A 72,089-nucleotide genomic window follows, 5' to 3' on the forward strand; every position below is an offset into this window, starting at 1 on the left:
ATGAATGTGATGCAGAAGCATTTGGCACATGTAAAGAAATTGGTACATGACACAAACTTCTCAATTGTAGATCTCATGATGGAGCTATCAACTAAAATCCAGATTGAACTACACATCTTGAAGGTACTATAGGAAAATTGGGATAAAACTATGTCTTTAATTTTGAAGGTGCATAATGATTTCCTTAGACATTTTGGTATTACCTTACAAGTATATGTTTTGGCATTTGCAACAAAAACAAGAGAGAAAATATACATGTAAAACAAAAAAAATTCAATATGTAATCAAGGGGGAAATATGCATAAAGGAGAAATGTATAGAGGAAATGTATATATTATTAGATGTTTAGTCAAACAAAAATAATTTCGAAAAATCCAAATTTAGATAAGTTGTAACCAAGCTACAATTTTCATTTAAAACCAAGCTATAGCACCAAGAATATACAAAGGGAGAGTTTGATAGAAATTTTTTTTTATCAAGAAATTTTGATTCCTGGCAAAACTACTCAAGATAAGTGTTTTTGTCACTAATGCCAAAGGGGGAGATTCTTTACCCTATGACAAGACATACTATCAATAAGTGACAAACCACTTAAGTATCCAAGAAGGTCAGTTAATATTGCAATTGAGCTCAACATTGGTAAGTAGTGTAGCCCAAGAAAATAAAGGTTTACTATGTTAACCAAGCTCACAATATAAATTGAGTTACCCCAAGTTGTTAGTGAAAACCAAGTTCCTAGTGTGAACCGAGTTCATAGTGTTAGTCAAGTTCTTTGTTTGAACTAAGCTAACTAGCTCAAGTCAGATTGCTCTAATATCACCCAAGTTTCATAGTGTTATCTGAGAATCCAATAAATAGTGTCACTTGAGCTCATTGTATTGCCCGAGCATCAACAAAAGATCAAATGCATAGTATTGCCTAAGCATCAGTATTTGGTTCGACCTAAAGGTATAATTTGATTATTATAAAGATAAATCTTATGTGAGCCAACTTGGTATGAAGTTATTGATTGAAGGGTATATAAGGAAGACAAATTCATTTTTCTAAGAATGTGAGAAGATATAAGTTGTAGAATATGAGATATATATGAAATTTCAAGGAGGGAATATGGAGTAGATTAAGTAAGCAGGCTACAAGGGAGTATAAATGGCAGAGCATAGACTCATCCATCACATTTAGGTGATCATATTACTGAAAGGGTCTATTTTAGAAAATCAAGTTACAAAGAAGAGATCATCATGTTGATTCATCCTAACAAGTGCATTGGTTAAATCCTCTAACTAGGTGGACTTAATAGTCATTTGTTGAATCTCTTAACATAGTACATACTTCACTGTATTGTAAAATACTTTCACAAGGTGGACCTAATAGTCCTTCATACTTCTAATAGAGTAGATCACCAGAAGTAATCAATTGGAAGCCCTAATAGGACAACTTTATTACTACAGTAGTGAAGCATTGTGGGTGCCATCCCCACCCCATTTTTACCTTCTACTCGAAGGGTTAATGGGTTACCGATCTTGTGTCAAAGTATTAATTGGTTCCTTTGGTACTTTATGTTCATGCATAAAAGTAGATTATATAATCTAAAGAAGTAAAGAAAAAGTAATATAATTGGAAATTTTTAATTGGTTTTTGATTCACTCCCCCTCTCAGTCACTTTCTTCTCATTACATTTCCAAGAATCCTTAGACAATACAGTCATACTGAACTACTTAGAATCAGTCAAAATTCCTAAATCTTAAGTTTGCAAAGATTTAATTAAATTTCAATAACTATTCATGTATATATTAAGAAAAGAGAGATTAATAGAAGGGATGATTAGTTTCCCATTTATTAGTGTCATCTGCTCCTAAGTTAGCCAACTTATCTGCTATAGTGTTACCCTCTTTATAAATGTTATAGAAATTGATATTCACAAAATAATTAGATAGTTGTTGAAGTCTGGAGTTTATGTTCCAATTAAGTGTCAATCCAATTCTTACAACATTAATTATGATTTGTGAGTCACCTTCCACCTATAAATTCTCAATCTTTAAAGCTTTACAAATGAGAAGTCCCTCACATAGGCCTTTAATTTATGTTATATTATTAGTTACAGAGCCTATTGCTTTGGCTATCTTACCAAGTACCTTTCCCTTCCAATCATGAATGACACACCCAAGCTAGAGTTACTTTTTTGATACTCTATACTTGTTTGTTAGAAAAAGTAATTAAAAACTTGAAAATGTGAGACTAGAAATTGGTTCTAGGCCCATGGTGGGTGTCAAAAATGTGTGTGAAAATGTGCATAATAAGCTAATTAACCACACATCTATAATCCATTATATTTGAGATTAAGATGAATCTAGATAGATTATTCAATAAACCCCAAAAGGTGGCCTATAGCTTCTTATATGTAGCATGTAATCCCTATGCCATTTTTCTCTCTGATTTCAACAAGGAGACCTTATAAGATGTAGTATAGGATGGAATATTTGAAATATGTATTGCAATGAATTTTTTAAACTCTCAAGATCTTCCATGAATGCAATGCAAGCTATGGTAAATGATATTAAAACTAGATAGAAATGCAACAGATTAAGATAATAATGTTGAGCTAAATACATGCAAATCAAAGAAACTAATTAAGATGATACAACTAAGAATGTAGATGCTAGAATGCTCAAGAAATAAACTAATAGAATAATAATATGGAAAATTATGTTCCTTTGAGCTAAGGTAGAGGCCTCATTTAATAGATTTTAGAAAATTAGATGAACAATCAAGATGCAAAGTTGAGCAATGATGGACATGTTTCCTTGCTTCAAAAATATGTGCACTTTAAGTCTAGTTAATTTCTTATGTGACGATATTAAGATGATACATAAGAAAGAGAAAATTCTTCTTAATCTCGGGCCAATGTGTGTCAAAGATAACTTTATCAAGGATGGTCGTATGAATACAATCCTTGGATGATGCTATTTTTTCTAGTTCCAAGTTCATGTAGATCTTGAGAGAGAGATGCAATTGTTCTTATCAATACTTATGATTGTCTGCTTCAAACCTTTTAAGATTTTACAAACAAAAACTTGTATGAAGAGTAAGATAATATTATGCTTCAAAACCTTAGCTAAAGCTAGATAGACAATGAAGGTTCCAACCAAATTACTATTGGCTTGGAGGGTGAAGCTATAGTCAAAATATTTTTCTCCAAAGGATTTCATCACCCCCCCAGGAGCTAGGTTGTCCTTCAATCTAAGGATACAATTCCACCTTTTAGGTGAAACAGGTTGTGTATAGGACTTCTCACAATTAACCTTGAAGGAGAATGAATGCACCTTAGGCTCTATTCTCAATAAAAAAATTACCATAATTTGGTGGATAATCAACAATATAAATGCTCACATGAAAACCTAGAAGAATCTAGCAAGGCCAAGAATTATTATAAAAGTAATTTCTTTAAAGAATTATTATATATGCAATTAGCCTCCACATAATGCTAGATATATTTTAGTCATGAAATTATACCTGTAGTACTTAGGTAATTGATATTGTTTTCACCATCATATGTGTAATTGACTATCTAATATTCTTATAAATTTTTACCTTTATAGATGAAAGAAAATTCTCCCTGGAAGACTCTCCTTTTGATTCCCTCATACAATGAGGTCCTCAGACAATATAGTCATAACAAGTTACTTATAATCAATCAAAATTTCTAAAATTCAAGTTTGCAAAGCTTTAATTCAATGTCAATAAGTATTTATGTATACATTATGAAAAGATTGTAATATTCTTAGAATAAGGAAAATGGAAATTAATAGCAGGAATGATCAATTTTTCATATATTAGTATCATTTACTCCTAAGTTAGCTAACTTATTTGCTATAGTTTTACCCTCTCTATAAATGTGATAGAGATTGATATTCAAAAAATAGTTAAATAGGGAAACAAATTTCTCAAGTCTAGAGTTTAGGTTCCAATTAAGTGTCAATCCAATTCTTATGACTTTAATTATGATTTGTGAGTCACCTTCCTCCTGTAAATTCTTAATTTTTAAGGCTTAACAAATGAGAAGTTCCTCACACAAAGCTTTAATTTCTATCATATTATTAATTACAGAACCTATTGTTTTGACTATCTTACTAAGTACCTTACCCTTCCAATCATGAATGATACACCTAATCCCAACTATTCTTGGATTACCTCTAGAAGCATCGTCAAAATTAAGTTTATGTCAGTATTGAGGGGGAGGAGACCCCCTATTGTTTCATCTAGCAATTCATGATTCCTCCCCCCTTTACCAACTTGTGGGGGAATGAAGAGATTAGGTCACCCTTTATTTAATTTCCTTACCCCACTAGGAGAGGACAAAATTGGGGTTATAGATTGTTCTAAGCTTGTTGCTAATTATTTTAAGAAACTAGCTTCTATTTTGTTCAATAGGTTTCCAAATTTTATTTGCTTATACTAAAAAATTATATGGTTTTGTTCCTTCCATAATTCCTAAATCATAATAGAAGATGCAATCTTGCAAAGGGGGGAGAAAGCAAAGTTATTGTTTAAAAGGGGTCAACTTTTAAAACAATCCAAGAGGTTACTTGGAAGGACAATATGAATGTTGAGTCTACCAATAAACCATTGCTAATATTTTTGTGAATAGGGACATCGCAGTAGAATATGGTCCATGGATTCCTCTTGGGCTTTGCACTAAACACACTGAGATGGTCTTTTGAAGCCTAATTTTCTGAACCATTTTGCAGTAATGATGCAATATTAAAGAGCAACCCATGTAAATATTCATGCTTTGGGTAGGAAATATCTATCCCGACATAAGTGCAAGATAAGGTATGTGGAATGACAATTTTAATTATTTATGAGCACATTACTTGTCTTTGACATTGTAAAGCCCAGATTTGGGTCCAAGCCATACACGTTTATCATTATTAAAATTAGGTGTTAAAACTTTGGTTAATAGGATGGACATAAGTTTAATTTTTACTTCAAGTGAAAGATGACAGGGATCCCCTCGATTAGTTCAATGTGATAGTCCAAGGTCTTCCCCCAAAGATTGATGAAGGTATCCTTAGTATTATGGGATAAAAGGCCTGGGAGTGGGGAATAACCACGCCAAGAATCATTCTAGAATAATTCTTTGTTACCTTGTCTAAACTCCCATGAGAGTTCATTGGCAATAAGATCCTTGCAACTTAGGATGAAGTTCTAAACTTTGGAGCCTTTTGGGGGGTTATTAGTCCTAAAAACACTCAGAGGATTTAGAGGGTCAAGATACTTGTGAAACACAATCTTAGCCCATTTGTTGTTTGGATTTTGATACAAATTCTACACTAATTTGGATTTCATTTCTTTATTTCTTCTATTTAAGATTTTTTATACCTACTCCACCATTTCTAATAGGTCTACATTGCTTATCCCAACTAATTAACACCATTTTTTGTTATCAAAGACACCTTTACAAAAGAAACTCCTCAGTTTGAAATCAAGATCTGACTTGGCTTTAGATGAGAGAGAAATACATAACATATGGTACAATGGGAGGGTAGAGAGAACATATTTGATCATGGTCAGCCATCTTGTATTGGACAACCACTTACCTTTCCAATTATCTAATTTTGCCCTTGTATTTCTAACCACAAGATCCCATACTTTGTTTGATCTATTATCCTTGTCTAAAGAAATACCTAAATATTGATAAGTAGGAGATAATTTCCACAGCAAGCCAAATTCTGATATTGCTATTAGGATTTAATTGTGTGATTTTGAGTCAAACTCATTGATCCATGTTTCATGAGTAGTGATTCAACATGAATCCATCTCTCATGAGAATAAATGGAATACTTAGCACTCATTGGATCTAGGTGATGCTCACAGAGGTGAAGCATCGAGACTTCCTAGGAGGTCACCCATCCAAGTATTACTCTAGCTTGAGCATGCTTAACTACAGAGCTTCCTCCATGGTTAAACCCAAAGCTTACAACCCCATTTGCAAAACCTTCACCAAGTGTTGTTCCTTATGAACCATTCATTAGAAAGCCCCTTAAGATCATCAATTTATAAGGAGGAAATAATTTCCACAACAAGCCAAATTGTGATATTGCTATAAGGATTTAACTATGTGATTTTGAGTCAAAATCATTGACCCATGTTTCATGAGTAGTGATTCAACATGAATCCATCTTTCATGAGAATAAATGGAACACTTAGCACTCATTGGATCTAGGTGATGCTCATAGGGGTGAAGCATCGAGACTTCTCGGGAGGTCACCCATCCTAGTACTACTCTAGCCTGAGCATGCTTAACCATAGAGTTTCCTCCATGGTTAAACCCAAATCGTGGTGAAGGTTTTGTAAATGGGGTTGCAAGATTTGGGTTTAACCATGGAGGAAACTCCGTAGTTAAGTGTGCTTAGGCTGGAGTATACTGGGATGGGTGACCTCTTGAGAAGTCCCAGTGCTTCAGCCCTGTGAGAATCACCTAGATTTAATGAGTGGTAAGTGTTCCATCTATTCTCATGAGAGATGAATTCATGCTGATTCACTACTTATGAAACATGGGTCAATGAGTTTGACTCAAAATCACATAGTTAAATCCTAATAGCAATATCACAATTTGGCTTGCTGTGGAAATTATCTCCTACTTATCAATTGACGAGCTTAAGGGGCTTTCTAATGAATGGCTCATAAGGAAAAACACTTGGTGAATGATTCGCAAATGGGGTTGCAAGCTTTGAGTTTAACCATGGAGGAAATTTTGTGGTTAAGCACACTTAGGCTGGAGTAGTACAAGGATGGGTGACCTCTTGGGAAGTCCTAATGCTTCACCCTTGTGAGCATCACCTAGATCCAATGAGTGCTAAGTGTTCCATTTATTCTCATGAGATATGGATTCATGTTGAATCACTACTCATGAAACATGGGTCAATGAGTTTTACTCAAAATCACATAGTTAAATTCTAATAGCAATATCACAATTTGGCTTGCTCTAGAAATTATCTCCCACTTATCAATTGATGAGCTTGAGAGGCTTTCTAATGAATGGTTCATAAGGCACAACACTTGGCGAAGGTTTTATAAATGGAGTTTCAAGCTTTTGCTTTAACCATGTAGGAAACTCCATAGTTAAGCGTGCATAGGCTAGAGTAGATCTCGGATGGGTGATCTCCCACAAAGTCTCAGTGCTTCACCCTTGTGAGCATCACCTAGATCCATTGAATGATGAGTGTTCCATTTATTCTCATGAGAGATGAATTCATGTTGAATCACTACTCATGAAACATGGGTCAATAATTTTTACTCAAAATCACACAGTTAAATCCTGATAGCAATACCACAATTTGGCTTGTTGTGGAAATTATCTCCTACTTATCAATTGATGAGCTTAAGGGGCTTTCTAATGAATGGTTCATAAGGTACAAAACTTGGTAAAGGTTTTGCAAATGGGGTTGCAAGCTTTGGGTTTAACCATGGAGGAAACTCTGTAGTTAAGCACGCTCAAGCTGGAGTAGTACTGGGATGGGTGACCTCTTGGGAAGTCCCAGTGCTTCACCCCTGTGAGCATCAACTAGATCCAATGAGTGCTAAGTATTCCATTTATTCTCATGAGAGATTGATTCATGTTGAATCACTACTCATGAAACATGGGTCAATGAGTTTGACTCAAAATCACATAGTGAAATCTTGATAGCAATATCACTACCTAAATATTTCCAAGGAAAGGTACCTTTTTTGCATCCTAAAATGTTACAAATGACATCTTCAAAGGTATATTCCATATTTAAGAAAAAATAATTATGATTTATTTGGGTTAACTTTATGATCAGATGCTCTCATGTGGAGATTAAACTAACTTATTACATACAATTCAATATCATGAGTTCAAAATTAGATTTCAAAACAAAAAAAAGGTCATCTTTACAAAGTTAATTATTTTTTCATTCATAAAGCTCCAAAATCTATTAATAAAAAATCAATAGTTTAAAATTCTTTAAAGATAAATGTGTATTTACTCTTGACTATAGAAACACTTCCACTTAAGCATGATGACAATTAGATGTTCTATATTCTACCTCTTAGATGTTTACATTTTCAAACAAGAGCTCTTTGATATAGAGCTTGTGTGTGTGTGTGTGTGTGTGTGTATACACAAGCTCTATATCAAAGAGCTCTTGTTTGAAAATGTAAACATCTAAGAGGTAGAATATAGAACATCTAATTGTCATCATGCTTAAGTGGAAGTGTTTCTATAGTCAAGAGTAAATACACATTTATCTTTAAAGAATTTTAAACTATTGATTTTTTATTAATCTAGATTTTGGAGCTTTATGAATGAAAAAATAATTAACTTTGTAAAGATGACCTTTTTTTTGTTTTGAAATCTAATTTTGAACTCATGATATTGAATTGTATGTAATAAGTTAGTTTAATCTCCACATAAGAGCATCCGATCATAATTTTTTCATAATAATAAATTGAACTAGAAAAATAGGAATTATTAATTAAATGTATTATTTAAAATTAAATAATTTTTAAATAGTGTGTGTAACTTTTTAAATAGAAAAGGCAAGAGCCTACAACACAACGATAACTTGTGAGCCTCTCATGTGGGAGGTCTTGAGTTCGAATAAAATAAAAACTTTTTAAATAGAAAAAAAGAAGTAATTAATTATTTTGAGAGATGGATTTGTGGTAGTTGAAAATTGTTTATGTATAATTTTTTAAAAATCTATTGCACCTCTAAATTTCAGCTGAAAACAATATCCTATGAATCCGTATATGTTATGTGGGGCTTCAGAATCAATGTAAATTTAAATTGAACAAAGATTTTGGTTGATGTGAAGTGGTAGAAAGGAAAAAATAAGTTTCATTTATGCTTCCAACCAATTGTTTCTTTCACAATGAATAAGCATTTCATTATTTTGATCCTTGTAGTCATCTTAGATTGTTGACAAATTCCATGTATTATGTACAAATGTTTAATAGTTATAGAATCTATGGCATGAAACTCTGGAATTGTCCATAATTGGTGGCAACATGAATTCATTGTCATCACTCTATGCAATTGAGATCACATACCCTTGCAGAGTCTGTTCTAGAGCCATCCGATCTCGTGCCAACAAAGGTTTTAGGCAATTGATCACCCACCCCACAGATCTTATAGCTTAAGCAACACCTTTAATGGACCAAGAAGCATGTCCATATCTATATGGAGGACCTGCAGTATTCAAAACATAGAAAGAAAAGGTAAAAATAGCAAAGGCACCAATGCAAGAGAGTAAGCAACACCCCTTCCTGGCACTAGCTAACAAAAAATCCATATATAGGGACATCAGAGCCATATCCATATCCATATCCTTATTGGTGCCACAAATTGTGTTTCTCAAATGCGACAAGGATTACACTGTCAGGTAGTAATGGAGATCAATAGAGAAGGTAGGTGGGTATGGTTGTTCATCTCAGACCTTAGATCTAATATGAGCTCAAAGATCAAGCAATACGGTGTGAATTTTGTTTTGCTTCTTGCACTACCCATCTAGTCTCAGTTAGAAAGTTGATAACCATTTGTAACAAGCCCAAAGCATGTGAAACTGAAAATATAAAATGAAAGAGCAAAAATATAAAATGTTGAAACTATTGATTCAGATCATTTGGATACACATAGAATTGATACTTAAAAAATCATATTGAAACGATATGAATATTATATTGGAATGATATGAATAATGATATTGAATAATACTTAATCATTACATTGATGTCTGGGCATCTTTATATAGTTTTATTTTCCCTTACAACAACTACTTACGAGATACTTACGGGAATAACTTCCCAGCAACTATTTATTGAATTGATTTTATTTATCTAACCTAAACACAAAAACTAACCTAATTAATGTAATAAACCTAGCATTCCCCCCTTATTACATTAATTGAACAATCGTTCTCGCTTATTAGAAACTAACCTAATTAATGTAATAAGTCCAACATTCCTGACCTAATTAATGTAATAAGTCCAAACACCATTCAACTGTCCACTAATAGATAATGACTCTATGGATTAGGTCAAAGAGCTTAAAATCTCAATAGCAACATCAAGATTGATTAGATAAATTCGAGCTCCAGATTGCATGTGATCTTGAATGCCTTGTGTTCAGTACAGAGGAGGTCATTGAACATGTTTCCAACTAAAGCAATGGAGATTGAATCAAGTGCAAAACTAGCAAATAGAAATCCTTCTAGTTTTCTTTATTTTTTGCTTATGTTTCCATCCAATTCTTTGTAGCAAGAAACCATTATCACCTCTGTAGCATTCAACTATGAGTGCTAGAGAACCTAAAGTTTGGTGATATCTTTCCTTTTATTCATCTACTTGGATTGTTATCTATTAGATTGTATGGGCTCTTGTTGAAGTCTACAATCAAGATTGTGTGCTAGATATTTTCAAGGTGGTTGACAATTTCATTGAAAATTATCTCTGTTACAAACAAGACATTTTAAATATATTTCTTTAACACGTAAAAGTTGTAGATGAGATAGCATTTTCTACAAGTTCAAAAAATCTCCAGTATACTGACCCATCCAATTCCAAAATTTCTTAATAAGAACTTTCTAAGATTTATATATTGGTATTTTCTATTCTAGAGGCAAATAAGTGTAGATGTAGACGACATCTTCGCCATTAATAGCAGCAAAAACGTTGCACAATCTTTCCAATTTTGCATGCCTTTTTCAAAAAATTAATGGTGAAGGGAAACCCTGTGATGCATAAGGCTCTCGACGTTACTTGTGCTGGAGAATACTAGAAGGGTGAGGAAGCTTCTAGAGTTTAATTTTTGTTTTTTTTGGACTGAAAAAACTTATTTTACCCTAACAAAAATGGTATGAGCCAATAGGAAAATAGAAATTAGTGTAAAGAAAAATATTTTAAAAATAAAAGTATTTTGAACTTTAGAATGTCTAATTTTTTTGAGGTAAAAATTAATAGGGAGAGGTCTAATGAAAACATTAGTTCCTTGCCTATTTAAAAAATTCTTTTCCATTTATTTCATTGAACATCTTATTATTAGTCCTTGCCTTTGACAAGAAAGTATTGGAATCATTCAATTCAATTTTTCAATTTAATTAACCAAACAACTCATAGGATTTAAAAGATTAAAAGAAACTTCAAATGTTTAAATCTTTTTCTAATTTTTCATTATTTTCTAAATCACATTTTTTGGTAGGGATAAAATTCAATTTTCTCCAACAAAAATACAAATATTTTCTAACAAATCTATAAATGCATGTATTAATTACAATTTTATTTTTTCCACATTTGTGACAAGTGGATTAACTTTTGAGGTTTTACATTGATATTTATTTTTGTCATTTGTAAGAAAATACTATCACATATTATTGAATGCATTAATTACAACCTTACATTTCCACATGTGTGACAATTGGATTAACTTTTCAAAAAAATAATTATGTTTATCTTCCACCTCACAAATGAATGTCTAATCAATATTAATTATCACTATCTATTTTTTCTAAATATAGAGTTAAATATTTTATATTTTTATATTTTAAATTTAGTGATTAGTTTTACATTGATGTTTATTTTTGTCATTTGTAAAATGTTATTTCTTTAAGTTTACACTATATTTTACTAGCCACTATTTTACAATTTTTTTTTTTTTTTTTTTTGTATATCATTTTACAAATTGTAAAACTAATACTACCCCTCAAACTAATTACATATTTTGGTAGTTTGAATTAAGTAATCAACAATTTATTTTTTAAAATCAAATATTTCAATTGAATTGATAAAAATGAGTAGTTCATTCATATAATATAATTTCTATTATTATTTATACATTTTTTAGAATAATATAATCATTAATATTTTTAAAATTCTCTTAACTCTCTCTATCATTCTACCTTTAATTGTTCATATAATAACATATCATTCTCTTTTTTAGCTCTCTCTTCATATCCTTCCTTTCTACCCATAGATTTCCATTTTCCTTCTTTTCCAATTATTGACAGGGACTTTGACGTATTGTGTCTCTTGTTTATTTTTGCATTACTCTTTCTTGAATTGTGTGCACGAATGAACGATTTTAAAACATCAATAGATGAATGAAATGTGTGGAATCAAATGCAACAACAAAAGAATAGTGCACAAGACTCACCAAATACACAACTATCCCAAAACTTAATAGGTGTAGTAAATTTGGAGGACAAATATTTATTAGTTTCCTATATGGAATGCAAGAGCTAAAGTTCTCATCCAACGATGTTGAGCATATGAGAAGGGAAGGACAACCATCCAAACTATGTGAGTCGTTAATATTTTTATCAACCTGCATGACCATTTCACAATGGAAGAGAACGATAAAATTGCAGCAATAAAACACACTTGAAATGTGAGACACGTCTGAATGCAATAGGGATACTGATCGATGAAAATATGAGCCAATAGAAATGGTGAGAGAAATCAGTGAGGGAGTTTTTATGTAGTTGACATCACTATCAGAAATCAACCTTTTTATTAATATTTCTCAATATATAATGTCAAAAGTTTAGCAATCTGGTACATCTATATGTAAAATAACTGAGAGAGTATATATATTTTAGAGGGGTTCTTTAAAAATGTTTACAAGGAATAGTATTATATATTAAAAAAGTTTGAACAATATATTTAAATATTTCAACTAATTTAGGGCTACATCTGCCATTTGAAAACATGAGCATACAAGGAACGCTTAGCTCACATAAAACTCTAAGAATAGATTGTATGGAGGCAAAATATAAGATTGGGTGAAGCTATGAATATGGAGAATTTGAAGTAGAAAGAGAAAATGTTGGGAAATGATACTAGTAGAGGGAAAGCAAATAAAGTTGTCATATGACAAAATATAAAAGATGTAGTTCATGGCCAAAATCATGCCTAAGAATAGAGAGGTGTTTATATAAAACAAGTCGCAACTAAATACAAAAGTACTACTAAGAATTATAAAGCTAAATTGAAGGAGAAAAAAAGATGTATAAAGTTAAATTGGCACTTTACCACATGATTGCAAAAAACCCAAATCTTATTTACACTTATTATGTGTTTGAATTTATAGGATGGCTAGATGGAATTGCATCAAAACAAAAAACATTGAAACTAATGTTATATACACCTTAAAAGAATCCATAATATCTCATAAATTTGGAATAGAATCAATCATGAAGCATAAATGAAACTGAAGACAACAGAAATGACATCGACATAGATATACAATCGACATAGATATACAATCAATTAAATATTGATTATATACCTTGCACACCATGATACAAATTAGAGAAGATATGAGATTCTATAAATGAATCACACTCCAAATCAATAAATCAAAATTCAGTTTTCTGTAACAAACGACATCGACATAGATATACAATCAATTAAATATTGATTATATACCTTGCACACCATGATACAAATTAGAGAAGATATGAGATTCTATAAACGAATCACACTCTAAATCAATAAATCAAAATTCAGTTCTTCCAAGATTTTCTACTATAATCCCATTAATTAACATCAACACTATTTTACATTTAAAACATAGTACTTTCATAAATTTGGTTTAATTTATGATTTAAATGTAAAAATCATGTACTTTTATTTTCCTACTATTTTATTTTTTACATAATCTTGATTTATTTTATAATTTAATTATAATTATGATATATGTTTTATATTCAACTTATATCTCTCTTTTCTCTCTATAATTCAATTTATCCTCCTTTCTATCTTTTTACATGTATTTGCCTTAATTTTTATCTCATCATTTCAATTTATCCTCCTTTCTATCTTTTTACATGTATTTGCCTTAATTTTTATCTCATCATCTCTCTACCCTTTCTTTGTTTCATTTTTATCTCATCATCTCTCTACCCTTTCTTTGTTTCATTGTCCCTTTCTAAATCCTCTCTTTCTCGTGTTTTGTCTAATTCTTTGATTCCCTTCTCCTTTCTTTCTTTCTCTATCTCAATGTTTTAAATAAAATATTATAAATCTCTCTCTCTCTCTCACACACACACACACACACACACACACCACACACACACACACACACACACGAACACGATCCTATACAAAAAAGTTTTTTTTTTTCTTTCAAGAGGTGGTTGCATTTAATTTGTTGAAACATTAGATTTTAATTGTGCATTCTAAGTTTACTTTCCCATAAGAAAATCTTATGGTGAAATTTTAAGTTGTGACACTCACTCTTCCATGAGAAAATCTTAAGTGAAATTTTAAGTTTGTGACACTTACTCTTCCATGATTGGTTTCAATGTAGAGGTAGTTTTTAAATAAAAGTAAAATTCTAAATATGACTTTTGATCTTACTCAAACAATGTCTAATGTATTTGCTTGTGGTGTTGGTCTACACAGATGTTGAATTACAACAATTTGAACAAATCTAAACTTGCAATAGTCTACAAAGATATTAAATTATAACAAATAAATATATATCTAAATCATGTACATCAAAAAATAATATTAAATTTAACTCTAGCAAATCTTTTATTTTTGATGTAGATAGCTTCTCTCCTATACCACAATTCTTAGAGTCCGTTTGGTGAGCGGAATAGGAATACGTATTTTGGAATATGTATTCCAAAAATTGTGAATTTCTTATTTGGATGCACCAAAACAGGATTGGAATACGAAGCAAAAATGGAATACGTATTCCATTTTTGGCCCAAAAATAGGGTTTTGCAATTCCACCAAAATAGGTGGTATTGGAATACGTATTCCTATTCCATTTTTATTTATTTTTAAAAACATAAATTTTCGAATCCGTGAATTCTCATCAAATATTAGCTGAACCAAACAGAAAACAGGAATATCTTCTATTGTTCTATTCCAGAATACGTATTCCTATGCTGCTCACCAAACGGGCCCTTACCAATTATACTGAATGAATACAACCACCACGGTTTTGACTCTATTTCATCGGGGATACGTATTTCATTGATGAATTAAATCTAGCTACTGCCAACTCTTTCTCAATAACCAAATTAGACAGTAATGGTCTCCATAGCCTTTTTCTCAGACAACTTGCCAACCGCCATGGCAAGTAATAAAAAAATACCCATTTTAAGTAGCAAAATTTAGTAAAGTCTCGATTTTGGGGACCTACAGTTCTCCATATCCAACCTGAGCTGGGTATTGCGTATGAGAATAGACAGAATCGATGGCTGCCCCTACGCTTGTCCAATTGTCGAAATTGTCTTTCCCCCATATCCGGGCATAAGCGTTTTCTTACTCCACAAGCAGACAAATAATAAATCTATGTAAGGACTACCCTTTTGTCGGAATTTCGCAGGGAATTACAGTGCATAATATACGTTACAGAGAATTGTAGCGTTTTTTTTTCATTTCTGATCACTGGCGACATCATGGGAGAATACTTTTCAGGACGCTCATGACAAAATGACGCTTTTTTATTTTGGGTTTACTGTGTTTCTCGTGGCTGGAATGTGCTCGAAGATTATGGTATTTTTTCCCCGGTAGGATTTATTCCCTGTTGATTGCGACTATTGGCAACTGGCTGCCAATTTAAATGATGGACCATAACGCCTGCTGATCTATTTCGAGACTAGAGGAGAAAGAACGTTATAGTACTTACCTCCAATTCAGATTCTTAAACCCAATTCAACATTACTTATTAATTTATGGTCTGGAGATTATTAAAGCACAGGGCTGGGGAGAGATACAGATCTTTAGACTTTGAAAGAAAGCACCCCATGGAAGGACTGTCTCCTTCTATCAGCGGCTCCATAGTTTGTACTAGACTCCATGGATTGGAGATAGACGAATCCTCCATATCCTGGTTTTCTGAGTCAACGCCCATTGGGGTAAGGAAAATCTTCCTGTTGGGAAGGTAGAGGATCAAATAAGGGTGCATTGTTTAAGCTCCGAGCTTCACCCAATCGAAAATCAAATTGAAAAAAATGTGAAACTAGCTGCAACTGAGCACGGATTGAACTCGTGATTCCTGTAGGCATCATGAAAATTTACCATTAAGAGAGGGGCAAAACATTTGGGATAACTGCGATTAGACCTCTTGGGTTCTCTATTGCCTCCTGATTCTTGCCTCGTATATTATAGTTTGTCTTTTTATGGACTGTATTAATATTGGTATGTGTGAAGAAAATGAAGAATCTCATTCCACATCCTTGCTGATCGATGAAAATAGCGGGTCGCAAAGGAGCGAGGATAGTGTCAGTGCAGGTGCAGGTGCAAGATTGATAAATCCGATTTCAAGTGAAGATGGGATTGTGAAGAGGAGGTCACACAATTCTGCCAGTAATGTCGAAATAGAGCATACAAGGCTTCAGAACATTTACCGAGACGGTCTTCACAGATTTAAAATGGCATTGGCTTGTTTTGGGCTTTATGACTCGAGCGCTACAAGTTTAATTGCTTCTTGGATTTTATTTTCCTTCTTCACCCTAATTGTTCCTACAGTATTAGTTCTCTGTGTTACTTACAGCAGCTCTGATACCGAACAGATTCAGCTCAATGCAATTGTTCAGTTATCGGAGTCTTCCTTAGCAATCATTTCTTTCTTGTTTCTCTCTCACAATCTTAAGCAACATGGGTTACAAAAAATATTGTTCCTGGATAAAATTGAACGTGAATCAGAAAAAGTTCAAATCATTTTCAAGAGAGAGCTCAACGTAAGATCTCGTTACCTTTCTTACCATAGGTTACATTTGTGTCCTTGTTTTGCTCTCTTTTTCTTCTGCCTGATTTGCATGTTTTAAAGTTATGTGGGTTCCGTTATACTCTGATATAATTTAAAGACAAGGTTACTGGTATTCGTTATTCCACGGTGATTCAATTGTATATCTTTTATACTTACCATTACAGTTTGAGCTTTGCATTTCAGAATTGACAGATCTTTAGATGCCATTCTTTGTATATAGCAAAGGTAAGGAAGGGTATCGAATTTGTACTCTTTCAGAGACTAAGGGTTTCAGTTTTCAAATTTCTGTTTATCAAACTTGTATATTACAAAGCTAACTAAGTGTATCAGATTTGTATTTCTTTCAGAGTCTATAAGGGTTTCAGTCTTTATATTTCTTGCCAATCTAAAACTTTATTTTCTAGATTACTTTCCATCCTCCATCCTTCATCACAATTTCCTGTCTTTTGTTGGAAGTTAATTTGTTCGATATGATGCCTTTTGACTGTTTTTTTGGGTATATAAAACAGTTGTGTGCCATGATAATTTTGTCTTTGGGAAAACTCACTAGTTATAATGTCTTTGAGCATTTATGGCCAGGTAAATGACAGTGAGCGCTCCATGAATTCAAATAAGTTCTATACGGGAAACCATCTTTGTTATCAAGTCATAAGAGTTCTCTTTCTTTATGTCCTTATCTGTTTGCTCTTGTTCTTTGGAGATTTTGAATTGTAACTACTGATATTTCTGTGTAAGCAGGCTGCTGTGTCACTAGTTGTGAGGATTCTTCTTCCCTGTTTCATTGGTGAGATTATCTGTCAAATTTGGTGGTTTACACAAGTTTCAGTTAAATTGCCATTTATTGAGGATACAATGTTTATCCGAATTATCTTGTGTGGGACTGGCTTGCTCTCCTGGCTCTACCGGATGAGTCTATTCCTTATTATCTGCGTTCTGTTTCGGCTTATGTGTTCTCTCATGCTTAGTCGGTTTGAGGACTATAGTAGCCTTTTCAAAGGCGTGCCTAATGTTTCGATCATTTTAAAGGAGCATATGAGCATTCGTCAGCAGCTTTTCACTATTAGCCACAGATTTCGAATCTTCATCCTCTCTTCATTGGTTGCAATCACTGTCAGTCAGTTTGTATCACTTTTTATAGCAACAGCTTCGTCAAAAAGCATCAGCTTGCCTAAAGCTGGGAATTTGGTGGTAATAAGCTACTTTCTTCTCAAAAGAAAATAATTTTGAATAATTTTTCACAACTCTAATAGGAATATTTTGCACAAGCTAGTGTTAGTCACGTAAACAATTTTTGCACCATTTTCCAACGAGTGTATTTTATGGTAATATGTGATTGGTAAATATTAAGTTACGTTCCAACAAAATTTTAGGGAAATATGTATGATTCTTGGAAATAAAGACATGAAATTTTTAAATGCAATTTGTGCTTAAATGCTCAATACTAACATGTTCATTTCATTGGAAAAGATGTTTCTCTTACCAGTTTGAAAATTCACATAACAATACAAGGGGGAATGGGCACAAAAATTCTGCTGCTTGCCTGCAGTCAAATTTTGCTTTAGAAAGTCTTGCTCAAGTTTTACCATCACTTATAACTGTCCTCACTTTTTTTTGAGGCTAAACCTAAGTGTATAGTCATTAGTGAAGAGTGTGTGAAAAAGATGGCCAACTTAGCAGTACATTGCTGATCTTTATATAATCTATCAGAGCAAGTCATCTAGTGATTCTTCAGCCTTCTTCCATCTTCTTGTCAATTTTTCAATTGTTCTTTCTTCCTTTGTGCTCTCTCTATTTGAAATCATACGCTTCTGTCAAACAGATCCCTGAAGTCTAGCATTGTGTCTGTGATTGCCCATTCATTTAGATGACACCATCAATCCGTCTGACAGCTCTTCAACATCATTGGCCATATGGCTTGAAATATCCCTTAGCTTGCTGATGATGTTCTCCCAACAGTTATGCATTGATATCAACCACCATATCATGCACGGTGACATGATCTTCTATCTTTGCCCTCTCCATAAGGATGTCATTTAAGAATGCTTGATTTGCAGGTGTCTCATATGTGATGAAATCTGATGCATATACGGCACAAGTACTTTGGTTTTTTATCCGCCTTCAAGTACCATAATAAAAGGTCCACGGTCTTTTTTCTTTGAGAGGCTAATATTCAGATGCAGATTCTATTCTTTCTCCACCTTTCAAGCTGTTTACTTCCATCTTTCAACACGAAATAGTTGTTGAAAGTACTAAGCACCCTGTTGACACTGTCAATTCATACCACAAGAGTGGTAGATCAACAAGATGATGTTTCTCATTGATTACTATTACCAACTTACCACAATGCCCCACCATTCTCAACCTTATTCTAGGCCAAACAACTCTAGCTCATTTGAGGATCTTTTCACAACAACTTAAATCATTAAGATAGACACACAGTATCAGTTCATTCTCTGACAAAAAGGATCATTGGTCTTGGATAGTAGGAGAGACTTGGGAGGGTTTACTTGGCTTGCTTCTAGGATTGTCCGGCTTGTTCTCCATAGCTCTAGAAAACATACATTTCCATATGAGCATTTTAGATTGCTTGGGCCCTGGCACGGTTATAGATGACAAAGTTGTTGGCTCTTTTGGTCCTGCAGGCATGTGATGGCATTAGTCACATTTCACAATCAGCTACTTGATCTTCTTCTTGCAGTGCTACTTGCCTTTTGGATAAGAATTTAACCAGCATAGATTGCTTCATCTATCGTTTTACTTTGCCTTAAGTTAATTTTTCATTTCATAGATCCTGTCTATAGAAGTACTTGTTTAATAACTGGTCGGCCCAGCAATGGTAATATATTACAATGTTGTTGGCTAGTTTGGTCCTCAAGTGACGTGATTGCATTAGTCATATTTCATGGCCTCTTACTTGATCTTCTTCATCCGCTCCATGTTTCTTTCTGTTGGAATAAAATCCAAACTAAAACACAAAAAATGCAGCTTTGATACAAATTTGATAGAATAAGGGCTAAACTAAACATCTACAGTGACCAAAGAAGGAAGGTCAAGATCCATTAAAACAGAAAACTTATTTTCTATCTATCTCAGAATATCATTGAGAAAAATTTCTATATTCTGATTACAAAATGTTCACAAACAACTTTGCAGCTGTGAATCACTGCTCTTTAAAGAGCTGCAAGGTATGTCTGGAACTGCCATATGATTGGATCTCTGTAGCTTCTATGACTGATCTTTTGCTCAACACTTTGCAGCTGCAGTTATCTTTTCTTCTTTCAAAATTCCTGTCTGTTTTAACTATTCACTTCTCTTTCATTTTTTGTTTATCCCTTCTCTTTTAAAATCCACATACAAGTTTACAATGATAAATTTTCCCCAATAAATTCAACTGCCGTTCAAATTTCTCATATCTGATCATCAAAGAACACAGCCCCCCAAATTAAATGTTGTTTAATGGTTGGAGGAGGAATGTAGGGTACAAAATCCAAGAGATCTTGGTCAGTAATGAAGTTCATATTAGAATTTATTGCTTTGACTCAGGATTAGAAATTACAATGCTCTGCTGCAATCCCAACTCTATTCTATGCTCATTCTATCCTCTAGAGCTAAAACTGTCCATTCCAGAGCTTGGCCATTGTGATTCTCTTCGGAGTTCTTCAAGATCTCAACTTCTCAAACTCTTCTCGAGCTCAACCAGTCTGAAGCTCAACTTCTGGAGCTAATTCAGATCTTGGCTATACTTGACTTCTGAAGCCGATTGTTAGGGCTCTAATAATACTGCCCTATATCCATGATGTTCAAACTATTTTTCAGTTGCTTTAACTATATTTTGTGAGTGTTAGTAAAAAAAATGTCTGTGAGCTGTTGCTCAAACATGTATAACTGAATTTTTATTTCTCCATGTTCTACTGTCTCTCTTATGTAATGATATCTGATCTCAATGTAATTTCTTCATCCATGGAAAATTGGATTCTTTGTCAAGGCTATTGATGAACATCATCACAAAATATATATTGTATTGTTTTCTTCTTCCTTCAAATCTACTGAAATCATCTTTAGCCATGTTGCTATATACCTAACGTCAACTGTGAAAGAGAATCAATGTCTTTTTTCTTGGATGCCAATGAAATGGCTCTTGAACCCAAGTGAAAAACATATCTTTATATGCTCTTCCGAACATCTATACTTCCTGTCCAATCACTATCGATGTATCCAACCAACCCAAAACCATTTGTTGTAGTATACAAAATACTTTAAGTCTATATCCCTTGGTGACATTAGCATGCCTCAGGAATCTTTACATACTTGGCAATGCCAATTTTTTGGTGTCTATAGATCTTCAGATTAGGCTTACTGCACACATTATTTTAAGCCTAGTAATTGTCAAATACTCTGAACTTCAAAATTGTACTTTTGTACAAAATTGGATTAAACTTCAAATGCCATGGTTTTGAAGTATAATGTAAAACAAGTTGGAGCGGAATGGTTTTACCTCTATGCATAGGAAATATTTTAGCAAACCTAAGTCAGTCGTATCAAATTATCTTTTCATGGCTTCTTTGAAGTTAACAATGAGGAAATCATTATTCCCCTAAATAATGCAAAAATGGATATACAATTTAACAGTTATAAAATCTTACCATTACTTTCCTTGATGTAATGAGTGGGTTCACCATTTCTCAGCAAATATGAGTCTAATCTGTTGTATCATGCCCAAGGTGCTTGTTTAAGTTCATAAAGAGCTTTCTTCATCCTACATACTTTGTTTTCCGGTTCTAGAACTTCATACTTAGGTGGCTGTTCGAAATACACTTCTATCAGCAGTTCATTCAAGAAGGCAAACTTTGCGTCTATTTGAAACTCTTTCTACTTGTGTGGGGCTGCAATTACTAAGACTCCTTACACAGTTTCCATTCTTGCAACTGAAGCATATGTTTCATCATAATCTCTTTCAGGTTGTTATTTATATCCCTTAACAAGCAGCCTTGCTTTATGCCTTTCTATTCACATTTCAGCACTGATGTTGGTCTTATAGGCCCACTTCACTCCAATCAATTGGCAACCTTAAGGTAAATAAGTTAGCTTCCATGTGCTATTTCTTTCTATTGCATTGGTTTTCTCATCCATGAGCACTATTTCTCTTCTATTACAACTTATTGAAAATAAATTGAATCACTATGAAAAAATAATGCAAATTTTAGATTTTCATCTAATTCATCATTATATACTGCATTTTGACAAATCTCCCTCTAGCTTTTTATTTTTCTTAGGATTAGGGAGGTAAGAGTGGGGTCTTAATTCTCACTATTGGAGTTGATTAGTTTGTGCAAAATGTCTCTAGAGTTGATATTTGAAGCTACTACCTATAAAGATTTGAAATTTTTGTTAGTTTCAGTTTCTCTTGTGTGTGCTGAGTCAGCTATCGTTCTTTGCTTATTCACTCAAATTTCCTCTCTTGCTTCTTTTCTCTCCACTTCCTCTTTCAATCTCTCCTCCTCCAAACTGATTTCTCCCTTGCTCTTTTTTCATTCACTACCTGTTACTCATAACTTCTTGACTTTGACATACTCTTCCCTATTATTAGCCTCTTAATTTTTTTATTTATCCGATTTTCATAGCCGGTCTGCCTAATCATTTACTCCACTTTATTGGATCCCCCTTTCTATAGCACACCTTCCCTTAGGTGCCTAGCCCCTGAATTAAGTTTCTTATAATTAGGGAATAACCCCTCCTCTCAGCATCCATGGCCACATGATATATGAGCACTATAACTCATTGTGGGATCAAGTAAATTTGTTCTTAAGAGAAGATATATGTTTTCTTTGATCTTTGTTCTTTCTTAATAACTTTCTTTTTTTGATTTTCCACCATTCTTTAATCTTTATTAGTGCAGATTTCCAAAAATGTGGTGGATGTTTTCCTCTATGTATTATTTATCCAAGATCTTGACAATGAAATTAAATGTTGGCTTATTTTGGAAGTGTTTACACCAACTTATTGTATTCTGACCCCAGTTAGAGCTAAAATCGCAAAGATAAAGTGATCACAGTCACATTTTTACCATGAAAAGAATTCATTAATGAAAGAAGGAAGAGGATCCCCACACATATGCGTAAGTACACAGGTTTTTCTTATTCTAACTTCTCATTCTATATAATTACTTATGACAATGATACGCTGTGTTATCTACATTGCACAACACTCTAATAATCTCTTACATATACCTTAGTATTCTTCTGCTTTGTCAATATCATATTGCAATGGCATATTTGTAAAATTTTAACCTAAAATAATCTAGCGTAGCTAGAATGATAGAACAAAATATGCAAATTTAGAACAAAAGATGAAAAGGGCAAAGTCTCATAAAATTTACAATCAAAGAATTATAATTATATATGCTTCCTTAAAACATAAAGAAGAGGAAAAACAGGAATACAACTGAAAAAATCAGAGATACTCCTTAGTTAGCTTACACACTAAGAAAAGAAGTTTTATCCAAAAAATCTAGATAAAAAACAAAAAAACATGCTGAGTTTTATTTGCTAACACCCCCCTTAAGTCTAACTAAGGAGACAAGCCTAAGGAAAGGAAAGAGGAAAGAGGGAAAACCTAGTGGGAACAAAACCCCCCTCAAAATAGACACCAAATCTACATGGCAGCTCCAATGCTGCAATATCCTTCAGCCTAAGAAGGTCTCACAAAAACTGAAATGGAAGAGGCAATGGATCCCTTCACAATGTGTAGTAAATGGTAGATGTTCCATGTGTTAGAATCTGAAAAGATTAATAACCCAGAAAACTAGTGCAAAGAGTAAATATCTAAACTATGAATGCAAATGATAAAAAATCAAAATAGCATCATAGAGTTAGTCTCCAAGAGAGTAATGCAAATGCTGGAAGCAAAATAGCATTAAGAGGATGCAAAAATAAGAGATGCAAATACAAGCCAGGTAGCATGCAGGCTAGGAAGAGGGAGGAGGTGGCAACACCAACCAATGAGGAGCAACCATCTATTGGACTAAAGATAGCAAAGTATCTTCCCAAGATAGCTAATGGATGCTCACATGTAGGAAAGTGACACCTCACAACCATTCACCTAATAAGACATGCTTTATTAACCTAAGCGAGATTATTAAAAGTGTAGGAAAAACCTATCAAAATAAGAAAAATAAAAAACTACACTAACACCCCCCCATAAGCGAAGCTTAGGTGGATGTAGAAGTGGGTCCCGGCAAGTCAAGCCTAATGAGGTACCCATGTACATAAAATTCCCCCAAAAGAGAGAGAAAAGAGACTCCCCAAAGAAAATTAGGACTCCAAGTGAGAGGAAGAGGCCCCCCCAAAAGATGAAGCATCCCACACCTCCAGCAAAGCTTGCAAATTTTGTCCGGTTGATCCACTTACATCGAACAAGTTTTCTTCTCTTAGGAAAAGGGACAAGATCCGAAGTGTGGTTCCTCATCAAGGAACTATACTCTTCCTGCATAGCTGTATCCCACTCAGAAATACCAGAAGCCTCATGAAAGGACTGTGGAGTTGAGGCAGTAGCAATGAAGATATGTAGAGCATCTTGGAATTGTAAACGAGTCTGCTTGGTGTTTGATGGATCTCCAACCCAATCACCCGCAAACTGCAAGGTCTGTCTAGCCCAAAGTGGACCAGAAGATGGAGAATCTAGAGGAGAATCATCAACCTGTGAATGATGACTAGGAGAGGAAGGAGGTGAGTCCTCTAAATCACTCTCTGCATCAGAAGTGGAGGTAGAAGACTGCTCAAGTGAATCTGACCCATTAGAAGATCTATCATGTATTCCAAGTGACTCCAATGTCAAAGTAGAAGGCAACCCTGTGACCATGCTCTGTTGGTTAAGCTGATGCAAGTAGTGGAAGTTAAGATGGCCAAACTGCTCATGCCATAATTTGCTCACATCACTAGAGTGAGTGAGTGAAACAGTCAAAGGAGGATCAGGAACAAAGTGAGAAAGTCGTGACTGATGATCTGCTCTCCCAACTGCAACTGTAGAATCATTGTGCAATTCACATATCTCCACTGAATCAGGAGTGAACTCAACCCGCTTGCCTAAACCTATGTGAGTGATCTGGTGTACTGATAGGAGATTAGTTGACAATGAGGGTACGCAATGAACATCATGGAATGTGCCATCCCCCACATCAACAGACCCTCTCCCACACACATCAACAAGAGTGTTATCACCCATCAAAATAGAAGGCATAGTACATGGCTCCAAGGATGCAAGTTCTTCTTTAGATGAAGCCATGTGGTGTGAAGTACCCGAATCAAGAACCCAAGTGGATGGTGAGGAAGCAACTGCAAAAAGAGCCTTGCCCTTTTCTTTTTGTTTGTTAGACCCTTCATTAGAACTTTGTTTGATAGACTCAGGAAAACTGATATTATTCTTCTCAAGAATGTATGTCAAGTGATCAAGTTGTTTCTGCAAACATTTATGTTCATCATGACCAGGTCTTTTACAATAGGCACATTTGACCTTTTTTTTCTTAGGCTTATCACCCTTGGAAGATGGTGTATCAATAGTTGCTTTTGAAGAAACCAACATCTGATCCTTCTTCTCCTCGCTATTCTTTTGTTTCTTGTCCTTACTATTGTTGTTACTACTTTGTCCTTGTTGTTCTTTTGTGCCTTGGTTGGCAGCCAAGGCATGTGACTTAGAGGACTTAACAATGCTCATCTGGATTAGCTTGTCCTGTTCTCGAGTGAGATTGACAGCAAAATCATCTAAAGATGGCATGGTGAATTGAGTACCAAGTGCACCCTTAGTAGCATAGAAGGTAGAGACAAACACAGAATATTCTGAACTTAGCTTAGAGAGAATATTAAGAATCAGTTGTTCATCTTTCTTTTCAATTCCACATTGTTTTAACTGCAGCCTTAGTGATTTCAATTTGGTGAAGAAATCTTGGATTGTGTTGAAAACTTGAAATTGCCTGGACTCAAACTAATTAATTCATTTTCCAACATATGACCCCTCATTGAATCTTGTGTGCCAAATAGTGTTTCTAGCTTTGTCCATACTTCATTTGGTGTATCCAAAGACTCAATGTGAAATAGCAAGTCAGGAGAAACAAACAAACACAATGTTCCAAATGCCTCATCACATTTGTTAAACCACTTAGGCTTATCTTCATCTTTAGCAGGTTCAGTTTCAAGTCCCATAGTTATCCTATTTAATCCAGCTTTCCTTAAGTGAATTGTCATGCGTGATTTCCACTCAAAGTAATTGTATGGAGTTAGGATGGGCATATTTATTTGATCCATGATGAAGAAATGCAGAGAAGAAATGTTAGAAAGAAGAGAACCCAACCACGACAATGCCCCCCCCTTTTTACTCAATCAAAGAACCCCCCCCAAAGAAATATGATTTGGCACTTTATTTTAGTGCATTTACAACTACCACTAGAAAGAGATACTTAGTGGTCTTGATTTCAATGCATTACAAACCCTCATGAAGAGCATATGCTAAAAGTGAAACTTGGGCACAATAATCAAGGAAACAAATAGCACCACTGTGATCTACTCGAAAAATCATGCACTTTCAAAAAAAGAATTGCTTCGATACGAGGTCGTATGAGAAAGTTATGATCCTCTGAATTTTTCAAAACGAGAACTGTGCACAGTCACAGCTGAGAATCTGCAATTTTTGAAGAATTCATGCATGAAAATCAAAAAACAACTCCACTAGTGGATAGGGCACAAAAAAATAGCCAAGTTCATAACAAGAATCATCAAAATCGGAGCTCGTATGAGCAAGAAAGAGACATTTGAACACTGCGTTCAAATTTGCGACTGCCAATGGAGAGGGGTATGGCTGTAGCTTTGCATGCTCGATTTTGCAAAATATACAGCTTGCATGCAAAATCTAAAAGATACCCAGATGGTTTTTCGGGACTGTGAACAAAACCCAGAAAGCGTTTTTCTTTCTGATGTACAAAAGATGTTGTTGTAGTGTAAATCAGACGCCTTTAACAGTAAAAAACGGCTCCAAAAATTTTAAAACGACCCCAGCAACCAGAATATGACATGCAAATGTTGGATCAGCTTCTTAAGTCCATCAATGGCATGCTGGAACCTGCAAAACTGATTGAAAACTCCAAATATGCAAGTTGGTTGTCAGATTTGAGATTGAAACCCCAGAAAAAAAATGTTTTTGTCAAAACTTTTCTGATTCTCAGGATCATCCAAAGATGCAAGAGAAGAGCATACTTCGTTTTTCAAAAAATTACAATAAAGTTTATTTGCCCTCCCCGAATCTCTCAAATAAGGAAACTAAAATCTACTCTTGCACATAGAAAAGCTCTGATACCATGTTAGAATCTGAAAAGATTAATAACCCAGAAAACTAGTGCAAAGAGTAAATATCTAAACTATGAATGCAAATGATACAAAATCAAAATAGCATCATCGAGTTAGTCTCCAAGAGAGTAATGCAAATGCTGGAAGCAAAATAGCATTAAGAGGATGCAAAAATAAGAGATGCAAATACAAGCCAGGTAGCATGCTTATATAGGCTAGGAAGAGGGAGGAGGTGGCAACACCAACCAATGAGGAGCAACCATCTATTGGACTAAAGATAGCAAAGTATCTTCCCAAGATAGCTAATGGATGCTCACATGTAGGAAGGTGACACCTCACAACCATTCACCTAATAAGACATGCTTTATTAACCTAAGCGAGATTATTAAAAGTGTAGGAAAAACCTATCAAAATAGGAAAAATAAAAAACTACACTAACACCATGAACGTTGAACAACATTCCTCCCTTTAGGAAGAAATAAAATCAAATATGTATGAAGGGAATCTCCCCATCCCTGAAAGGAATAGGTAGGAATAAAACTCAAGATACACGTCTTTGAAAATTGCTTAGTAGTCTCCATGTTAATGCTGAAAGTTGTCATAATGAAATCAGGCACTGCTGAATATGAAAAACTTGAATCTAATGAAGACCAATGTAGATCATAGTCCAAAGACTTAGGTATCTCCTTAGAAGGCAAAGAGATCTGCTTAGAATGTTGTATCAAAGAATCCACACTCATATCAAATTGCAAGGAATAATGATGTAGAGACTGGAGAAGAGTATCATAAGGTTCCCTCATAACTAAAGAAGAACCAGCCTCATCAAAGAGAATATGTATGTAGTCAATATTGTCATCTAGATCCAAAATGAGGGATTCCACAAACAAACAAGACATGTTTGCTAGAAATTAATTCCAATGAACCGAATCCAAAATGCATAAATGATCCTGCTGGATATTAAAATAACCTTCATGTTTCCTTTTAATGCTCACTATTGTATCTTATTATATCTCTGTAAATATTAGAATGTTTATAATATTTAGTATAGTCTAGAATAGAATGTTTCTATTCTATTCGACTCTCCTCTTTGTATATATAGATCAGTTTGATCTCTGATTAATTCATTCAAATTTTCCGCCATTTACATTTGTAACATGGTATCAGAGCTATTGCTTCAAATGGTTTTGAATAGTTTATAATTTCTTTCGAAATTATCTGCTCTAAATTTCGAAATTATTTCTGCCATTTTCTCTACAACCCGTCTAGGGTTTCTGTTCTGAGAAATCTGAAATTCATTCTGCAAATCCCGAGTTCACGTTTTTTAAATCGCAGGTTTCTTTGGCTCACGTCTGATCTTCTACAAATCGCGGGTTTCTACCGTCGTTTTTCTGCAACTCGTCGTTTTTTTGCAACTCGGCATTTTGTGTGAGTGAAAACGTGTTCAATCTGTCCTTATCTGCCTGGATCCGTCTATCTCAAATCCGCTTGTTCCAAAATCTGCCTATATCTGCCATTTTTCCTGCAAATCTGACCTTCGAAGGTGCCGACTAGGTTTTTGCTCGAAACCCTAGTTTTTTGACCTCCAAAAATTTTTTTGATCACATATTCTTGGTGGGTTTTTTGAAATCTCAAATGGGTCTTCATCAAATTTTTGTGGGTGCCTCGTTTTTTGTGCCTCGATTTTCAAGCTAGCGGATCCGAATTCCGACAACACTTTATTTCTAGGTTTTTCGAGCTCTTTTTTGGGTACTCCAATTTTTCTAGGTCTTTAATTTTCTCACCTCGAAGTTTGTGCCATTTGAAATATTCACATATTATAAGCATCTGTATCAGCAGCATCAGAAGTCGGACTCAATTAAACAGTATGCCAATGCTACCCAACACTCAGAGCAGAAAGAATCTATCTATCATGCCTTTATGGCCAGCATACCTGCAAATCATGTGAAATCTTCTGCCTGGTACATCAATTCTGGTGCCTCCCGACATTTCACTCATAGGCGTGATTGGTTTGTTGAATTCACTCCCTATTCTGACTCAGTAATCTTTGGAAGCGGTGAAGAATACAATATTCTCGGCAAGGGCAATGTTCAGATTCAGACTGGAGGAAGAAAACTCATGTTTCTCAATGTATGTTATGTTCCTGGCATGAAACATAATCTTTTGTCTGTTAGTCAGATTATAAAGCACTCCCCTCAGTTGGATGTCGTTTTCAGTGGAAATAAGTGTTCGATTATTGATCGTGCTTCTCGCACTACCCTTGCTTCCGGTCTTGAGGATCATGGTATTTATAGGCTTGTAGATTCAGGTGATTCCCTCAAGCATGCCTTCATCGCCGAATCATCTGCTCTCAGCAGTCTCTGGCATCAGCGATACGGTCATCTGAACATTCAATATCTAGCACAACTTGCTCGAGATAATTTAGTCCATGGCCTACCTAATATTCAGACCCAGAACCATCGCGTTTGCGGAGCTTGCCAAGCAGGGAAGCAACATAGGCCACCATTTAAGAATGGTGAAACATGGCGGGCATACAGAGTACTCCAGCTAGTCCATGCTGATGTATGTGGTCCTATGAATACTCCTTCTATTACTGGGAACAGGTATTTTTTACTCTTTGTGGATGATTTCAGTCGCAAAATGTGGGTATATTTTCTTAAGCAAAAATCAGATGCCTTTCTTGTATTTCAGCAGTTTAAAGCTCTAGTAGAAAAAGAGTCTGGTTCCTCCATCCGTACTCTTAGGACTGATAATGGGGGGGAATTCTGTTCTTCTGGTTTCTCTGCCTTCTGTACTACTCATGGCATTAGACGTCAGTTCACCACACCTCACACCCCTCAGCAAAATGGTGTTGTAGAGCGTCGAAACCGTACCATCACAGAAATGGCTAGGGCTATGCTAGAACATAGAAATGTTCCCAGAAAATATTGGGCAGAAGCAGTATCCACAGCTGTCTACCTTCTTAACCGGTCACCCACCCTTGCAGTTAATCATAAGACTCCTGAGGAAGCCTGGTCTGGTCGCAAACCTAGGATCAACCATTTGAAAGTTTTTGGCTCTCTGGCATATGTATGGATTCCTGATGCCAAACACACTAAGTTGGATTCCAAAAGCGAGAAACTTATGTTTACAGGATACAGTCACACACATAAGGCCTACAGACTGATTGATGTAAATACTGATCGTTTAATCTTCAGTCGTGATGTTGTGTTTGATGAGGAATTTGGACCATTTCCGCTCTCTGATTCCCCACCACATTCCGAGATTTAGTCTTCAGCAATCTCTGACTTAGGTTCTTCTATTTTATATGAGTCATCTGATGCTACTGATACACCACCTCAGTCACTTCCAGATAATACAACTCCTGCTCCTGCTTCTCCTCCAGCTATTCCGACAGCATCTGATATTAGCTCCTTGACTCTTCGGCCAAAATGGTGGGCTCAAACGCTTAGTGATCTTCGTCCTGATGAACTCATTGAGGGTAGAACCTCCATAAATAAGAGCCTTCAGCACAACACAGTTAATATAGCTCTTATGGCCAACATCCATAGTATCCCTGAGCCCCAGATATATGCAGAGGCCAAAGGAATTTCAGAATGGGAACAAGCAATGGATTCTGAGCTTCAGAGTCTTCAAAAAAACCACACTTGGGTTCTTTCAGATCTTCCTCTTGGGAAGAAACCCATTAGCTGTAAATGGGTCTATAAGGTCAAGTACCATGCAGATGGTACCTTGGAAAAATACAAAGCTAAACTTGTTGCTCGAGGATTCACCTAGCGCGAAGGCATTGATTATGAGGAGACATTTGCACCAACAGCCAAAATGAGCACTATTCGCATTCTTCTTGCAATTGCAGCTCAGTATGGTTGGAAAGTTCATCAGATGGATGTGAAGAGTGCCTTTCTCAATGGTGAATTACAGGAAGAAGTCTACATGACGCAGCCCCCAGGTTTTAAGGTTGCTGGTTCAAAACACAAAGTATGTAGACTCCAGAAGGCCCTCTATGGTCTTAAATAGGCCCCTAGGGCTTGGTACATAAAGATTGATCATTACTTGGTTACTCAAGGATTTCAGCGTAGTCCGTCAGACAGTAATCTGTATATTAAACACTCTGGTAATGATATTGTCTATGTGGATGATTTGATCATTACTGGAAATTCAGAACATTTGATTTCAGAAATCAAACAGGATCTATGCAGAACTTTTGATATGACAGATCTCGGATTGCTTCATTATTGTTTAGGTATTGAGGTTTGGCAGACTGACAACAGCATTTTTTTGTCTCAGTCCGAGTATGCCAGAAGTTTGCTTGATAGGTTTCGAATGCAGGATTGCAAATCTGCCTCCACTCCTATGGAGACTGGTCTGAAATTGTCCGCATAATCTGTTTCTCCTCCTGTAGATGAAACACTCTTCAGGCAGCTAGTAGGTAGTCTCATCTACCTTACTACTACTAGACCTGATCTCAGTTTTGCAGTCAGCTACATCTCACGGTTCATGACAAATCCCAAGACTGATCATTGGATTGCAGCGAAACGTGTGTTACGCTATGTACATGGTACTTTAGATTATGGTCTTCTTTACACAAGGAGTACTACTCCTCAGCTCAGTGGATTCACTGATTCCGATTGGGCCTACTCAGTTGATGATAGGAAATCTACTTCTAGCTATGTGTTTAATATCGGATCTGCAGTAGTTACTTGGACCAGTAAGAAGCAACATGCACATGCACTCTCCTCTACAGAAGCAGAATATAGAGGAGCTGTCAAGGCAGCTTTTGAAGCAGTTTGGCTCCGGTAGATGCTTGCAGATATGCATATTCCTCAAGTAGGTCCGACTTCTTTGTTTTCAGACAATCAGGGCGTACTCAAACTTGCCAAGAACCCAGTGTTTCATGAACGAACCAAGCACATCGAGCTTCATTGCCATTACATCCGACAATTGGTAGAAGATGGATCTATTCAGTTACGCTATGTTCCTACCTCAGAGCAATCAGCAGATATTTTCACTAAACCCCTTGGTCCTGACAAGTTTGTTAAATTCAGGGGATCTATTGGTGTAGTAAATAGATTGAGCATTAAGGGGGGGTATTAAAATAACCTTCATGTTTCCTTTTAATGCTCACTATTGTATCTTATTATATCTCTATAAATATTAGAATGTTTCTAATATTTAGTATAGTCTAGAATAGAATGTTTCTATTCTATTCGACTCTCCTCTTTGTATATATAGATCAGTTTGATCTCTGATTAATTCATTCAAATTTTTCGCCATTTACATTTGTAACACTGGAAAGAATCATTGGAACCTCTCAATGAAGCGATTTCGAACTTTGAAGAAGCAACAATAGATGAAGTATCAACAAATTGGTCATCCAAAAAGGATGCATTCATACAAAGTTGGGGCAATAGAAATCTCGGTATCATCCATAAATGCTTGGTCTTCCAAAGAAACATCACTTTCAAATGAAGAACTAGTGTCCCCATACGATTGCTAGATAACGGTCCAAGCGATGAAAGGGCACTCAGTGCGCTATATATGATGCATAATATCCTCAAAAATAGTAAGACATATCAGTCCACAGACCATATCATTACTGTTCAACCATGCATTTTTCTGCTCAAAATTGCTTTGCTCAAGGAGATAGGGCAATAAATCCTGCTCAAAACAGTGATTCTTTATCTCTTCTTTCCAAGATAAATAATTCTTGAGGTCAGCTTGACAACAAAGGATGAAACAATTACTAGAAGACATGATTAAGCCCCTATAAATGGAACTTTATCTCAGTTCATGAATACACAAAATTTAGTAAGAGAAATTGTTGAAGACAATGGAAATCTTTCTTTTTGAGTTCTAATCTTCAATACCCGAAAAAGAGATTTTATTCTTCTTTCTAGAAATTGTGAGCTCCGATACCATGCAAAATTTTAGCTTTACCAACAAATAATCTATCTAGAGTGCTAGAACCAAATATACAACTTTTAAAGAAACAATTTAGAACAAAAGACGAAAAGTGGAAGTTTTCATAATATACAATGAAATAATCACAATAATATAAGCTTCCTCAAAACATAAAGTAGAGGAAAAACAGGAATAAAATTGAAAAAATCACAGATATTCCTTAGTTAGCTTACACACTAAGCAAAGAAGTCCAAAAAAGCATGGATAAAAAACAAAAAGCGTGTTAAGTTTTATTTCCTAATAATATGTAATCATAATATATCAACAGATAGCAAAACTGAGGGACATGATAGCTAGATATGCCCCCTTTCATCTCTAGCTTTAGATTATACTGTGAATCACTATATGATGCCACATAGGACAGAAAATTGATATTTGACTCAGTCTCGAGAACACTTTTGGAAATAGTGAACATAAAAAATCCAAAAATGAAATTAAAAAATTTGGCCAAGACACAGCTGAACTAATTGAATTTTGAAACGGGTCTAAAGGACTCGATTTAATTTTTGCAAACCTGTGCTTACAGGGTATTAGTGAGTCTGGTAATAAAGGCCAAAATGTTAAACATAGCAGATTTCCACAATCAATAAAATTCAACTGATTTACTTCTGGGCCAGATTGTGTGTAAATTTTTAGCATCGATGTTTTGGATCATACTCCATGATCCATCTTTCAACCTTGAGATACAGGGGTGTGTAGATTGACTTCACAGAGTATTTGAGTGCTATACAAATCAATGAAAAATCCTGCCAACATGGTTCGTGCAAATTTATAGTATATATTATTCAAATCAAGAAGGTGATGCTGAGGAATATTTAAAATGGTTATAACTGGTATTATGTCCAATAAAAGTGCAGAGTATGGGCATCAGCTAAGAAAGCAATCATCAGAACCGAATAGGGTTAGTATTGGAAGGAAACATAAAAATACCAAATGAAATTGTCGAAGTTTGTTATCAACTGAAATTGGATTTGATCAATAATGGCAATGATGTTGGATTGTGGCACTGGATATGTTGGCCACTAGAAGAGCAAGAGATATTTTTGCATGGATGAGGACTTATCATCCAGATCAATCAACACAGCCATAGTTTTCAAACTCTGCAAGTACTCTCCGAGTTACCAAGTACTCTCCATTTTTTTTGGGCTAGTTTTCACAAGTTAAACTCTAATATTTTTATAGATGCAAAAAATGTGGCTACAATGTCAATGCAGGGAAACACTGGTTTAAATGCATTTGTCATTTGCTCTTCTTGCTATAAAACCATGCATTTTCTCTGTCAAACTTTAACACATTTTGTAATTGAGTTTTACAAAAGAATATGTTCCTTTAGGAGATTTTGATTTTTAGCACTTTCTAAAATTGCTGAGTTTTTGTCATGTTTTTGCTGAGCTGAAAATTTTGGGCCGCTGAGTTCTCTCGGAGTCCGAGTCTGCAATGCATGCAACTAAGTGACATATTTTAAAACCTTGTTATTGTTATCATCGATTTGAAAAGAACCATTTAAAGCTTCCTTGAAAAGGTTTGAATGTTTTCTTCTGGAATCGATCATCAGGTTGCATCTAAAAATTGTTGCTAGTTATTATATCACATTGCATGCTTGAGATGCTAATCTTAATTTTAGCCTACCAAATAGACTTTCTACATTATCTTCAGAGATACTTCATCATATTGGTGACATGGAAGGATACTACAAAACATGCAAAGTTTCTTTATAGTCATTCATATTTGCTTGTTTTCTTGATGAATATAAAATAATAAAATTTGTTTCCTTCTGACATTTGTGTGCATCATAATTTCCTCCAACATTTGTACTATTTCCTTGTTCTTTTTGAGCTGCAGGTTTGTGCAGCAGTTCAAGTTACAGGATTTGTACTCTGTTTACATGGAGCTGCAAGGATCACACATAGAGCCCAGAGGATTGTGTCTATGGCTAGTCAGTGGCATGCTTTGGTGACCTGCCAATCATACATGTCTGATTCAGATTCTGAAAACACTCCTGAATCACTTGCTTTAGCTTTTGACGACATGTCCTTCTCACCAAATGAATATGCAAGTGATATAGAATCAGTTGGAAATATTTGCAATATTATTCCCTCAAAAGATGAATTTTCTTCTTACGAGGAGAGACAGGCTTTTGGTGAGTTTGCATGTTCAACTACTACAGCTGACTATCTACCATTTTTATTTGAAAACATAACCATTGTTTATTTTACAGTATACCATTTTTCACTTATAATTTTTTTCTAGCATATTCTATTGCCTTGATACCACTTGTTCAATAATACTGTTCCTTTGGTGTGGTGTATTTTGGTGGATCGAGTCACAACTTATCTTGTTCAAAAGAATACCCTTTGAGGTGTTATTTATTTCCATCTGATTTACTCTTCTGTTTTTGTTAAGCCTATGCTAATATTTTCTCATGTGGATTCATAAATTTGATGCATGCCTCTATCTATATTTGTTATCATCTGCACTGCTGCTTGTTTGAGCTTTGGAAGTGTTATCTCTAAGATGATGTTTTGGTTGGAATTAGAGGGCAACATTCAAACAGGTCTTGTCATCCTGTAGCAATTCTGTTCTTTTAAAAATTTGCTTCTTCTGACATCATTGTTATATTTTTACATATTTTTAAAGAAAAATATACATTACAAGCATTTATATTTATCTTTTTGTTTCTTCAATAGCATTTGTTTCCAAAAGTTCTTTCAGTTTTTAACCACCATTTAACTTTAATAATCTCTTCAAATGTTGAGTTAGCTATGTTGTCATTTGAGAATGCCCTGTTTGGTATTCCAAAGTGTAATGGTATAGAAGTTACCCATGATGCTATTAGTCTGATATTTTGCCATGTTGTGTGGCATTTATGTTATAGCTGGCTACAATTTCAGAAATCTAGAAAATTATCATAATTGAAATACCCTCGGGCTCAAATGTTAAGTGCTTTCTTGCATCTTTGTATTTTCACAACCTCGAAACCTCCTTCCCATGACAGCATAAGTTCCAAAGTGTGATGGTATAGAAGTTACCAATGATCAACATTTCAGAATAAGTTCCACTCCTAAAAACTTATGGTAGAAAAGTTTTGGCATATTCAACAGAGTCATGGATAACTGTTTGAATCTTGAAAATTATCATAACTGAAATACCCTTGGGCTCAAATGTTGGTTGCTTTCTTGCATGTTTGTATTTTCACAACCTTGAAACCTCCTTCCCATGACAGCATAAGTTCCAAAGTGTGATGGTATAGAAGTTACTGATGATCAACATTTCAGAATAAGTTCCGCTCCTAAAAACTTATGGTAGAAAAGTTTTGGCATATTCAACAGAGTCGTGGATAACTGTTTGAATCTTGAAAATTATCATAACTGAACTACCCTCGGGCTCAAATGTTGGGTGCTTTCTTGCATGTTTGTATTTTCACAACCTCGAAACCTCCTTCCCATGACAGCATAAGTTCCAAAGTGTGATGGTATAGAAGTTACCGATGATCAACATTTCAGAATAGTTCCACTCCTAAAAACTTATGGTAGAAAAGTTTTGGCATATTCAACAGAGTAGTGGATAACTGTTTGAATCTTGTCAGCAGCATAGAAAAGTGGGACTTATTCACTATCAAAGCCATGCATACCAAACTTTCTCGAATTATCTTCAGTACATGCTTAATCATAGATTGAATATTGCCATTATCAAGATAGGGCCAAGTGTTATGTGATGCGATTTCTTGTTGGAAATCTTTGTCAACTTATATCTGGGAAGAAGTAATTGAGATGGAACTGTAATCACCTTCATTGGCAATGGTGACTTTCTAAGATATTCCAAGTATCTTGGGAAATGACAGTGATTCACTTTGTAACAGGCAGTCATTTTCCCAACCATTTCTTCATCTCTCTGCAAATTATGTAGAATGATCCATGGACAATGCTTATTGAGAATTGGTTTTGCAATTTATGCTTTCAATGACTACTTTTCAAGTTTTAAAAGATTGCCTTGAAGATAGGTTGTAGGGTTTTCAATTGTTTGTGAACCCAAGAGATGAGTAGTTACATTAGAAGTGCATAGGAAAGGTCAAAGCTGGTGGAATCTTTATCAGTTTCCCTTAAGTCTATTCCTCTTTTGGACCATCCTAGATGGTGGATTCTTGTTATGTGATTGTCTAAATGGGTATAGGCACTTCCAATCTTTTTTTCAACAAGATCTCCTCAATGTCTGTATTTTTACCATACAATTTCATCATTATTACCTAGAGACTTGTCTCCAAAGCCTTGGTAGTCATCACCCTCATTAGAAGTGCATCCATGTCTTGGAGACACATATAGACATGTGTCCAAACATTTATGTGTCCTTGAGATGTTGAGAGACTACATATGCAATTTGTCTGCACCTACATACATCTCCTAAAAGCAATTAAGGACAGCAATCTATTATTCTTGCATTTTTGGGATAACAATGGAATGGCAGCTAAAGTTTTTGATGCAAGAGCATCTTGGGTTTGCTCAATGGCTACTTTGGATTTCATGAGAGGAAGCTTGATAGTTTCTTTGAAAGGTGCTTGGACTAGTGCTCGGCATACATTGGTTGCTCGGCATGGTCAGGGAGTTCGGCATGGTCCTTGGTTTCTCGGCATGGTCTATGGTTGCTCGGCATGGTCTTGGGACTCGGCATGGTCTTTGGTCACTCGGCATGGTCTTTGGTTACTTGGCATGGTCTGGGGGAGCTCGACTTTGCTAAGGAATTTGGTGCCTGTTGTAGGTCGTGTATCTAAATTTCTAAAACGAGTTAGAGGATGAAAATTTGAGAGATGGAAGAGGGCCTAGATTTCTAACTACGGTTTGAAGCTCGAGTTCTAATTCATCCGGAGCTAGGAGATATTGCAATTTTACTAAGACATCGATTTTGGGAATTTAATTGTTGTAAGAGGCCGACTTTGGCATTTAATTTATGTATTTGTATTTAATTTGTGTTCTGGGCCGACCTGTGGCTTAGATTGGTATAAGTAGGGGTTGTGGGAAGTCTTTAGGATGATCATTCAGCCAGGAGAAGTAGAGGAGCTTGGAAGAGCGAATTTTGAGAAGGGCTAGTAGCCAGGGTTTGGGATTGGATCTTGAGAGATTTTGCAGAACTATTACTTGCTTTGTATATGGCCGTAACCGGGAAGGCCTTACAGCCCGACACATTGCATGTAATCAGTTATATTTTATGAATATATTATTATGATTTGGTATTAGATCTTGCATTATTACTCCTTGTCCTGGCATTGTTGCTTCTTGTTATTACCTTTTTGTTGCATGGTTGTATAGCTGGGGGCTAGGACATCTCCTTTGGGGATTCTCCTGCATTGCACTGCGTCAGGTGGTATCAGAGCAAAGGTTGTTCCTGAGTGTGTGGACAGATCGCCGAAGTTGAGGCAGTTTGCACCAAGTCTTGGGTTGGAGAAGTAGATCTGAGTTGATCTTGATTTGGTGGTGGATTTTTTTTCTGGAGTCCTAGATCTCTTGGTTGTGAAGTGGCAGATTGTGGTTCTAGCTTGCAATTGCAGAGGGCTTACAAATGGATCGATGGATGCAAAGATGGATGAATAATCTTGTTGAGGCATAATCATAGAGAATTTGTGGATTGCAAATCCGTCGTCCTGGACTTGTGATGTGTTTCCTGATTGTTTGTGTAAGGCGGCAGGTTGCAATCTGACTTGCAAACAATTTGGTTGTCAAAAGGAGCATGGGAAGGATTTGTTGCAGAGGGTTTATGAAGATCTTGGAGATGGCTCCGAGAGGATTGAACCCTAATATGATTGTGAATCTCCATGATGTAGTGGAGAGGAATTTTTCTAAGATGTTTGCTCGGTTTGAAGCTAGCTTGGATGATTGGTTGTTTGAGATGTCTACTCGATTTGAAGCTAGCTCGGCTGATCGAGTTAGGGATGAGGTAAGGAAGGAATGGCATAGCGAGGTTGAGTTTGGTTTTGTTGATTAGTTTGTGGAGTCTGATACAAAACTTGCAGAGCAACTGGAGGTTGTTACTGAGGATATTCCTAACCTTGTTGATGTTGGGATGGACATTGGTTTTCATGATCAGTCGGTTGGGTCTGACATGGAAATTGAAGAGCACTTGGTCGTGGATGATCCGATTGCTGTTGGTGGTGAGTTATGTATTGTAGGGCATCTTGTTGTGAGCAATGAGATTGTTGGGGTTGTGAGTTTGGCATGTGTTGATGGAGATCTACATGTGGATTTTGTGGCTGATATGGAGTTTGTTGCTGCTAGTATGGATTCACTAGTTGCTGTTGTGGATGAGGATTTGATGTTGGAGCATTATAATCAATTTGTTCATTGGAGTGAGTATGTTGATTGGGTGGTTGAGATTCTTGTCTTTGACAGAATGATGCAGATGTGGATGATGTGCAAATTGGTTTTCTTATCCCTGTTGAAGTGGAAGCCTTTGGTGAAGATGAAGTTGGTTGATCTTTCTTTGGGCATCAAAGTGTGGGACACACTTTTCTATTTACCTGGGGAGTCTGATGCAGGAGCATCATGGGTTTGCTCAGTGGCTACTATGGATTTCATGAGAGGAAGCTCGATAGTTTCTTTGAAAGGTGCTTGGACTGGTGCTCGACATACATTGGTTGCTCGGCATGGTCTGGGAGCTCGGCATGGTCCTTGGTTTCTCGGCATGGTCTATGGTTGCTCGGCATGGTCTTGGGACTCGGCATGGTCTTTGGTCACTCGGCATGGTCTTTGGTCACTCGGCATGGTCTTTGGTTACTCGGCATGGTCTGGGGGAGCTCGACTTTGCTTAGGAATTTGGTGCCTTTTGTAGGTCGTGTATCTAATTTTCTACAACGAGTTAGAGGATGAAAATTTGAGGGATGGAAGAGGGCCTAGATTTCTAACTACGGTTCGAAGCTCGAGTTCTAATTCATTCGGAGCTAGGAGATATTGCAATTTTACTAAGTCATCGATTTTGAGAATTTAATTGTTGTAGGAGGCCGACTTTGGCATTTAATTTATGTATTTGTATTTAATATGTGTTCTGGGCTGGCCTGTGGCTTAGATTGGTATAAGTAGGGGTTGTGGGAAGTCTTTAGGATGATCATTCAGCTAGGAGAAGTAGAGGAGCTTGGAAGAGCGAATTTTGAGAAGGGCTAGTAACCAGGGTTTGGGATTGGATCTTGAGAGATCTTGCAGAACTATTACTTGCGTTGTATTTGGCCGTAACTGGGAAAGCCTTACAGCCCGACACATTGCATGTAATCAGTTATATTTTATGAATATATTGTTATGATTTGGTATCAAATCTTGCATTATTGCTCCTTGTCCTAGCATTGTTGCTTCTTGTTATTACCTTTCTGCTGCATGGTTCTATAGCTGGGGGCTAGGACATCTCCTTTGGGGATTCTCCTGCCTGGCACTGCGTCAGGTGGTAGCAGAGCGAAGGTTGTTCCTGAGTGTGTGGACAGATCGCCGAAGTTGAGGCAGTTTGCACCAGGTCTTGGGTTGGAGAAGTAGATCTGAGTTGATCTTGATTTGGTGGTGGATTTTCTTTCTGGAGTCCTAGATCTCTTGGTTGTGAGGTGGCAGATTGTGGTTCTAGCTTGCAATTGCAGAGGGCTTACAAATGGATCGATGGATGCAAAGATGGATGAATAATCTTGTTGAGGCATGATCATAGAGAATTTGTGGATTGCAGATCCATGGTCCTAGACTTGTGATGTGGTTCCTAATTGTTTGTGTAAGGCGGCAGGTTGCGATCTGACTTGCAAACAATTTGGTTGTCACAAGGAGCATGGGAAAGATTTGTTGCAGAGGGTTTATGAAGATCTTGGAGATGGCTCTGAGAGGATTGGACCCTAATATGATTGTGAATCTCCATGATGTAGTGGAGAGGAATTTTTCTAAGATGTTTGCTCGGTTTGAGCTAGCTTGGATGATCGGTTGTCTGAGATGTCTACTCGATTTGAAGCTAGCTTGGCTGATCGAGTTAGGGATGAGGTAAGGAAGGAATGGCATAGCGAGGTTGAGTTTGGTTTTGTTGATCAGTTTGTGGAGTCTGATACCAAACTTGCATAGCAGCTGGAGGTTGTTACTGAGGATATTCCTAACCTTGTTGATGTTGTGATGGACATTGGTTTTCATGATCAGTCGGTTGGGTCTGACATGGAAATTGCAGAGCACTTGGTCGTGGATGATCCAATTGTTGTTGGCGGTGAGTTATGTATTGTAGGGCATCTTGTTGTGAGCAATGAGATTGTTGGGGTTGTGAGTTTGGCATGTGTTGATGGAGATCTACATGTGGATTTTGTGGCCGATATGGAGTTTGTTGCTGCTAGTATGGATTCACTAGTTGCTATTGTGGATGAGGATTTGATGTTGGAGCATTATGATCAATTTATTCATTGGAGTATGTTGATTGGGTGGTTGAGATTATTGTCTTTGATAGAATGATGCAGATGTGGATGATGTGTAGATTGGTCTTCTTATCCCTGTTGAAGTGGAAGCCTTTGGTGAAGATGAAGTTGGTTGATCTTTCTTTGGGCATCAAAGTGTGGGACACACTTTTCTATTTACCTGGGGAGTCTGATGCAGGAGCATCTTGGGTTTGCTCAGTGGCTACTTTGGATTTCACGAGAGGAAGCTCGATAGTTTCTTTGAAAGGTGCTTGGACTGGTGCTCGGCATACATTGGTTGCTCGGCATGTTCTGGGAGCTCGGTATGGTCCTTGGTTTCTCGGCATGGTCTATGGTTGCTCGGCATGGTCTTGGGACTCGGCATGGTCTTTGGTCACTCGGCATGGTCTTTGGTTACTCGGCATGGTCTGGGGGAGCTCGACTTTGCTTAGGAATTTGGTGCCTTTTGTAGGTCGTGTATCTAATTTTCTACAACGAGTTAGAGGATGAAAATTTGAGGGATGGAAGAGGGCCTAGATTTCTAACTACGGTTCGAAGATCGAGTTCTAATTCATTCGGAGCTAGGAGATATTGCAATTTTACTAAGTCATCGATTTTGAGAATTTAATTGTTGTAGGAGGCCGACTTTGGCATTTAATTTATGTATTTGTATTTAATATGTGTTCTGGGCTGGCCTGTGGCTTAGATTGGTATAAGTAGGGGTTGTGGGAAGTCTTTAGGATGATCATTCAGCTAGGAGAAGTAGAGGAGCTTGGAAGAGCGAATTTTGAGAAGGGCTAGTAACCAGGGTTTGGGATTGGATCTTGAGAGATCTTGCAGAACTATTACTTGCATTGTATTTGGCCGTAACTGGGAAGGCCTTACAGCCCGACACATTGCATGTAATCAGTTATATTTTATGAATATATTGTTATGATTTGGTATCAAATCTTGCATTATTGCTCCTTGTCCTGGCATTGTTGCTTCTTGTTATTACCTTTCTGCTGCATGGTTCTATAGCTGGGGGCTAGGACATCTCCTTTGGGGATTCTCCTGCCTGGCACTGCGTCAGGTGGTAGCAGAGCGAAGGTTGTTCCTGAGTGTGTGGACAGATCGCCGAAGTTGAGGCAGTTTGCACCAGGTCTTGGGTTGGAGAAGTAGATCTGAGTTGATCTTGATTTGGTGGTGGATTTTCTTTCTGGAGTCCTAGATCTCTTGGTTGTGAGGTGGCAGATTGTGGTTCTAGCTTGCAATTGCAGAGGGCTTACAAATGGATCGATGGATGCAAAGATGGATGAATAATCTTGTTGAGGAATGATCATAGAGAATTTGTGGATTGCAGATCCATGGTCCTAGACTTGTGATGTGGTTCCTAATTGTTTGTGTAAGGCGGCAGGTTGCGATCTGACTTGCAAACAATTTGGTTGTCACAAGGAGCATGGGAAAGATTTGTTGCAGAGGGTTTATGAAGATCTTGGAGATGGCTCCGAGAGGATTGGACCCTAATATGATTGTGAATCTCCATGATGTAGTGGAGAGGAATTTTTCTAAGATGTTTGCTCGGTTTGAAGCTAGCTTGGATGATCGGTTGTCTGAGATGTCTACTCGATTTGAAGCTAGCTTGGCTGATCGAGTTAGGGATGAGGTAAGGAAGGAATGGCATAGCGAGGTTGAGTTTGGTTTTGTTGATCAGTTTGTGGAGTCTGATACAAAACTTGCAGATCAGCTGGAGGTTGTTACTGAGGATATTCCTAACCTTGTTGATGTTGTGATGGACATTGGTTTTCATGATCAGTCTGTTGGGTCTGACATGGAAATTGCAGAGCAGTTGGTCGTGGATGATCCTATTGCTATTGTAGGGCATCTTGTTGTGAGCAATGAGATTGTTGGGGTTGTGAGTTTGGCATGTTTTGATGGAGATCTACATGTGGATTTTGTGGCTGATATGGAGTTTGTTGCTGCTAGTACGGATTCACTAGTTGCTGTTGTGGATGAGGATTTGATGTTGGAGCATTATGATCAATTTATTCATTGGAGTGAGTATGTTGATTGGGTGGTTGAGATTCTTGTCTTTGACAGAATGATGTAGATGTGGATGATGTGCAGATTGGTCTTCTTATCCCTGTTGAAGTGGAAGCCTTTGGTGAAGATGAAGTTGGTTGATCTTTCTTTGGGCATCAAAGTGTGGGACACACTTTTCTATTTACCTGGGGAGTCTGATGTAGGAGCATCTTGGGTTTGCTCAGTGGCTACTTTGGATTTCATGAGAGGAAGCTCGATAGTTTCTTTGAAAGGTGCTTGGACTGGTGCTCGGCATACATTGGTTGCTCGGCATGGTCTGGGAGCTCGGCATGGTCCTTGGTTTCTCGGCATTGTCTATGGTTGCTCGGCATGGTCTTGGGACTCGGCATGGTCTTTGGTCACTCGGCATGGTTTGGGGGAGCTCGACTTTGCTTAGGAATTTGGTGCCTGTTGTAGGTCGTGTATCTAATTTTCTACAACGAGTTAGAGGATGAAAATTTGAGGGATGGAAGAGGGCCTAGATTTCTAACTACGGTTCGAAGCTCGAGTTCTAATTCATCTGGAGCTAGGAGATATTGCAATTTTACTAAGACATCGATTTTGGGAATTTAATTGTTGTAGGAGGCCGACTTTGGCATTTAATTTATGTATTTGTATTTAATTTGTGTTCTGGGCCGACCTGTGGCTTAGATTGGTATAATTAGGGGTTGTGGGAAGTCTTTAGGATGATCATTCAGCCAGGAGAAGTAGAGGAGCTTGGAAGAGCGAATTTTGAGAAGGGCTAGTAGCCAAGGTTTGGGATTGGATCTTGAGAGATCTTGCAAAACTATTACTTGCTTTGTATTTGGCCGTAACCGAGAAGGCCTTACAGCCCGACACATTGCATGTAATCAGTTATATTTTATGAATATATTATTATGATTTGGTATCAGATCTTGAATTATTGCTCCTTGTCCTGGCATTGTTGCTTCTTGTTATTACCTTTCTGCTGCATGGTTGTATAGCTGGGGGCTAGAACATCTCCTTTGGGGATTCTCCTGCCTGGCACTACGTCAGGTGGTATCAGAGCGAAGGTTGTTCCTGAGTGTGTGGACAGATCGCTGAAGTTGAGGCAGTTTGCACCAGGTCTTGGGTTGGAGAAGTAGATCTGAGTTGATCTTGATTTGGTGGTGGATTTTCTTTCTGGAGTCCTAGATCTCTTGGTTGTGAGGTGGCAGATTGTGGTTCTAGCTTGCAATTGCAGAGGGCTTACAAATGGATCGATGGATGCAAAGATGGATGAATAATCTTGTTGAGGCATGATCATAGAGAATTTGTGGATTGCAGATTTGTGGACCTGGACTTGTGATGTGGTTCCTGATTGTTTGTATAAGGCGGCAGGTTGCAATTTGACTTGCAAACAATTTGGTTGTCACAAGGAGCATGGGAAGGATTTGTTGCAGAGGGTTTATGAAGATCTTGGAGATGGCTCCGAGAGGATTGGACCCTAATATGATTGTGAATCTCCATGATGTAGTGGAGAGGAATTTTTCTAAGATGTTTGCTCGGTTTGAAGCTAGCTTGGATGATCGGTTGTCTAAGATGTCTACTCGATTTGAAGCTAGCTTGGCTGATTGAGTTAGGGATGAGGTAAGGAAGGAATGGCATAGTGAGGTTGAGTTTGGTTTTGTTGATTAGTTTGTGGAGTCTGATACAAAACTTGCAGAGCAGCTGGAGGTTGTTACTGAGGATATTCCTAACCTTGTTGATGTTGGGATGGACATTGGTTTTCATGATCAGTCGGTTGGGTCTGACATGGAAATTGCAGAGCACTTGGTCGTGGATGATCCGATTGCTGTTGGTGGTGAGTTATGTATTGTAGGGCATCTTGTTGTGAGCAATGAGATTGTTGGGGTTGTGAGTTTGGCATGTGTTGATGGAGATCTACATGTGGATTTTGTGGCTGATATGGAGTTTGTTGCTGCTAGTATGGATTCACTAGTTGCTGTTGTGGATGAGGATTTGATGTTGGAGCATTATGATCAATTTATTCATTGGAGTGAGTATGTTGATTGGGTGGTAGAGATTCTTGTCTTTGACAGAATGATGCAGATGTGGATGATGTGCAGATTGGTCTTCTTATCCTTGTTGAAGTGGAAGCCTTTGGTGAAGATGAAGTTGGTTGATCTTTCTTTGGGCATCAAAGTGTGGGACACACTTTTCTATTTACCTGGGGAGTCTGATGCAGGAGCATCTTGGGTTTGCTCAGTGGCTACTTTGGATTTCATGAGAGGAAGCTCGATAGTTTCTTTGAAAGGTGCTTGGACTGGTGCTCGGCATACATTGGTTGCTCGGCATGGTCCTTGGTTTCTTGGCATGGTCTATGGTTGCTCGGCATGGTCTTGGGACTCGGCATGGTCTTTGGTCACTCGGCATGGTCTTTGGTTACTTGGCATGGTCTGGGGGAGCTTGACTTTGCTTAGGAATTTGGTGCTTGTTGTAGGTCGTGTATCTAATTTTCTACAACGAGTTAGAGGATGAAAATTTGAGGGATGGAAGAGGGCCTAGATTTCTAACTACGGTTCGAAGCTCGAGTTCTAATTCATCCGGAGCTAGGAGATATTGCAATTTTACTAAGACATTGATTTTGGGAATTTAATTGTTGTAGGAGGCTGACTTTGGCATTTAATTTATGTATTTGTATTTAATTTGTGTTCTGGGCCGACCTGTGGCTTAGATTGGTATAAGTAGGGGTTGTGGGAAGTCTTTAGGATGATCATTCAGTTAGGAGAAGTAGAGGAGCTTGGAAGAGCGAATTTTGAGAAGGGCTAGTAGCCAGGGTTTGGGATTGGATCTTGAGAGATCTTGCAGAACTATTACTTGCTTTGTATTTGACCGTAACCGGGAAGGCCTTACAGCCCGGCACATTGCATGTAATGAGTTATATTTTATGAATATATTATTATGATTTGGTATCAGATCTTGCATTATTGCTCCTTGTCCTAGCATTGTTGCTTCTTGTTATTACCTTTCTGTTGTATGGTTGTATAGCTGGGGGCTAGGACATCTCCTTTGGGGATTCTCTTGCCTTGCACTGCGTCAGTTTTATAGGTTGGATATCATGCAGCTGAGGTTCAAATTTTTGAAGGCAAAATTGACAAAAGTTGGTTTATTTGGGTTTTACGTGTTTTTCCTATTTTTTGTTGGCAAGGTTTTGTTTTAGGAACAAAAAGACCTATCAAATCACTGTCCAAATTGCCTTTTAATGTTTGATAGGTTTTTTTATTCAACCCTATTTTTGAAAGGTTCCTGCTTGGTTTTGTTTTTGATATCCAGATTCTCTTTAATGTGCAAGACATAATGCAAGGTGGAAAGCATCAAGCGTTGAAAAATAGTAGGGGAGAAATAGATCCATGGTACTCTGAAGAAATGCAACAAAAATAGATGGAGATGGTCCAACTCTACCTTTTCATGAGAATATGGCATATCGTATATTATAATTCAGTGCTAAACTCTTGCTGCAGACAATAGGACCTTTGTCTTTGGCCATGTTGAAGAAATCCATGAAGAAGCTTTTCTTACTGACTTAGGCTATTTGATCCCCCATCTCTTGAGACAAACTTTGGAGATGGAGATGCATCTCCAGTACTGGAGATGTCCCTGGAAACATCTCAATGCACAAGGTTCTTTTTCCCACGGTCTCCCTTCTCCAAAGTCTTCTGACCAGAAAATAACGTCTCCCACCATAAGACTTAGGGAAAAACACATTAAAGGCAAGAAAGGAAGGCAAATAAATAAAATAAGCCTGCATAATGTCTCATGCTGATATTTTGGATGTTTACAAATATCTGTGCAAAGTTATAGCAATTGGATATACTGAAGTGTAGGCTTTTTGAGAGGGGCATAAACAGTTGTATGACTGTTTTCCTCTCATTGTAATTGTCCAAGAGAAATTGTGTTTACTATTTACTGTTCTCGTTTTCAAAGTTCTCTGTTACGATATTTTCTGGAAATTATTAAATTATGTTATAAAAGGGTGTCTCCAAATACCCACATCTCCTATTTTTGAAAATTGGCCATACTAATTCCAATGCTAGTCTTTGGCATCTCCAAGTACCCTTCTCTTGGCGACTATGGATTTCTTTAACTGTGGAGACACTGTTACTTCTCTACCTTCGGCATAAAATGTCTGAATGCTATAGTACATTTAGTAGCACTGCAACTTTAATATAAGAAATGGAATCTCTTATTTGTATGTCTACCATCAGTCAATGAAAACTATGGTGATGGCAATAGAATTGGTAAGATGGTCTTGTGTAAGTTTGGGCATAAATGTACTAATATATTCTTGAAATGTTGAAAACATAAAAAATGCTGAATAGGCTGCCACTTGTGACTTTATATGGAGGTCCAAGGGACATAATCATTGCCAAGAAACATCTCAAAACTGGGATTTCTATAACGTGCAATATGCCTGTAAAATGGTCATGATTAGTAAGGCAAATTTTCTATTTAATATGGCTCTAGGTGGATTTTCATCTGTACAGAGAGAAAAACGATGCACTCTCTTTGCTGTGGTGTTATGGAACCTTTTCTTCCATGACGTATTTCAATTTCTAGGATTATGATAAGTCTTAAAGCTGATGTAGATGCAGGTGATTGGTTTATGTTAATTAGGACCCCTTTCCCAGACTGTTGAACTGATGTTAACCAATGCAAGAAATATATTTCCTTTGCATTAAAGCTACTGTACAGGAGAGCCTTTTGCAGAAAATGTAAGTAATAATTTACTGAATGGAGCATTTAAAAGATTGAGATCACATAATGAGGCATTGCCTATAATACAGAAATTATAAGCTGCAACCGTTCTGCTACTGTAAGCCATTTGTTAGCCCATAGAAGTGTGGCAGAAATTTTTTGTTCGGCATCTAATATCCTCTTGATATTGAGTCAGGTGCCTTTCCTCTGCAAGGCTAACTTGCCGGTTCAGGTGATGGTTCCAATTTGGGCTTGGCTTCAAGTTTGGTTCACAGGTTCAGTCAAAAAAATTCGGGGGTTGAGTTTGCCCTTACAAAAACATAGTTAAATAAATGTATACATATATGCAACAGTAATTATGTTCAAAATACACCACTATGCTAATAGTCAAACAACACAGCAAAGAAATGCTGAATAGGCTGCCACAGGAAATATGCCTATCAGGGTTGGAGTACTAGAAATTAATGCAGGAGTCAACACATGCTAAAGTGGGGCCAAGCTAAATCAGGAGTTACATAGCGATGCAATTCTAGGATGGTACACTTGTTATTTCCAATGGTCAAATTAGGATTGAGGGGGCGAATTTCCCTTTTGGCAAAAAAGTAATTTAAACAAAAAAGAAGTTTTTTTGCATTTGCCGGCAGAAGTATTTTGAGGGCCAAATTCTTGCGATGTCTGTCCATGAGCTATGGATTGAACCTTTCTCGTACCCATAATGAACCACTTTCAAACCCAGACTCTTTTCAAACTGTTACGAGAGTCAAGGGTTTGAACAGAGGACCCAATAACATATCAAGTGCGAGGGATATTCTAAATAATTCACTGGAAATCCTGCAGAATTCAATATTCAAGTTATTCTTGTACGATCACAAATTTTTGTATTAGTGTCTTATGCAATAGCATGTGTTTGAACCATAGAAATGAGACTCACCAAGACCTGTGAATGCTTTCTTAGTTGTGAGTTGAGGTAAGGCTGGCAAGTTTCCAGGGTCAAGACATTTTTTCTACTCACCTAACTCAGCACTTTTTTAATAAAACTTACAGAATTTCAATGGTTTTTTGGGTTACAACATAGCCCCAAAATACACATGAAATATAACAGTCAACTCCCCATCTTTGGCTTCAAGTTAATTCACTCCGGCAGGATGTTTGAAAGGGGTTGCAGGTCTTAGGAGTTCTAATGCAAATTTCAGGGTTTAGAAGATCTTATGGATTTACAGACCTAGTCGAATTCAGTAATCAACAGGCTACATATCCAGTGTTGCAAATATCTGCATATTCATAGTTAAAACTATATTATGGTTGCAACATCATCTAGGAATCACCTTTGACACCTTAATAGGAAGGATGCAAGCTCCTCTAAGCTATAGGCTTCTATTGATTGTCTTGATGTTTGTATGGAACTTTTGATGTCATGAATTTTATATTCCATGAGTTTTAAATGTATTTGACAATGTTTATATATCTAAGTGCACTATTTCTTCAGCTACAATTTGAGTTCATGCTTATCCAATTAATATATACTTGTGCATGTAATCAAGTTAGCTTCTAGTTGATGATATTATTTTCTTTAAGGTCAAATAGTGGGTCCATGAAACAAGTTTTAAATCTCTACAACTCTGAGTTTCTTGGGTTTTTCACTTCACCAATTTTTTTCTCTGAATCTGAGTCTGAGGCCAAATCATTGTGTGCCATGTCCAAGGTGAACCTGAATCTCATGCCCGTGGTTTGAACCTAAGAAATGGTGGCAGGATGAATCTCAACAGCTCACAATGTTTAGTCTAGGGCTTCAACCAGTCATTTCATCATTTATTCTGTTCAGGTGCAGGAAAGCACTTAAATGCATCCTAGTTGGATGAATCACTATAATAGCTGCTTTGATTGGATATGTTAAGGTTGTGTAATTTGAAGTTCTAATATGATGAGTATGGAATGGAACTGACAAAAGTAAAAAATGAAGAATTTGGGTATATCATTGATGAACGCGGAGGGGAACAGTAACAAATATTTATTGTTCTATAGTTTGAGAACATGTTATAACTTGTGATATTGCTGTCAAGATTTAACTGTGTGATTTTGAGTCAAAACTCACTGACCCATGTTTCATGAGTAGTGATTCATTCATGGGGTGAAGCACTCATGAAACATGGGTCAATGAGTTTGACTCAAAATCACACAGTTAAATCCTGATAGCAATATCACAATTTGACTTGCTGTGGAAATTATCTCCTGCTTATCATGTTATAACTTCTCTTTAGCTGGATTAGATTATTACATGGATAGTGCAAAGCATGAAAACCTTTCTTTAAATTGTTATAAAGTATTTGAGATAATCATTGTCAGAAGTATTGGACTGAAATGCTTGATCGTTTGAAAGATCTATATCCTCTATATGATTGTTTTAAGGTAGTTAGGAAAATTGATGTCAAAAAGATCAGATGAAATGTTGTACTTTGAGGATGACTCTATTTTATTAAAAGCTTTTCATAAAAGAAACCTTTTCTGTTCGATTGAAGGTGAAAAAAAACACAAATTTTATTCATTCAACTAGTCAAATTACACTTTAGTAATTTACTAATTACACGAAGGCTATAATCAACTCTTGATGCAACCTAAGTCCATCTGCATCTTCAACTTTTCTTACTTGAAAAGTTATTTTCTCCCATACTAAATATGGAGAGGGAGGATTTAGACTCCAAAGCCTTCCTGTACATGGTCTCCACTGTATATTCCTCTCAAGCAACTTCCACTGTAGAATCTAGTCTACTCTAGATTCCACAGATTCTTCACCATAGAAACCACAGGGAGAGGCTTGACTGTTGAACCTAGTCTCCACTTTAGATCCCATAGAGAAGGGCCGACTGCAGGATAACGTACCGATATCAATCATATCTTCCGTGAAAACAATTTAATTTCGTACTCAAACTGACAAAATAAGAAAGAAATTCAAGCTGGCCAAGTCAATGAAAGGGTTGGCAGAGAGATTAACTCTTGTAACAGAAAATAGGGTTTTGAAAAAGGTTTGCACATTTAATAACCAAGGTAACAAATGCGGGAATCTTTTTTCTTCAACTTCCACATGTCAACTAGCAAGATACTTCTATATTGGATGGTTACTTTTGCTTAATTCTTTGTCTATTAAATCTGTCTAGTTTTTTCAAATCAAGTTTCCATATTCTTGTGTCGATGTATCATTGTATTGCTGATGAAGATATTTAACAAAGCAAGGTGCCAAAGGGAATCAATATAGTAAGACTATAGTTCCTTCGTAATGGCGAAAAGTCTCCTAGCCTTATTCAACAGTCTGGAGAGCACGTCTCATTTTTGTTTCCTTTTAGCTTCTAATATGATTCAAGATTTGTTTTATCTGCAATATATTCATCCAAGTTGACACTTTTCAGTTTACATTTATTTTTTCAAGACTTACTAACACCAGCATTCTTTTCTCAGTATTATACCTGCAGCATTCAAATGCAGGAATTTCACTTTATGGTTTTGTGCTCGATCGAGGATTTATCTACACAATATTTGGCCTAGAACTGTCCGTGATCCTGTTCATTCTAAGCCTAACAATAGGTGTTAATTAATGCCATGTTGGCTGTGAAAAAATGTACTTTTTAAGTGTGGGCATTTCATGTTCTTGAAGATGGGCAGTACCTGTACATAGTTTGATGAGAGGTTTGTAATATGTATACCAATGTCTTTTTTGGCTCCATAGAAAGAGTCAGTATGGGTGATCCTTATACTGTTGATTGTTATCACATGCTTATATTAAGAATCGTAAAATCAATGGCACCCAATGTTTTCAGGGGTTGAAAATGTCCATTGCAATTCAATGAATATATATTCTTTATTGATCATTGTCCCTGCCTACATGGGCAGCGACTCTGTATTCTATTCACTTTTTTCTTATCTAATTTCTAGCTATGATATTTCTCATAGTCCAAGTATTTATTTCTCTATTTCCATTCCCCGCTGATTTTGGGGCTTGTATGCCTTGGCTGTTTGCTTGCATTCCTTCTATTTCCAAAGATTCCAGATTATGAAGCATTAAAGACTGTTATGATCTCCATCAAACATATATTTAATCTCTTTGATTTCCCATGCTAGCATTTTAGCCTGCATAGCTGGTTTATATTTGTGGTGTTCAATAGACTTTCCTCAACCACAGAGCTACGCCAAATATGCATGCCAAGTATGCAAGTAAAAAAATAACTCCCAAAATTAACGAACATAAAGATAACACATACCAAACTGTAACACGTAGCAAGCAAGGGCATGGACATTTATAAAGCTTAAGCAGGCTTCAATTGGTGTGTTTGAGCTATGCTTGTTTAATCCACATTTTGAATATCTTAAAAAGATCTATTATTGGGATGAGAACATGTGGAATATTATAAGTGCAGCATGAAAGTAGGACAAGCCTTGCAAAAAATAGCAATTAAATATGTCGCCACATGGGCCCATTGGATGCGTGGAGATTATAGCACTTAGTTATTCTTCTCTTCAGTGGCATATTGTCACCTTTGCATGATGCATGTTTTTAACTTTCTATGTACACTTAGGTTTAATAGTTCCAACAAATTAAAATAAGATGATTTTGTCACTTTGGTGATTGTTTTTAACTTTCTATGTACACTTAGGTTTAATAGTTCCAACAAATTAAAATAAGATGATTTTGTCACTTTGGTGATTGTTGGTTATGCAATGACAATGTGTTGCAATATATGTTAGTTTACCACAAGCTTCAAGATCATTCCAAAAGCATGTGGTTGTAGTTTGTCTCAAACTTTTCACATTTTTATAGTGTCAAATATTGCTTTGCAAAGTTTCCATATAATGACAGAAACAAGGATATAAATTGAAAGAAGGTGATCGATTGTGTTTTTAAAAATTGTTAATATGCCTACTTCTTTTCCACAACTTCGGCCATGGATCGATGGATTAAACATTGACTCACAATAATAAGAAAACTTTGCTATCATGTGCTTGGTAGTGTTCAAGTTTTACTATAGGAATCTTGGCCCTAAAATATGCAACTCTTCATCCTACCTCTACAATCTGAACAGAAGGTAGAAAAACCCATATTCTGCATCCAACTTTTAAAAAGTTCTTAAAGATGTCAGAGAATGTTTTACAAGTATAAAGATGATTTAAAGACATAGGTAAAAGAGTTTTTAGGCACTTCATACAACTTCTATGTCTTTAATCCTTTTTGGACTTGTTACCGTTAATAATAGGTTGTTTAATTCTCAAGAATCTAAAATAGGTACGACTATATATTTATATTCTTATTTTAAAAGTAGAAATAGATGCTATCCAGATAAGTAGTTTAACCTCATTTATTAAAAGAAAAAGACCACCTTTGGCCTCTTGAGAGTTTCCTGGTCTTCAAAGTAAGCATGACAACTTCCATACTACTAGTACCATGAGGGCAATCCCACGTCTATAGATACTAAATGTTTTGCCAAAGCCTTAATATAAACCTACTGCCTTGTTGGGAGCTATGGAAATTTGGAATTAATTATTCACAACTTTGTTAAGTTTGAGACCGTCTTGTTCAAGAGTGTATTGATTATGCCATACTTTCAATTCCAAATTGGATATTGAATAGTTGAACCATATCTTGTTTTGAAATATGGGTTAGGTATGAGACCACATATCAAGACCAATATGCACCGTGTATCTCAAGCAAAGGTTACAAGTTTGAAGTACAGGCCAAAACTTGTAAAAGTCGAGCACAAATATACCAATGAATACTTGGTTTCGAGATAAGCTCTTGAATGACAACTCCGTATTTGGAGCCAAAGTAGAATGTGGACCAAGAAAAAGGAGGACAATTATGTTACTCCTAGAAGAATAGCGATGCTTGAGGATCAAAAGGAACAATTGAAGATAGGCAAATGGTGCATTACACATAATTCTAGTGGACACTGTATTGCGGATTGCACAACTTGCAAAATCTTCTAGCATAAAAAGAAGCACCAAGGTTTTTCCATAATACGCACGACAAAGGAAAAAAATTATGGACAATGAACTGAAACCTGAGATAGCAATTGCCATTGTCACCATATTTTTGAATTTACATTTTGAAGAAACAAAGTAACGGCGCTCCTGACCGCCACTTTTGGTTTGCACCCCCTAGCGGATGATGAATTTCTATTGCTCAGGACTTGAAATGGCTCACCGATTGTGGTGCCCTTTATGATTGTGGCTTCTGTCCCTGTTGCCACAATTTGTGCAATTGTATTTTTGCCTTCTGTGGTCACAAGTGTTTCTGTTGCGATCATTGATTTCGCTCTCGTCGATTCCTACCCTTGCTCGTGACTTCTCTCCTTTACATGTGGAATCCTATGAGAATATTGCTAGGGTAGGAGTTCATGGCATTCAACGGGATCTGCTTGTCTATCTCTACAGGGTAAAGCTCAACCTACAAACTTCAAGAATGGTTAGCTTTAGGTAGTGAGTTTGTAATAAGACTGCTCTTGTATGCATAAGAGCTTATTTTGGTCCTCAAATTTGCTTGTGGTTTGCAAGAACATTTATTCCATCGAATGCTTTTGAATGTTGAGGTTTGAGATTAGAAAACCGATTAAACTTTGTTTAGGCTTTTTGTGCTACCGATTGTTCTATATGACTTTGAAATATAGGCCAACAATACTTAGTCTTACAATGGAAATCAATCAAGATACTCCAAAAGTGTTGGATTACAAGCACGTTTCAAATCAAAAGCATTATCTCATATGATATCATGCTTAGTGAAGTGGGAGTTGTACTTGTAGAGGCTCTTGTTGTGGCCCACCTCATTAGCTATCTTAAAAAATGAACAGATGAGCACAAGTAGATGGCCTAAAGTGGTCTTTAACGATATTTTGTGTAAACATAATAAGACTTGGATCGAACAAATCATCAAGTGGACGAGGAAATGGGATATCCATTCCAACCTGTGTCCCACCAACAATAAAGAAATAAAAGTATTTGTTATGGAGAAATCTCATAAGAGAAATTGGGGAAATTGGCTTGGTAGGAAAAAGACTTACTACATCAGCGAGTTTAACCCCATGTGTGATCAATGCCAAAATGCATATATAGAGGCCAACATATCTTGGAGAGTTAAGACTCTTATTACACAACTCAAGACCAACTCTCATCAACTTCGATGTGAGATTGGATGGTGGAAGAGTCCAAATTGGGAAGTGAGAATTTGCACATTTTGCCATTCCGGGAAGGTGAAACCAAACAACACTACATTTTGAATGTGATGCATATAAGGATAGTAGGGTCAAATTTGCACATATCCGACAACTCTTGGTACAACTTATTCAATAGAGAGAACATTGAGAAGTTAAGTGAGCTCATTATTAGCCTACACAAAAAGTGAGCCAAATTAATAGAGTTAGTTTAGTGGGAAAGGTGTCACATAGCCTATGTTTAACCTAGATGATGTCAATGCTTCACCTACCTACCTATGGATTTAATTGCTTCAAAAACTGAAAAAATGGATTTGAATTTGGATTACAAGAGGCCTCCCGCTTAGGGTAATATATTGGAACTTTTAAAATGATGATTGGATTTATGCTTCCTAGGTACACTCTTCCTTTAAATTTCAGCTAACTAATTTTGTTTTCTAAAAATAGTAAATTATTCTGAATAATCTAATACACACACACACACACACACACGCACACGCACACGCACACGCACACGCACACGCACACGCACATGCACACGTGTGTGTGTGTGTGTGTGTGTGTGTGTGTGTGTATTAGATTATTCAGAATAATTTACTATTTTTAGAAAACAAAATTAGTTAGCTGAAATTTAAAGGAAGAGTGTACCTAGGAAGCATAAATCCAATCATCATTTTAAAAGTTCCAATATATTACCCTAAGCGGGAGGCCTCTTGTAATCCAAATTCAAATCCATTTTTTCAGTTTTTGGAGCAATTAAATCCATAGGTAGGTAGGTGAAGCATTGACATCATCTAGGTGAAGCATTGACATCATCTGTGTGTGTGTGTGTATTTTCCCTTTTTATGGAAGTTTAGTCTTGTTAACATCTTCATTTAGAACCATCCAACTTCACCAATAAACCAAGAGTCTATTGACAATTTTTATTTATTTGATTAATGTGTGAAAGATAAAAGATTTGGTATAAATATATTTTAAAATAATTCAAATGACATATTTGATGTATGTTAATTACTAAAATTTCACAAAGGGTGAAAATAATTACTACGAATAATTCAAAATAGCTTTATTTTTATTTAATTGTTACGTAAAAGTAATTATATCAAGTAATCTTTCACATCACCAACTTTTAGATTTCATCATTAAATTGAATCTAATATACAAAGATAATATTATAATTTATCATTCTCAACACGTCATGATTGATTGCTTTCATTACTAAATTAAAAAATTTCAAAGTTCTTTCTTCCAAATTTAATAGAAATAAACTAGCTTATGTGTGTCTGTGTGAGCTGAGCTGAGAGATGTCCTTCTCAAGGTGCCTATTGCATTGAGACAATTTATGAAAATAGGTGCCTTGAGAAGGATATCTCTTGGCTTTTTATATATATATATATATAAGCTACTAGCTACTATAAGTTGTGGAGAAGAATGAAAGATACTATTACTATTTTATTATAGTTAATATATAATAGTAAATAATAGTTATTAAATATTTAATAAGTTATGATATATTTTATATTTTATAGTTTTCTTCAAAAGTATAATTAATGCAATAGATTCTCTTTTAAAATTATAAATTTGTGTCACCATATATATGATAATTAATACAATTAAAGTATATATTTTTATTAAAATTATTAGAATTAAATTTAGGGTTGAAATTAGAGTTATAATTTGCATCAACATTAGCATAAGTTTTTATTGTTGAGGTTAAATTATAATTTGAGATAAATCATAGGTTGAAGTGGAAGCCAATAGTTTTTATAATATATAGTTTATTTGTCAATTGTTAAATGAAAGCTTCGAGAAATCTCTTTCTTTTATGTATATTTATCTCACATCCTCAAACTATATGTCTATCTCATGTCTTACCTTCAGCCCCTTGTATCACTCTCACATGTCCCCTCCTAAAAGTATCTCTCCCCCTCTCCCTCTCTCTCTCTCTCTCTCTCTCTCTCATCGTCTCCATCTATTTTGGGCCCTAATTATCCTCTTTCTTTATATACACTTTATATACATCATATACATCATCTCTCCCCACTCCCTCTTCTACCTTTCATCCATCTCTCTCCCCCTCTAACCATCACTTCCCCTATTTACTATGTATTTTTTGCTCCTGTGATAGAGAAAGAGAGACAAAAGGATCTCTCTCTCTCTCTCTCTCTCTCTCTCTCACACACACACACACACAAAAGCTTTCTTTTTTCTCCCCTCTTTATTCCCCTATCCAAATGTCTATCTAATCCATGCCATAATTATTATCTTTCTCTCTCTACATAATATATCTTCCCATCCCCATTCGCTCTCCATCTAAGTAATCTCTCAAGCGTTCCCACTCCTTCATTTCTCCCATACCCCTCCTCCTCCCACCATCTCTCTCTCTCTCTCTCTCTCTCGTCCCCTCCCCCTCTTCCTTCCCCCATCACCAATGCCACATAGTCCATGCCATAATTATTCTCTTTCTTCTACCTAATATGTTTCCCCATCCCCATTCACTCTGTCTAAATTATTTCTCCCCTTCCCTCTTCTCCCTTTTCCACCATCTCTCCTCCCAATTACCACATATCTTTAGCTCATATCTATCACCTTCTCCACTCTTTTGTATGTCTTATTGTATCACATCTTTCTCATTCTAACTACTCTCTTTCACTCACTCCTCTTCCTCCTTTCACCATCTCTTTCTCTCTCTGAAATCTCTCCCCATTATTACTCTCTTACACTCTCCCCTACATAAATTGGTCATCTCTTCCCCTTATTTATCCTCTCTCTCTACCTCATTTGTCTCATATCTTTTTGATCCATCTCTCATGCCCCTAGTCTCTCTCTCTCTCCCTCCCTCCCCCTCTAGGTAAACTCGCCATTATTTTCCCTTATTTATCCTCTTTATTTACCTTAGATGTCTCACACCTCCATAATATCTCTTGTCCTCCCATAATCTCTCTCTCTCTCTCTCTCTCTCTCTCTCTCTCCGCTCCCTCCCTCCCTCCCTCTCCATTTGATGCCCTAATTATTCTCTCTCTCTCTCTCTCTCTCTCTCTCTCTCTCTCTCACTCTCTCTCATACTCCCTGTTGTCTCTTTCTACCTCATCTCTTCCCCCTCTTCTACCTTTATTCTATTATCCTATCTCCCACCCCTCACACCATCTCCTTCCCTGATTACCATTTATCTTTGCACCATCTCTCTCTCTCTCTCTCTCTCTCTCACACACACACACACACACACACACACACACACACCTCTTTTCATTCCCTCCTCTCACAATCTCTTTACCCCATACCTCTTTTCCTTCCCTCCTCTCACAATATCTTTACCCCATTTATCCTCAATATCTACCTCATGTATCTCACCCTCTCCATCTCATGTCTCTTTATCTCTCATAATCTCTCTCTATGTCAACCTCTTGTCTTTATCCTGATATCCCCTTATCTCTCTCTCTCTCTCTCTCTCTCTCTCCCTCTCACACATATACCCTCCCTCACATCTCTTTATCTCTCACATTCTATCTATGTATACATCATGTCTCTCGCCCTCTCCCCCTTGTATCACTCTTTATCTATCACACCCCTTCTTGTCATTACTATATTGTCTCATTGTCTCATGGATTTTTATCTCTCACCCTATCTCTCAATGTCTACTTCATGTCTCACCCTCATCCCCCCCTCCTCTCACTTGGTCCCCCATTATCCTCTTTCTCTCTTTATGTCATCTCTCTCCCCTTTTTTTCCATCTCCCCCCCTCTAACCGTGTCTTCCACTTAATTACTCTCTCTATCTCTCTAGATTATTTATATTTAAAATAAATAACATTTAATTTTGACAAATAGAGGGATAGAATGTACATATTATTGTTTTAACATAAGCATATTGAAACTCATTACTATATATATATATATATAACATTTTTTGTATGAAAATGTAATAGTATAAATCTTGGTTTTTAATATTATAAAATGTAAATTCCTTTTTTTTCAATACCAACTTTCAATATTTTTTTGATAGATAAAAGGCCATGAGGCCCAAGATTGTGTTTAGATTAAAAATCCATCTCAATTGGACACCAATGATAAGAGATGGGTAGATATCCTTGGTGTAGCCCTTATATAAATATCTCAGAGAAATTTAACCAATTTTAAGACATGTATATTTTCAAATTTATAACTTTGCTTTTAATAATTCCTTGTGAATGTAACATGAAAAATGAACTTGCATGTGATCAAGTTGTTAGAATGAAAATAAATATGCTTCATAATTAAAAAATGAAACTTATCTCGTATTAAATTTATTTTAAAATCAAATAGTATATAAGGAAAAGTTTAAATAGCCAAAAATATGTCTCTTATTAATATTAAACTTCCATGATATCCACTAAATTTAATATGTGTATTTTGACAGTAGACATTCTAAACCAATTTCACTTCAAGAATAAATGTCTAGCTTACACTTATCATATTAGTGTTGGAATTCTTTAGAATAATTGGGGTGGGGGTGGGGGTGGTGTGTGTGGGGTGAATTAGTTATCCAAGGTCCATATGTACAAATAAAACTTTTCATAGCTTAGTGAATCCATATCCATAAAACATTTTCATCATGCATGCATCCATTAGATCATACAATCACTTAAACCTTAAACTTATAAGTTACCGTCAAATCAACTTTGCAAAAATGTAAGAATGGAACATAATAGATTCAATAACACATTTGACACAATGATTTAATGTGGAAACCCAATTAAGGAAAAACCACCAGTAACAGGCTACTCATTCTCACTCTTCTAAAGTGATGCCCTATAAAAGGCCAACCCTGTTAAAGGTTACAATACACACTGTTAAATGAGAGCTGGTTAAAGGATCTCAATCACCCTATGAGGAGTGAGCCTTGTTAGAGGAATTTAGTTCATTCACTTGGAATGTCACCCAATTAAAGGATTTACAAATGACTGTTAGGTCAACCCTAATCCAAAGGATTTACCTTGGACTGGCACAATGATTAGAAAGTAACAGTAAGACTTGATCTGATAACAACTTACAACACACTTGCAGATTACAAATCTTTGCTTCAATCTTCCATTTTGCTTGGCTTTCATAATCTTTGCTTCAATCCTCCATTCTGCTTTGCTTGTCAGTGTAGACTCTTCTAGGTCATTGAATAAAGCAATACCCTAGACTCCTTGTCTTCCTTAGGTTCTCGCACATGACAACCTTTTCTTCTGACTAGCCATCTCTATAAATAGAAAATTAAGATCTTTTTTCGTTCATCCTCTGTCCATTTTAGGGTTAGGTTGGATTAGGTAGGACTCAATGAATCTACCCATCATTTCATTTTATTCCCTTCTAGAAAAACTTCTCCTTCAATCCTCTTTGATTTTACCTCAAAATGGTTCATCTTGAATTTTGTGCCACCAGCTCATCAAGCTTGTCTTCCACATGGTTCACACAATCCAAGAAATCAAACTTGTCAGCTCAGATTTATTGAATTCACGATATTTCTCATAATGCTGACACTCGATATTAACTTACTTTTGATGCTCGACACGTACTGCATTACTTGACATCCACTATCAAAACACTTGGCACGAACTAAAGTTTACTGGTGCTTGAAATCAACTAAAATTTACTTAACTTACACTATATTACTCAACTTACAATAAAATTGACTTTTCTCGACTCCAACTATTTTTTTCTCAACTTACACTAACTATGCTCGACACCTATTGTGTAGATTGTTAAGCTTGGCAAACATACTCCATTTAACTTGTCCTTCTGAACTTAATCAGTGTGTCCATCTGTTGCAACCTTAAGTAGATTATTGATGCACTATAATATCATTGTCTTAACTGATCCTTGAACTTCTTTTCCATATCATAACTCAACCTTTCCTCTAGGTGCTATTGTTACCTCATTTGATCAAATCCTCTTCATCAATTAAACAAATGATAGTGCTAAAATCATCTAAGCATTTGTCTTACTAGCAAGTAGTAGGTTTGACATCAATGACAAAACAATGATTGAAACACATATTCATACTTGTATCAATCTATTTTACTTGTATCAATATGTTTTCAACAATTAGCTTGTCTTATTAGAATCTCTTCTCCATCTACTCCTTTGTTAGCAAGATTATTTGTTTCTCTATTACCATCCCTATAAATATGTTTTATGATTGTTTCTTTGAATTGATCAATGGTGGCTTGGGCATATTCAACTTTAGAATTAAGGATCCAGTTTGGGATCTCTCTTTTTCTTAATGCATTTAGGATAATTTAGGAGTCTCCTTCAATAACAAATTTGTTGATACATATCTCTCCACTTAGATTTAAGTCTTCTATCAAGACCTCTAATTCAGTTAAATTATTAGACATCACTCCTAAAGATTTGGCACATTTAGTTAGGCATGATCCATTGTCTAAACAAATAATACATCCTAAGCCTACTAGTCCTGGATTACCTCTAGAGGTCCCAATCAAAATTTAAGTTTGACTATCCTATAGGAGGAGGTTCCCATTTACATTCTTTCCTAGTGAGCTTGTTGGATTCTATGATATAATTAGTGGATTAATTAGTTTAAGCCAATCTTTACGCACATATGCATCCCAGTCTAAAAAGGAACCTTTCTCCTTATATGAGTTTATGAGATTATTTTTAGCTACCTTAATAATACAAGCCTCTAATTTATTTAAAAGGGATATTAGATCTATCTTTTCATTACAAAAAATTATTGTATTCCTTTCTTTTGATAATTCCCATAGGAGTATGGAAGGGGATATATTCTATAAATTACTATAAACCTTAGAGTAACCATGTTTCAACCAACTTTTCAAAAAAAAAAAAGGTCATTAGGGAATTCATTTTGCCAATTTAATTTCTTACACAACCAATACCACCAATTCTTAGCAAAGGGACATTCATAAAGCAATTGCTCAGATGTTTTAGATTCTTTTTTGCAAAGTGGGCATCTAAATGGTCCTTCAAAACCCATCTTGGTAAACCTATCTGCTATTAGAATTCTCTTTTGAAGAGCAATCCGAAGGAAGATACCTACTTTCGAAAGAAATGTCAAATTCCAACATAGATTTAGAGGGATGTCAATCTTATCCCATTGTTGATAATTTATTATCTTTTCATACCCTAGTTTGACTTTATAATTTCTATCATTTGAGGCTCCCCAAATTAGTTTATATTTCCTATCTTTATGATTTGCCCATCTAATTTTTTAAAAATGATTTAAAATGTACTTTATCTTTGATGAAAATGAAGTTTTATTTAGGGTTTTCCATTTCCATCCTCCATATTGATTGTTGTTACTTTTAATTTAATAATCACAAACAACATAGTTGAAAGAATGTTTTTGATGTTTATAGGTAGATTTACACTATCTGGAGAAGGGAGCCCATCCCATGAATCTTCCCAAAATAAAGCATGATGCCTTAAATCAATATCCCAAGTTAAGCTTCTTAGCTATGGGATATTGGTTTAGGACAAGATATCTTAAAATGATATTATTCTATTATCCTACCTAAAATAAAAACTTACATATATATAAAAATCTTATTTTAAAAAAACCAAGAATAAATAAAATAATTTATAAAAATGTCATGGTGCTAATAATGATTGAAAAACAAATGACTAAAAATATTGGTACTAATTATGAAGAAAGTACATTCATAAAATTTAAAATAGGCTTTTCAACTAAAATTTCAATCATACACTAGGGAAACGAGAATTACTACTCTTATTACAAGTAAAAAGAGGTTTTCCAAATAACTTTGAATCTTATGCTACCAAAGAAAATACAAATTACTATTTTTATGATATTTTATTTTGAAAGATAATTTTCTTTATCATAGTAAAATGAGACAATAGTTTTGTGTAATATCTTGTTTTAAAACATTTGAGTTCTTTTCAACACAGTAGAATTCAACCACAAGGTTGTTTTGTCTTGCACTAATTGTAGAGAGAGTAGCTTAGAAATGGAAACACTAAGTTTGTTTTGGCTAATTTTTAATCTCCAATTTTAATTTATTTTAAAATTTGGTTAAGCATATGTGCACTCTTTGTTTCTCCAAAATTTGTGAAATGACACGCTTGAGCTCTTTGTACTAGCAACCACCTAAAACACATGATAAAAATTTGAGGAGGAATATTATCACAAAAGAGCACTCAATGGAATAGAAATGAAGATCTCCTCAATCTCTATCTTCTATCACTTGTCACATTCATCTCTGAGCAGTTTGTATTTCGCTTGCAACTTATCACCTTAAAATCTTCATCTCATCCATGCATGTCATATTGATTTTCTTTATGTTTATTGCCAATTAATATATTTGATTATTCATTCTTGTATGCATCTATTAGGAAGAGAGGGGGTTTCAAATCTCGTGCACCTTTAATTTTTTTAGCCTATTTGCACTTTTCCTTCTCTTTCTCTCAAACATCACTTATTTAGTCATCTATATAGATAATATTTAATAAATTAAAAACTCATTATAGGACATTCAAAAATAGATCTTTTGAGAAAACATGTAATTAAGCTTTGCATTTTCATTACGGTTGAGGAACTCATAGGGATAGTCACCCTTAAACATAACACACTAAGGAAGAAATTAAGATTGAAAAAATAAGTCAATTTTGACTATTTAACTTTTTAAAGCACAGGAATCAAGCCTTAGTATGTGATGTTAAATTCATTTGCACAAAAAACTTACAATGTTGCTGCCAACTATTTGAAAAATCTGACTGTCCAAATTCAATAGATCTCTTATTGCTCCTCCTTTTTTCTCAAATCTTTTCTTTTGGCTCTCTATTTGGTATCCTTCAATCTCCCTATTTGCACCGATTCATAACCAAATATTCAATTTATACAACTTATAATAGTGGATTATTTCTTAAGACATGCAAATGAATGAAAGCAAAAATTAAAAGAAAACCTACATAGAAATTTAAATCAAAAGGTCACAAATAATTTAAACTTGCAACACATGCTCTACAAGATGAAGAAAATTAAACCTATAGAAAAAAGACAAATGATTCTGTTGGTAAATAGATTGGTTCTTTTTAATTTAACTCTCAAATGCCCAAATCTAAAAGAATAACCAGATACCAACAACTAGATAATCTATCTTTAGGTTGATAGATTTCCTCTGAATTGAAAGGTACAACTCTCTTATCAAATGATATTCAAATAATTTACTAGTTCCTAAACTAATTGGGTATGTTCTTAACCCGAGAACGGAAGAGGAAAACCAAGCCAGCTCTAGATAGAACTAACTCAGGCAAATTTTAGTTCTACATCTAGCCAATACCAAGAACCCACAATTCCTATGACTTCTCGACATTGGTAATGCAACGATATTGCTAGTTATGCAAATGCAATGACATGAAATGAAAATGAAGATTAAATATTCTAATCTTTACAATAGGAACAAATGACAATACTCTGATCTATCACCCATTCACCATTTGGCTAAGAATGCAAGAAAGTGCTCAAAACTGATTGTAACAATACTTTGATTGAAAGTAATTAGAAAAAGTGATGCTCAAATACTCTGATTTATAACAAAAAATTTCTTGTTTTGAACACAACAAACACAACACTCTAATTATATTTGCTTGCAATCTATAGCCAAATCTATTACAAAAGCTAAACATCAATCTCCCCTGCATAGAAAGAAGTACAAAAACTAAATGCCCTCCTCTCTACTCCAGCAATACCTACTTTTACAGAAAAATAAGACCCCATTGTTGAAAAGGTCCTTCAATGATGACAAGTCTTAATGGTAATGCAACCAATTGAGGATGCCCAGTGAACATCTTACATTTTTCACACTTTGCCACCCAGGAACATGCATCTTTGAACATCCCAAGCCAGTAATAGAAATGTCTCAATATTTTGAAAGCTGTGACTGAGGATGAAAAATGCCCTCCACAAGCTTCATCATGAAATGATTTCAACAACTTTTCTTGCTATTGTTTGTCTACACATCTGAGAAAAGTGCCATCAATAGCCTTTTAAAACAATTTAGCATCCCAAATTACGTACTTAGCTGCTTTCAACTTAAGATCTCTTCTTTGTCTTTCATTTAGGCCCTCCGAGCATTCTCCATATGTTAGTAGATAAGTAACATTTTCAAACCATGAATCATGAAGACCTACTACCAACACTAGCTACTTTCCTTCTAATTCTTCTAATTCTTCAAGGATCTTATTTTTTGTGATTGCTTTACACAATGCATTACCCCTTACTGGCTTGGTAGGCTTAATTTCTATATCATATTTTTGTGTCTTTACTATCCACACTCCTCTAGAATTGCAACCTACATCCTGTTGTGTCAACACACTTTTCACAGCTACATCTAGGACATAAACGACAGAATGTGAATGCGAGATATAGAACCAAAATTTTTTAATTTCTTTGACTACTACAAAATCATGCTTCTCTATTTGTGAGTATTTCAATTCATGATTTTTCAAGGGTATGCTCATGAAAGCTATTGGAGCTTGTACACCTTCATAATTGTCTTGCATAAGTATTGCCAATAAAGTATGTTCAAAAGCATAACAATAGATGAGGAAGTCTTGATTGTAATTCAGGTGACTTAACACTAGGGCATTAGCAATAGTAGTTTTTATATTTTGAAAGGCCTACTTTCCCACCTCATTCCATTTGAAATTTGAATTTCCCTTCATCATATCCACAATATGTTTAGTGGTTTTTACAAAATATGGTACAAACCTTTTGAGGAAATTCACGTGCCCAAAGAATGACTTAACCCTTGTTTTGTTTGAGGGCAGGCTTAGCCTTTGAATGACCTTTACTCGTTCAGGATCAATTCTAATTCCCTCTTGAGACACTATATGACCAAGGAGCTTTCCCTCTATCACACAGAAAACTAATTTCTTTGGATTGAGAAAGATTCCATGTTCTCAACACTTCTGTAAGACTTTCCTTAAATCTTCCATGTGATCTTTTCTCTTTTTTGAAAATACGGTGAGGTCATCCAGATACATAACTATAATCTGATTCTTTAGATTAGCAAATGTTTTGCTCATACATCTCTGGAATGTGGCACCAACATTGATGAGTCCAAAGGGCATTCTGTAATATGCAAATGTACCCCAAGGAGTGGTAAATGTCATCTTATGTTGGTCTTTCTCTTCTACCTCTACTTGATTGTAACCTAAAAACCCGTCAGGCATAGCCATCATTTCAGATCCAGCCACTGTTTGTAATAAGTAATCCATATTGGGAAGAGCAAAATTGTCCTTCAAAGACGCCTGGTTCAAATTATAGAAATCAATGCAGATCCTTATTTCTCCATTCTTTTTTCTGACTGCTACTATGTTAGCTATCCAAATGGAGTGATGGATGGGGTAGATGATTTTTTCTTTCAACATTTTATCTACCTCCAGAAAAATGGCATCTACAACTTTAGGATTATAATTCCTTTATTTTTGTTGTAAAGGAACTGCATTAGGTTTGATGTTTTAGCTCCCCACCTTGATAACTTTTTAGATTCTTTTAACTCCAAGCAAAAATATCCTTATATTCCATGAAGAGTCATTTTGCAGCTTCTTTTTCTTCAGAGGAACAACATTTTCCAATGTTGATCATTTTAGGATCATGAGTGTCTCTGATATTTACCCCTTCATACTCTCCAATGGTAGGTCCCCTTTTTGCCATCTTTTGGTTTATGTAAGCATCATGTCTATTAAACAATTTTTTCAAGGCTACAAAGTATGGGGAAATGATATTACCTTGCAATTGAACTTTATCATTTTGATTCTTCTCAACATCAGAGCTTTCATGATTATCATTCTTGGATTCTTGTGCAGGACTGAATTTGTCATTTTCTAAGAATAGCTATAAGCTCTTGTCATCTTTAAAAAGTTGCCAAGACTCTACATTGTCTAGAATAGAAGCTCGATACACAATTTCAATCTGGTATTTCTTATCCTTGAAGTCCAATTGCAGAAGTTGCAAAGAAGTAGAAATTGCAAGAGAATCGGCTTTGGTGTTCATCTCCCTTGGCACTGCTTCAATAAAAAAGGCATCTAGACCTTCTATTTCATCCCAAACTCTATTTCTATAGTTCTTTAACTTGTGATTTTTCACAGAATATTGTCCTTTAATTTGCCTAACAATGAGTTTTGCATCACCCCGAGCTCTCAGGATCTTTCCTCCTCTTTCTTTTACTGATATTATCCCCAACAACAAAGCCTCATACTCTGAAATATTATTCATATTCCTAAATTCTAACTTGAAAGCCAAGGGCTCAGGTTCTCCCTCAGGGGGTATCAACACTACACCTGTGCTAGACCCTGAGGAGGCACAACTTCCATCAAATTTAAGTGTCCATATGCTTGTTACATCTTTGTCCCCATTTAGAATTCCTTTTCTTTTATCTTCATCTCTTTGTCCATCTAGAGCCTCTTTAGTAAATAACATGTAGTTGCCAAATTCTAGCTCTTGATAGAGGATTTGGGCTTTAGGATCATCTAATTTTAGAACCATGAATTTTGCTTTTTCTTTGGGTTCTAACTTAACTTTCTTATTCCCAATAGGTATGACTGCTTGTGACCAATCTAGCTTAATTTCCCCTCCTAAGTCTTGACAGAAAATCTTGCTTAAAAGAAGTCGATAGCTTGCTAGAATATCTACTACTAGGATAGTCAATAAGAGTTTCTTCTTTGGATGTGAGGCCAAGGCTACTTGAGCATCTTTGATTTGCCCAACCAAAGGGACTTGTTTGGCATCCATAGAGTAACACCTCCCATGCACTTTAGTAAGATTGAGACCTAGGGCTTTAGCCACAGAATATGGAATAACATTATTTGATGTACTTGAATCTATTATGCAATTGCTTAGTTTGCACCCATTGATATACAATGAGATATATAATGGGTCAAGTTTTTTCCTAGGAGATGTTGCTAAAACAGTAGAATCTTCTTGATTAAATAGGCCAGATGTCAAGGTTTCATCTCCTTTTTCAACGGTCACACTATGATTCAAATCTAATGCGTTCCCTTTACACCGATCTACTAGTCTTTTTAACTCAGAAGGGTGAGACTTCAAATAATCTATAGGGGAAATTTTAATTTTTGATTGTTCATAGAATTGAATGAAATCAAAAGTTATTTTGTCCTTACCCATTTGTGAAGTGTATATTCCTTGATCAATATGCACATTACTTGTCGAAGGATTGGAATCATTCTTGTGAGCATGACAGGAGGATTGATTCTTCAGCCTTTGGTCCTGAGTAAGAATCGTATATGAAGTTCCATCAATGGTTGCATAACATTCACCTTTTGGTTCAGAATTTGATTTGTATTCTAAAAATAAATTTCCAGATTCGCCATTTGAATACGAACTAGACTCTGAACAAGGAGTTGTAGTGTTCAAAAATCATTGGTAGATAATAACTACATCATATGAGCAGTCTCTAGACAACTCTCACTATCATGATCTGTGGTCAAGTGCAAGACACACATGTTTCCTTTCTTTGATGCTGCTTCAATTTGCAATCTAGTTTGTGAGCTTGTAAGCTGTAGATATTTTCCATCATTGTTCTTCCCTTGCAAATTTGGATAATTTCGCTGATAAGAATTATTGAATCCAAGTAATTGTCTTTTTACTGCTATTAATTCATTCAACAATTTTTGAATCATCTCATCAGATGATGTAGTATTACTGGAACTTCCTTTAGTGTGAAGTTCTTGCTTCTATTTTCTTGCAAAAATCAAATCATCTTCAAATTCAATTGCCTTCTTTTGTGCATCTACTAAATCCATGGGATGTGCTCTTCTCAAATCATAATTGACATCTGGAGGCATTGCACTGATAAAGAAGGTTTTCAAATTATTGGCTGTAGGTCTATCATCAATTGGCATTCTACTAATAATCTTATTGAACTTGGTAACAAAATCTCTCGTACTCATGGTGGATTGCTTTTTAATTGAAGTCAATTGTGTTAGCAAGGCATGTTCATCTTCCACAGTTTTGAACCTTGTCTCAAAGGTTGTTATCATTGTATCCCAATCAGTTATTAAGCCATCATCTAGATGATAAAACTAGTTTTTTGCACTATCTACTCAGGTTTACACAAATAATCTTATGGAAACATCCTCAAGCCCAACACCTAAGATGTGAGTAGCTGCGGAGAAGGCTTTAATATGTTCATCTATAGTAACTTTCCTATCTCCTGAGAATTTTGGGAAATTCTTCCTTGAACCAACCGGAAGGGGATGGTAAGCTGTTAGTGCTAATGGTCCTATTGTTGCGGCCCATGGAGCAACCATGATTGTTCTGGCAGTGTATGGTGGGAAATTAACAACTAGAGGAGCAGTAATTCTATGCAGGGCCAATACTTGACAAGTAGAATCCAAAGTACTAGTGCCCTGATTCCTAACAGGGGAAGGTGGTCTACTCTGACTTTTCTTTTCACCTTTCTTCTTTGGAACATCTAAGATGGGAAAACCAAGCTCTATAAGTTTATCAAAAATAGGGTCTTTCCCACCTTGTTCCTTGGTACTTCTGAGGAACCTTATTTGTTCTAGGGTGCTAAGTTAATTTTGTCTTGGAACTACTTGTCTCAATTGTCTTTCTACTCTTCGAATGTCTCTCCTTTGAACAACTCTTTCCAAAGCTTCAACTCTTCTTTCCTCTTCTTCCAATACTTGGCTAGTGTTCCTCCTATGTCTCCAAAAAAATGTATTTATGGATGAAGTTATGTCTTCTTGATTATCTTGAAAACCAAGATTAGGTTGGAGCACTGGAATAATGTTTTCATGAGGTAGTACCATTTTTTCTCATGACATAGGATTTTTAGTCAAGCGACTATTTGTGTCCCCAGTGGAGTTGCCAAAAATATGTTGGTAAATAGATTTGTTCTTTTTAATTATAACTCTTAAAGCCCAAACTTGAAACAATATTTGGTTACGATCAGTTGAAAAGTCACTTATGGATGAATTGGGTTTTCTCTGAATTGGTAGGTACAACTCCCTAGAATTGATTTGCAATAAATTATGTTTTTCTCCTAAACTAATTTGAGGTATGTTCTTGACCTAATAACAGAAGAGGTAGAACCAAGCTAGACCTAAATAAAATCTAACTCAGGCAAATTAGTTTTTTTGAATATCTAAACAAGTTTATGAATCCACACATCTTGTGAATTCACAAAGCTTAACTAAGTAATGACTAGTATAGAGCTAAGTTAGAGCTAGGTTAATATAAATCTAAACTATAATTAATAAACGAAGACTGCTGAAGGAATCTCTCTTTGAATGAACAATGGCACTACTTATCACATTCATTCATTGTTTTGAAACAGGGGAATGAAACTTTGTTCTTTCCTTTCTTCAATTCAAACAAAAGAGAAAACATATGACTAAATCTAATAGAACTAGAATATAAAATAATTGATATAAAATACCATTCAATTGTCTTTGCAACATAAAGTACTTCACACAAAAAAATTGCCAACCTTTTATTAATTTTTCAATCTCATACATATACAATTTCAAGATGACCGTTACGATGGAAGTTCAATCAGTTCATCTTCTCAAGATTGACAAATGGAAAGGCACCAATTTGTCACATTTCAATAATTACAAAAGAAAACAAATGAAAAGGTAGAATGTGAATCACTTCGACTTCTTCCCCTTTTCTGCTTTTTCTTTGTAGGCCTTGGCAACAACTATGATTGGGATGAGCTCTTCATGCCTAGGCACGTGGATATTGGTATACCTTAAGAGCCATTTGGAATGTTCTCTAGCTAACTCCTTTACAACATTTAGTTGATTTGGTAGTTCCTCTGTGGCCACGTGTATGCATCCACTAAGTGTCTGGAGTTCAGCAACCCTATTTTGACCACAAGAAGATATATTAGACAAACTATTCAAAAATTTGGAAAAGTTCTCCTTCATGACATTGATCCCAATAAGCACTTTTCCCTGGCGACTAGTCTGGGAATCTATATGTAGTCCCTTCATTAGTTCAAATCCTTTGTCTTGTGTCTTCTTTATTTTATCCTCTGTTTCTTTAAGCCCTTTCTCTGCAGACTAGATCATCTTAGTCTTAAATTGCATGCTTTGAAGCCACTAAAATAGAGGTTTGTCTCCCTTTGGCAAGATTTTTGCTTCAACCACTTCCTTGGCCTTCATTTGGATGATCATCTTCAAGAGGGAGGTGCAATATTTGCACTTCACCCTTTCTCTAGCTAGAGTATTGCTATTTGATATGATGTTATCTTTTTCTATTTCCAACCTTAAGATAACATTACTAATTTTCTCTATAATAGTGGCTCCTTCTGATTTGAGCTTCTCAATCCATTCTTTACCAATCTAACCAAAATGCCTATCTTCTTTGAGTTGAGAGATGAGGGCCTGAACTTTAGTAGCAGTAGGATTTTTGGTCATTGATACTCTAGAGATGGTTGCCAATGGAGTAACTAGCTCTCTAATGAACTTATTCGATTCTTCTATTTCAGCCTTCATTTTGGTCTTGGACAACTTTAGACTTTCTAACTGCCCCTCAATCACCTCGTTGGTTGACTTCCAAAAGCCAACTTTGGTGTCATGCCTAGCTTCTCCAAGATCCACAAAGTGCAGAGTAAAATCATCAGTAGTCATGTCCTCAATCCTTCATCCTTTGTTGGGCTTAGTGATCTCCATTGTCAGGTGACCTGTTTCTAGATCTTACCCAAGTATGGACAAGGTTTTCTGCTT

The 72,089-nt window shown here is 35.8% G+C and overlaps 1 protein-coding gene across 1 annotated transcript; it reads left to right on the forward strand.

Annotated features, from left to right (window-relative positions):
- The first annotated feature begins 15,247 nt into the window (after positions 1-15,247).
- Positions 15,248-52,128, forward strand: LOC149567294 (uncharacterized). Its single transcript, XM_089820467.1, has 4 exons — positions 15,248-16,718; positions 17,486-17,935; positions 34,879-35,176; positions 51,629-52,128. The coding sequence occupies exons 1-4, from the start codon at positions 16,158-16,160 to the stop codon at positions 51,763-51,765; spliced, it is 1,446 nt and encodes a 481-aa protein (XP_089676593.1). The 5' UTR covers positions 15,248-16,157; the 3' UTR covers positions 51,766-52,128.
- The last annotated feature ends 19,961 nt before the right edge of the window (positions 52,129-72,089 follow it).

This window comes from Cupressus sempervirens, chromosome 3 (genome assembly GCF_028749045.1).
Source record: "Cupressus sempervirens isolate cs-2001-9-10 chromosome 3, ASM2874904v1, whole genome shotgun sequence".
In the NCBI taxonomy this organism is placed as follows: Eukaryota; Viridiplantae; Streptophyta; class Pinopsida; order Cupressales; family Cupressaceae; genus Cupressus; species Cupressus sempervirens.

What these genes read in the sequence shown, in the direction of transcription:
- LOC149567294 (XM_089820467.1), top strand. Translation starts at nt 16,158, where the DNA reads ATGGACTGTATTAATATTGGTATGTGTGAAGAAAATGAAGAATCTCAT. An exon ending in TTTTCAAGAGAGAGCTCAAC is followed by an intron (nt 16,719 to 17,485) that starts GTAAGATCTCGT and finishes CTGTGTAAGCAG; the next exon opens with GCTGCTGTGTCACTAGTTGT. An exon ending in CTAAAGCTGGGAATTTGGTG is followed by an intron (nt 17,936 to 34,878) that starts GTAATAAGCTAC and finishes TTTGAGCTGCAG; the next exon opens with GTTTGTGCAGCAGTTCAAGT.